This window comes from Onychostoma macrolepis, chromosome 16 (genome assembly GCF_012432095.1).
Source record: "Onychostoma macrolepis isolate SWU-2019 chromosome 16, ASM1243209v1, whole genome shotgun sequence".
NCBI lineage: Eukaryota > Metazoa > Chordata > Actinopteri > Cypriniformes > Cyprinidae > Onychostoma > Onychostoma macrolepis.
This window is the reverse complement of record NC_081170.1, coordinates 29297032-29369120: the sequence shown is the minus strand read 5'-3', so window position 1 is coordinate 29369120 and position 72089 is coordinate 29297032. Positions and strand designations below refer to the sequence as shown.

Below are 72089 nucleotides of genomic sequence, written 5' to 3'. Positions count from 1 at the left end.
CCACATCCATCGGGAGGCCATGTATGCGAAAGACTTGGTCAATGACAGCAACCGCTGTTTCTCTGGCAGACGGTAATTTAGGCAGAGAGATGAAATGAGTTGCCTTCGAGAACCGGTCCACCACGGTCAAAACCACCGTGTTTCCCTGTGAGGGTGGGAGACCCGAAACAAAATCTAGCGAGATGTGGGACCAGGGTCTCGAAGGAACTAACAACGGCTGAAGAAGTCCAGCAGGGGGTCGATTGGAAGACTTAGAAACAGCACAGACCGAGCAAGCCAAAACAAAAAGGCGAACGTCGCGAGCCATACCTGGCCACCAGAACCGTTGTTTAACAAGAAACATGGTACGATTAATCCCAGGATGACAGGCTACCCTGGAACAATGACCCCATCGGATAACTTCGGACCTTAAACACTCTGGCACAAACAAACGACTCGGTGGGCATCCGGGCGGGGGCGTTACCCCTTGAGAGGCCGTGCGGACCTTCGACTCGATTTCCCATGTGACTGCAGAAATAAAAGTTTTCTGCGGCACAATGGGTTCGGAAGAAAACGGGCGCTCTGAATGATCAAAAATGCGGGATAACGCGTCCGGTTTGATGTTCTTAGACCCAGGACGGTAAGAAAAAGAAAAATCAAAACGACCGAAAAAAAGAGCCCACCGAGCCTGCCTAGAATTTAACCTTTTGGCGGACTTGATGTATTCAAGATTTTTGTGGTCAGTCCAAACAACAAAGGGAACCCCCGAACCCTCCAACCAATGACGCCACTCTTCCAAGGCAAGCACTCAGCGGGGGACAAACGGTGAGAAAAATACGCGCAGGGATGCACCTTGCCGTCCGTGAGGGAACGCTGGGATAGGACCGCACCAACCCCCACCTCCGACGCGTCAACCTCCACCGCAAACTGCCGGGACGGGTCAGGGGAAACTAGGATGGGAGCTGAAACGAAGCAGCTTCTGAGTTTGGAGAACGCAGCTTCAGCTGCACAGGACCACCTGAAGGCAGTCTTGGTGGAAGTTAAGGCAGTCAAAGGGGCAGCTAGTTGGCTGAAGTTGCGAATAAAACGCCGGTAAAAATTGGCAAAGCCCAAAAACCTCTGCAGGGCCTTGCGGGAATCTGGGGTTGGCCAATTCACCACAGCTTGAACCTTATCGGAATCCATGCGCACCCCCTCGGCCGAGACGATGTATCCCAAAAAAGGAACAGACTGTGCATGAAAAATGCATTTCTCCGCCTTGACAAAAAGGCCATTCTCTAACAGCCTCTGAAGCACTCGCCTGACGTGCTGAACATGTTCCTGGAGAGAATGGAAAAATATCAGTATGTCATCCAGGTAGACATAAATGAACTGATCTACCATATCTCTCAGCACATCGTTGACGAGTGCCTGAAAAAACGCGGGGGCGTTAGAAAGACCGAAGGGAAGAACACGATATTCAAAGTGCCCCCTGGGGGTATTAAAAGCAGTTTTACATTCATCCCCCTCTCTTATACGAACCAAATGATAAGCGTTGCGGAGATCCAATTTCGTGAAAAGTGACGCTCCCTGCAAACGCTCGAAGGCCGATGACATCAACGGTAAAGGATAAGTGTTCTTCACCGTGATGTCATTCAACCCCCGATAGTCAATACAGGGACGAAGAGAGCCGTCCTTCTTTTTCACGAAAAAAAATCCCGCACCAGCTGGAGAAGAAGAGGGGCAGATGATCTTGGCTGCTAGAGAATCAGAAATATATTTCTCCATAGCCTCCCTCTCCGGAGTGGAAAGCGAATATAACTTGCCCTTAGGCGGAGACGTACCTGGTAATAAATCTATAGCACAGTCATAGGGACGATGCGCAGGTAGAGAAGCAGCCCGAGACTTACTGAACACTCCCTTCAGGTCAAGGTACTCACATGGCACGTTAGACAGGTCAGCGTGGTCATCCTGAAACACAGAACAAGACACAGGAGAACATGCAGACAACAAACAAGAAGCATGACAATATTCGCTCCAAGCCAAAACCGCATTCTTGCCCCAGTTTATCTGAGGGTTATGGAGCACGAGCCAGGGCTGTCCCAGAACTACAGGAGCAGCGGGAGTGTCGTTCAGAAGAAAATCAATATTCTCTGAGTGTTGTCCAGAGATGACAAGTCTTAAAGAGGCAGTGGAGTGTGTGACGGTGGGTAACGACTGACCATTAAGCGCAACCACAGAGATGGGCTGAGAAAGCTCCACCACTGGTATCTTGAGGCTGTGAGCGAGACCAATGTCTAAAAAATTAACCTCCGCTCCCGAGTCCACTAAAGCCTCATAATCATAAGTAAACGACTGCATCCTCAACTTTACCGGAAGATGAGTGGCTGAAAAAGAGGATTTGTTAAGTGTAATCCCACCCGTCAGTAACCTCTTACCTACTGGCGGGCACTGGCTTTTACTGGACAGTGCAGAGCAATGTGACCGGCAGTTCCACAGTACAAACAGAGTCCTCTCTCCCTGCGTCTCTGCTTCTCCAGCTGTGAAAGCCGAGACCTGCCCATCTGCATGGGTTCTGGATCTGGAGGAGAAAACACAGTCTCGTCAGGAACTGGGGAAAAGTGACCCTGGGGAAAAGTGACCCTGTGGAAAGACCGGCAATCCCCAGAATGTCTGCTGGCCCGACGCGTCAACCTCCACCGCAAACTGCCGGGACGGGTCAGGGAAACTAGGATGGGAGCTGAAACGAAGCAGCTTCTGAGTTTGGAGAACGCAGCTTCAGCTGCACAGGACCACCTGAAGGCAGTCTTGGTGGAAGTTAAGGCAGTCAAAGGGCAGCTAGCTGGCTGAAGTTGCGAATAAAACGCCGGTAAAATTGGCAAAGCCCAAAAACCTCTGCAGGGCCTTGCGGGAATCTGGGGTTGGCCAATTCACCACAGCTTGAACCTTATCGGAATCCATGCGCACCCCTCGGCCGAGACGATGTATCCCAAAAAAGGAACAGACTGTGCATGAAAAATGCATTTCTCCGCCTTGACAAAAAGGCCATTCTCTAACAGCCTCTGAAGCACTCGCCTGACGTGCTGAACATGTTCCTGGAGAGAATGGAAAATATCAGTATGTCATCCAGGTAGACATAAATGAACTGATCTACCATATCTCTCAGCACATCGTTGACGAGTGCCTGAAAAAACACGGGGGCGTTAGAAAGACCGAAGGGAAGAACACGATATTCAAAGTGCCCCTTGGGGGTATTAAAAGCAGTTTTACATTCATCCCCTCTTATACGAACCAAATGATAAGCGCTATGGAGATCCAATTTCGTGAAAAGTGACGCCCCTGCAAACGCTCAAGGCCGATGACATCAACGGTAAAGGATAAGTGTTCTTCACCGTGATGTCATTCAACCCCCGATAGTCAATACAGGGACGAAGAGAGCCGTCCTTCTTTTTCACGAAAAAAAATCCCGCACCAGCTGGAGAAGAAGAGGGGCAGATGATCTTGGCTGCTAGAGAATCAGAAATATATTTCTCCATAGCCTCCCTCTCCGGAGTGGAAAGCGAATATAACTTGCCCTTAGGCGGAGACGTACCTGGTAATAAATCTATAGCACAGTCATAGGGACGATGCGCAGGTAGAGAAGCAGCCCGAGACTTACTGAACACTCCCTTCAGGTCAAGGTACTCACATGGCACGTTAGACAGGTCAGCGTGGTCATCCTGAAACACAGAACAAGACACAGGAGAACATGCAGACAACAAACAGGAAGCATGACAATATTCGCTCCAAGCCAAAACCGCATTCTTGCCCCAGTTTATCTGAGGGTTATGGAGCACGAGCCAGGGCTGTCCCAGAACTACAGGAGCAGCGGGAGTGTCGTTCAGAAGAAAATCAATATTCTCTGAGTGTTGTCCAGAGGTGATAAGTCTTAAAGAGGCAGTGGAGTGTGTGACGGTGGGTAACGACTGACCATTAAGCGCAACCACAGAGATGGGCTGAGAAAGCTCCACCACTGGTATCTTGAGGCTGTGAGCGAGACCAATGTCTAAAAAATTAACCTCCGCTCCCGAGTCCACTAAAGCCTCATAATCATAAGTAAACGACTGCATCCTCAACTTTACCGGAAGATGAGTGGCTGAAAAAGAGGATTTGTTAAGTGTAATCCCACCCGTCAGTAACCTCTTACCTACTGGCGGGCACTGGCTTTTACTGGACAGTGCAGAGCAATGTGACCGGCAGTTCCACAGTACAAACAGAGTCCTCTCTCCCTGCGTCTCTGCTTCTCCAGCTGTGAAAGCCGAGACCTGCCCATCTGCATGGGTTCTGGATCTGGAGGAGAAAACACAGTCTCGTCAGGAACTGGGGAAAAGTGACCCTGGGGAAAAGTGACCCTGTGGAAAGACCGGCAATCCCCAGAATGTCTGCTGGCCCCGTCGCCGCAACCTAGTATCCACGCGAATGGCCAGGTCAATGAGCCCATCCACGCCGGTGGGTAAATCCAACGAATAGACTTCATCCTTAATGGCATCAGACAAGCCATATAAGAACATGTCCCATTGTGCTTCTGAATTCCAACCGCACTCCGCAGCCAACGTGCGGAATTCAATAGAGTACTCGGTAACGGAGCTTTCTCCTTGACGCAGTTCCGCGAGAAGTCGCGCCGCTTCTCTGCCTGAAGCAGCGCGAGCAAACACTTTCTTAAGTTCCTCGGAAAATGATCGGAACGAACAGCAGCAAGGAAGTCTCTGCTCCCTCATGGTGGTTCCCCAACTAGTCGCCCGTCCCGAGAGCAAAGTGATGATAAAAGCCACCTTAGACTCCTCGGTGGGAAACGATGAAGGTTGGAGGGAAATGTAGAGGGAGCATTTGGCCAAAAAAGAGCAACATAATTGGGGTTCCCCCGAGTAAAAGGCTGGAGGCGGTAGACGAGGTTCAGTGGAGCGAACGGACTGATCCACGGCAACAGGTGGGTTGGGCGGGGGTGGTTGCTGAGCTGAAGCGGTTTCCACCTTAAACCGCTGAAACTGAGTGGTTAACAAGAATCTCCAGCAGAGAGTAGAGTATCCAACTCCGTGCCGATAATTCCAAGGTGAGTGCGGATAAATCCAGTGACGGCAGGAACACGGAGAACTGGCAAAAACAAGACAATGTTAACGAACCGACAAAACACACTGAAAGCGCTGGCCAGATATAGGCAGCGCAACGAGCTACAGCTGGTGCGTACTGATTAAGCACCAGCTGCGGTAATTAGATGACGAGACACACACCAGACAGAGACGCAAGATGACACACACAGACCCATGAACCGTGACAAAAACGTTCCCGTAACGTTCTCAAGTTATAAAAACGTTATATTTGAATGTTCTTAGAACGTTCAAAACGTCCAGTTTTTTTAGACGTTGTATTAACGTTACTGTTTGGTTATAAGAACGTTATAAAAAAAATGTTTTTTAGAACGTTCGTCTCTTTATATCAATGTTCTAAGAACGTTATGCAAAACATTAGAATATTCCATTCTTTCATTACTTTAATGTTCTCTTAATGTTTAAGATCATGTAACATTTATTTAGTTACAGATGTTTGCCAAGTGTTAAAAACAATGTTTATGTTATCAATGACATATGTACCAAGAATCAGTTAAATACATATAAAGTGCTCTAGGAAATATTAATGTTACATTTTGTTACATAATGTTACAACTTGTAACTTTTTACACAGAGTTAAAAGTTTTAATACATTCAGTCATGTTCTAATATCAAACAATCTAATATAGTGCCTTTAAACAATAAAAAAATAAAAGCATCTTCAAGATTCAAGTTGCAGCAACAAAACTCAAGAACCAATTAAGTGTTTTAGAAATTCAAAGCAAATTTTCATATGTTAAAGAGAGGATTACATTTTAGAATTTGTGTTGTTGAATGACCTAGAAACATGTATAAAAAAATAAAAAGATGTGTATAAAATACAATTATTTTAAATTATTGAGTTTATGACGCCTGTCCAGGTTCAGATACTGGGCCATCAGACCAAAAAGAATCTCGGGAGACACTGCAGGGAGAAAAGACGACAAGAGTGTTGTATTAATGCATTGAGATATTTAGAATAAAAGCACTGGGATGCTTCACTATATGTACTGCATCACTCTACATGTCTTTGCAAAATAGCTTACAATATAGTGCCTGGGATTTTGATTCACAAAATTGTTTTTTGTTTAACATCTGTAAAGTGAATATTTCTGTAGACCATTTCTGGTGGGACAAATGACTTTCATGTTGTGAGCAAGTCACTGAATCACTGATATGGAATCCCTCATAACTCAAACAATGAATGCTAACAATAACGATTTGTTCACCTATTGCACCACCAGTTTACTTTGTGCTTGGATCCAAAAATTTTGTTGTAATGGGCAGAAAAGCAATTAGTCATATTTTTTTATGAAATCTTTGTCTTGGCTTTACCAATTATTATAATTACCAAGCCGATACTGACATTTTAAAGGGGTCATATGATGCGATTTCAAGTTTTCCTTTCTCTTTGGAGTGTTACAAGCTGTTCATGCATAGATAAGGTCCTTGAAGTTCCAAAGACTAAAGTCTCAAAACCAAAGAGATTATAAAAGTTAAGACTTGTCCACGCCTTCCTAAAAAGGTCCATTTAAACACACCCCCACATGTCTACGTCACGGTGTGGGGAGATTTTCATAACGCCTCCCCAAATGTTTACGCAAAGAAAGGGGGCGTGATTTTTATTCTCGCTCCATGTCGTGGAGATGTTGTGTTTTGCTGTGAAAGCGAAAGTACTTTCTTTGGGCTTCCAAAAGAGGACACAACTGGAAATCAGTGGTTAAGTTGTATTTACAATACTGTTCCAGAAGATTTCAACCCAAATATTCGAGTGTGTGCGGCGCAATTTACAGAGGACTATTTCCTGAACCTGGGAGAGAGTAGCCTTGCTTGCTGGCTTGCACAAAGGCTGTTTCTATTAAGTGGGGCAATTCCAACTTTGCAAGGACTGACACTTCTGACTCACAGCCTGTAAGTACGTTTCTGCTACTGACGATTCAAACGCGAGTTCTGAGCAGTGTAGAGTAGTGCTAGTTGTTTGTAATTTCTCCGATCACAAATGCAGACATGGTAATGTTTATGCGGCGCGATGTGTAAAAAGACAGTATAAGTAGGAATTTTTTTTTTTTTTTTTTCCCAGCCAAACGCTACGCGCCGGAGATCCGGCACAGTGCCGGAGAACTTTAACTCCTGTCTCATTAACTATACACCGATTCAAAACAGAAAGACACCAACCTGTGATAAGACTGATCTCGATGCGGTGCAAATTTGAAAGTTTCAGATATCAGCTCCTCAAAGACGTTCTCCAAAACTGTGTTGACAGGCATCTAAAAAGTCTCAAACACCCACACAAATTGACACAACCACATTGATTAAAGCCATACTTCTCTTAAATTTCCTACATCTTTTCCTGAGCTGACTACATATGCTATCCTAGGGCTGAATGATTTATCAAAACCGAAACGTGAGATACTTCTGTCCTCATAAAAAGGGTAAAAATGATCATACCAGTCCTGGTCAGACTCCATGAGTGATTGTTGAAATACCACTGTCAAAGACAAGAGAATACAGGAAAAAGCAAATTAGAAACTGTGATAAATAACAGGTTAATTTATTGATGAAACATAGCACTGACGTAGCAGAAAACTTCAATAGCTATTAACTATTGATAAAATATACATTGAGATACCACTGCTGTTTTTACTGAACACTTCATATCAAAGTCCACTTAAATTGACAAAATTCATTTGAAATTAAATTGGCAAATTATTTTAGTGGTTCATAATTATTTATAAGTAATTAATCATGTTTACTATAACATTTGTACAAAATTAATAAAGTTCTAGGGTTGCATTTTAAACATTTTAACAAACTGTTATATTACCACTGTTGGTATTACTATGCACTGGGTTTTATAATTAGAAATCCCAAATGTAAATCCCAAAATTTCTGATTTCTCTGATCTAAAACTATGTGGGCAGATTATTTGTCAATACCTGCTCTCTCCTCATCTCCATCACTGTTTGTTTTTCTCTGTCTCCTTATCTTGCCCTGTCTCTTCCTCTCCTAAATCTGAGCTTTTGATAATAGTGATTCTCGTGTCAGTGAAGAAAGTAAACATGAGGACAATGTGTTTCACATATCGTAATTTTCCGAAAATCTTGGAAACTAAGTGTATTAAATTGTTACAATATGTGCACTTACATTATTAATCTTACGCGTAATGTTTTTTTCTTTTCTTTTTTTTTTGCACCCTCACATTGACAGACCTATATTTTCGTGATGTATAATGTAGGCTAATAATACGTTCTAAGTTATATTAAATTTAAAAACGGCGAAATTAGAATTTATTAATTTGCAAACCTGATGTTTAACATTAATATTGTAAAACAGTTCTCGAATATTAAAAAGTCAGGCGCTAAAAATCTGATATCTAAGTACATGAATTTCAGCTGTGACGAACCGATTTTAAACTTGTACATGAAACGGAAAACAGCAGGGGTGCGGGACATTCATTAATCTTGCTAATAACTTGAAGAACACTGTGTAATGAAAATGTTTTGCTATACTGAAAAAGCAAACTAGTGGACACTGAGAAACAGCGAGTCTAAAGACTTCTACAACTGCATTTTTACCTTTTATTCCTCTGGTTCACACATTTGTATACTGTTGTAACTGCTCCGCAGCAGCAGTTTTGCCTGTTCATGCAAATTAATCACCTAAAATCCCTAAATTTTCTTACATTTCTTCAGACATCCCACAGAAGATAAATTATGCTAACGTTTTTAGAACGTTCCACTAACAATGCAATGAAAATGTTTTTAATGTCAAGGTTTTTAAAACGTTCCACTAACAATGCAATGATAATGGTTTTTGTGCTAATGTTTTTAGAACGTTCCACTAACAATGCAATGAAAACGTTTTTAATGTCAACGTTTTTAGAACATTCCACTAACAATGCAATTATAATGTTTTTAGAACGTTTATCAATGGCAGATAACGTTAAGAAAACGTTCTACTAACATAATTGCAAGAACGGTTTTTGATAACTTTGAGAGAACCTTTAGAGAACGTTAGCCAAAGTTACGAGTGTCACGGTATGAATGGGAGGCGAAGACTCAAATCCAAAAGATGGGTTTTATTCTTATAATAACAGAAAATAAACCAATCAAACCACCCCGAATGTGAAAACCAAAATCTCAATAAACATACACCGGGAAAATCCAGGGAGCGAGCAGGCAGGGTTCCAGGCAGACATCAGGGAAATACAGTGAGACGTACCAACCCCGGACAGCAAACACAGGGAGCTTAAATGGGGAAAAGGCAATCAAGTAAATGAGGAAGCAGCAGGGCAGAATGGTGAGTGAGAGGAGAACATGTGGTCTGTGACAATGGGGAACAGCTGAGGGTGTAATAATGAGTGACCGGTGAATGGAATCTGGAGAATTGAGTCCGGGAGAATGGGAGATAGCGACCTCCTGTGGTGAGAGGGAGAACCGCAGGACCCAGACTCATGACAGGACCCCCCCTCTAAGGAACAGCTTCCAGACGTTCCCAAGCGCCCGACCGGGGGGGATGTCAGATGACCAAGGAGGGACGGGAGGGTTACACCAGGGGGGCACCCGCCAATAGTGACCCCCGGCAGATGGCCAGTGTGCTGTGGGCAGGACAGACCACTGGAGATTGGGGGTAGAAATTTATTGCCGGCTATCCTGGCTGAGACAGGGCAGACATCCTCCCTAGTGAGAGGGGCTGAGAAGGGTACCCCCGTCTTGGTAGCAACGTGAGCAGGCACCGCCGCTTCGGGAGCGGGCCCCACTGCCTCGGGAGCTTTGTGTGCGGGAACCGCCGCTTCGGGAGGATCGTGAGCGGGCACCGCCGCCTCGGCGGAACTGTGAGTGGGCACCGCCGCCTCGGGAGCTTTGTGAGTGGGTACCGCCGCCTCGGAAAGGCCTGAGATGAGCCCCGCCCCCTCGGAAAACTCAGCGGACACCGCCGCTTCGGGAGCTTTGTTAGCGGGAACCGCCGCTTCGGGAGCCCTGTGAGAGGTGGGAGCTTTGTGAGCAGGCGCCGCCACCCCGGGAGCCTTGTGAGTGGACGCAGGTACCGCCCTTCGCACCGATGTCAGCGGAGGGTCTTCCACGCTGCACCTCAACCAAGGATACCCCGGGAATGAGTGTGAGGTTCTGGGCGCGACTGACCAGATCCTTGGATCTTCTGGGACCGCCGGCCTCGCAGAAAGACAGGCCAATACCTCCATTTCGAGCTCCAGCTCCTTATGGGCAATCACGTGGTCCACCAAGTCCCAGAAGTACCACGTTCTCAGATCGCTCAGTCCGTCCCAGTTAACGGGGTTATCCAAGCCTGCCAAGTAGTGATAGTTAAGACTGGCCTCCGTGAGCCCTAGCCCTTGGAGTGCGTTGTAAAGGCCCTCCGCGTAGATGCCCAATGAGCGGCCGTGCTGTTGGCCATGACGCAGCTTCCAGGCTAGGGTCTGCTTGGAATGGTCGAGGTGTTGTTCCATGTCAGAATAAAAAAAGCCCATCCTGGTGAGTCTTCTCTTGGTTGGTACGTTCTGTCATGATACAAATGGGAGGCGAAGACTCAAATGCAAAAGATGGGTTTTATTCTTATAATAACAGAAAATAAACACAAATCAAGCCACCCCGAAGGGGAAAACCAAAATCTCAATAAACATACTGGAAATACATGGAAAAATACATGGAAAATCCAGGGAGCGAGCAGGCAGGGTTCCAGGCAGACAGGGAAATATAGTGAGACATACCAACCCCGGACAGGAAACACAGGGAGCTTAAATGGGGAAAAGGCAATCAGGTAAATGAGGAAGCAGCCGGGCAGAATGGTGAGTGAGAGGAGAACATGTGGTCTGTGACAATGGGGAACAGCTGAGGGTGTAATAATGAGTGACCGGTGAATGGAATCTGGAGAATTGAGTCCGAGAGGATGGGAGATGGCGACCTCCTGTGGTGAGAGGGAGAACCGCAGGACCCAGACTCATGACAAAGAGAACGTTCCCTGTTAGCTGGGCTGTGTCTTCAGGTAAGATTTGTATTTAATTAACGTTATTTGTCTGTGCCAGTCGTGTTTTTGACACATGCATTGGCAGAAAAAAATAAAATAAAATTAGTTAACATTAACATTCTTTTATTTACAACATGAAGTATATTTATTTATGATTTCCTGAATATAATTTGGCTTCATTGTAATGAGGTTAATGATCTTTGAAAAACCATGATTATGAACATACAATTACTTTGTCTTGAGCTGATCAGCAAACTGTGGTAGTGTTGGTTGATTGGTGTCTATATTTGTTCAAGCTTGACAACCTTATGACTTTATTTTCTAATATATATATATTTCTCATTACAGATAAGAACAAAGATTAATTTGTAAGAAGGTTTTCTTATAAGAGCATACAGTACATCTGAAACTGCTGAGGCTGGGAAGGTTTTTGACTATATTTCCGACCAGGTACATTGTTCTGTCATTCTTAAATAGAAAACAAATCATCAATCATCATTTGCCTTTTTGTGTGTGTGTGTGCGTGTGAGAAATATTAACATTTGTTGTTTTTCAGATCAGCTGCTATAGAAGACAAACTGAAATCTGAGTGCAGAGACAAGCAAAGGAATAGTAATTATATTTTAATGTCGTATCACCTCTGTTATAGAGATTTTTGAATCAGGCCTAATAGAGGGGGATTCGGTTAATCTTGGAAGAAAAACGTTAGCAATGTGTCCATTCCAGATGGCTAATTTGTGCTGCTTTTCAGTCATTCATGTAAAAATCTGTTATCTAATATTTTTTTTTTTTTTTTTTCTAAAGCTGCAAGGCACTACTGACTAGGCTGTGCCCAGGTCTCCAGAACCTGCGACGACGCTCAGCTCCATTGGCCCTTAGTCTGCGGCTTCGGATCCACCAGCTCTGTCTCCATCAGTCGGCCCCCAGATGTCGGCAGCCACACCATCTACATCTTGGCTCCTCCCTCCCTCGACTCCGCCGTGTGTTGTCAGCACTGGGATGCTCTGGGTCTGTGCCATATGCCAAACTCAATCTAAGCCGCCAGGGCATCATCGTCATCCTCCCATCACCATCCCTACATCTCCTCGTCTACCTCCAAAACCCCTCCATCCCTCCCTATTCTGTTGCTTGAACTTTATCATCTTCAGTCTTTGCACACACATCTATTCACTTTACATGTTTTTTTTTTCTTCAGAAAATTGCATTGTACTTTTTATTTATTCATTGATGTAAAATTCTTTACTTTTCAGTAATACAGGTATAACTGAAATGTTCTACAAATGGATAAGATAGCACTTCCATAGCATTTCAGTCTTTTTTTTTCATTTATGTTTTTTGTATAATGTTTTAAAATGTACTTGAGTATGTTTGTAGTAATACAAATATACTATAAACATACTTGTATTTCAAGTGCATTTTTAATACATTTAATAGTATGTTTTTGTTTTGTTTTTCACCAAAGTATATATTATGCTGTACTTTTTTTAATGTACTTTATGAATATTTGTAATGTACACAATATATATTGAAAAATATAATACTAATATAATATACTAGTAGTGTAATGCTAATGTATTTCTAATGAGCTGAAGTACAATTGAAATGTATTTGAAGCACATTAAAACGATGCTTCAAATATACCATACCTGTAGTTCATGAAGTATTAAAAGTACATTTTAAATGTATTTTTAAAAGTACACTTAAATTGCACTAAAGATACTTAAAGTGGTTCCAATTTAACACAATTTCAATATATTAAACATATTACAAATACTGTAGATTAAAATTGAACTTAAACATATCTTGAAATACACTTAATATACTTAAAGTTGTTTCAAAATAATACATTTAATATGCAATTAGTACAGTATAATATAAATATATTAAATGTGTCTGAAAATGCACAATTTAAATATATTTCTTTTTCACCTGGGATATTTAGCTGTATCGGAATTACAACACAAAAACAACAGAAAAACCACATACAACATCTAATGGTAAATTCTTGTGATACTGTACAACAGAGAAAGTGCTATGGTAATCCTGTCATATTTAGCTTGTTGAAATTACAACACAAAAACAACAGAAAAACCACATACGGCATCTAATGGTAAATTCTTGTGACACCATGAATATGAACCAAAATGCACTTTTAACATACTATCTTTGTATTTTAAAAAATGTATTTAGCTACCACTTGTAGTACACTTGAGTGTACTAGTGTATGAAAAATTGGCTCAAGTGTGCTACAAGTGGTAACTAAATATATTTTTTAAATACAGAGATAGTATGTTAAAAGTGCATTTCCAAAATAGCACAGTTGAGTACACTTAGATGATGTTTTTCACCTGGGTTATTCAAATACTTTCTTTCAGATACTTTTTAAATACTTTTTGGGGAACTCGAGAAAGATAACTGTCCTAAGGGAGGTAAGTTTGACCAGTGTAGTGGGTGTGGGACAGACAAACTCTGGTGGCACCGGGGAAAAAGTGGACTCTGGCAGTTCTGGGCACACTGATGACAGAGCTAATGGGGAGGTGTCTGCAGCCCAGTCAAACAGGAGGCCACAGCTGTGTAGATGATGTTAAGATGGATTGACGGGAGCGACCACCTGGGTCATAGTGTGGAACACATACCATGCTCTGACATGGAAAAAGAAAACAGGAAGACAAAGAAAAGTGCACATAAACCACTTCTGAAGCCATGCACTCACACTAAAGACAATATTCACACAAACAAAGAACTTATGTTTCAGGATCGTGTAACAAAATTACACATTGAAATAAAATGGTTGACTGTAAAAAAAAAAAAATAAAAACAATTGAAAAAAACTTTGTGTACTGGGCATATTTTATTTAGTTTTCATTGGGTTTATGCTCTTTGTGATTTACACAATGTAAAGAAAAATATAAATATGCAAAAATATATTTCATGAATAAATAAATAACCTTTACTAGATAAATAACCTTTACCTCTACTCTTCATTGACTTATGTTCAATATATATTTTAAATGTCCACACTTTACATTGTATTAACTGTAACACTACATGTTATTAATGCGTAATTATTTTGTGGAGCTTCTTGCAATGACACAATCAATCAATTAATCAATCATGTTATGAATGAACACCTCTGAAAAAGCATTAAACCTTTTGTTATTGTTTCTCCTTTGTTTGGCCTGTAGGTGGAGCACACACCTGGAAAACAGCTAGGTCTGAGCTCAGCAAAAAAGACACATCAGTAAAATAACATTCCACAGCTGTCAGGAATCATATCAAGATTTTCTTAATGATTTCTTGTTATGGTCAACTGTGTAGCATCATGCACCTTGTTGAAAATAATTTGAGGTCATTCAGAGATGAAGATGAATTGATTTCCATTGGCCTGCAGCAGAGCTCCTACATTTGTCACGTTAAAGGTAGATGCATAGCTGATGTATGCATTAATAATACATATGTGCATGTAATTACTGACCAATCATGAAACAAACTGATTTCTCAGAAGTAAATGAATAAATAAAAATATATAAATATATATAAATATATTAATTGCTGTTGTTATTATTTAGCTCATCATAATTTTTTTTAAAAAGACTCTAATACTGCCACACTTTAATAAAAGAAGTCTTCATTAGAATTAAATAAGAGACTGGTTAAAATATATATAACCTATCTAAAATATATATATATTTGCATTTTCTGCTTAGTAAAGAATGTAGTAATGAAATTCACCCCTGAAGTCATCATTTGTCTTCTGTAGAAATTCACATTTACATTTATTGATTATCTTGTAAGGGGACAAATATTCACCTTTTCCATTCTGAAAAGATTCTTACGGACTGTTGAGAGGTCTCTCTTACTGGATCAAGATGTATCCAGGCATAGGTATAAGATAATATACATATAGTATTAGAAAACATGTTTAATCCCAAATAAAAATTAAGTGGACGATATTGTTGCCACACAAGGTTGAGGGAAGAACACAAAGATGGTGATAATGTTTCAAATGTCTTTAATAAACTACTTAAATAACATAATCTAAGTCAAGTCAAGTCAAGTCAAGTCACCTTTATTTATATAGCGCTTTTACAATACAGATTGTGTCAAAGCACTTAACAGTATCAAATTGGAGGATAGAGTGTCAGTAATGTATAATGATAAGATTAAACACTCAATTTTCATTTAGGCATTTCATTATTGAATTCAGAGATGTCATTGTCTAGCTCAGTTTAGTTTAAATAGTATCTGTGCAATCAAATCGGCGATAATCGCTAGAAATTAAGTGTCCCCAACTGAGCAAGCCAGAGGCGACAGCGGCAAGGAACCAAAACTCCCTCTGTGACAGAATGGAGAAAAAAAAACCTTGGGAGAAACCAGGCTCAGTCGGGGGGCCAGTTCTCCTCTGACCAGACGAAACCCGCAGTTTCTATTTCTATTTTAATTTTGTTGCAATTTCTAACAATAGTAGTATTATGTAGTTAGGTATTTTATTATATTTTAGTTATTTTGTTATTTTTGGTTGATATATCTGGGGATATATCTCTGGGGGTCATCCGGGCGTCCTGGTCTCCGCCGACGATCAGGGCCGCAGACGTCACCTCCCGGCGCCGACCCACCATCTGATCGGACACGGACCGAGAAACACACTAGGAAAGAAACAGACAAACATTAGCGCAGATGCCATTCAACTTACGATGTAACGAGTACATCGTGTGTTATGGGGAGTGTTCCCGGTTCCGGTTGATCTAATTAATGCAGCCTAACAATCCTTTAACGGATTTGAATAATAGAAGCGTATTAATGTGTTATGTGTAAGCCAGGCTAAAGAGATGGGTCTTTAATCTAGATTTAAACTGACAGAGTGTGTCTGCCTCCCGAACAGTGTTAGGTAGACTGTTCCAGAGTTTGGGTGCTAAATAGGAAAAGGATCTGCCGCCCGCAGTCGATTTTGATATTCTAGGTATTATCAAACGGCCAGAGTTTTGAGAACGCAGCGGACGTGGAGGACTATAATGCGATAAGAGCTCGCTCAAGTACTGAGGAGCTAAACCATTCAGGGCTTTATAAGTAATTAACAAGATTTTAAAATCTATCCGATGCTTGATAGGGAGCCAGTGCAGTGTTGACAGAACCGGGCTAATATGGTCATATTTCCTGGTTCTAGTAAGGACTCTAGCTGCTGCATTTTGGACCAACTGTAGTTTGTTGATCAAGCGTGCAGAACAACCACCCAATAAAGCATTACAATAGTCTAACCTTGAGGTCATAAACGCATGAATTAACATTTCTGCATTTGACGTTGAGAGCATTGGTCGCAATTTAGATATGCTTTTGAGATGAAAAATGCAGTTTTACAGATGCTAGAAACATGGCTTTCAAATGACAGATTGCTATCGAACAGCACACCTAGGTTCCTGACTGATGAAGAAGAATTGACAGAGCAGCCGTCAAGTGTTAGATAATGTTCTAGGTTACATGTGGGGTTTTAGGTCCGATAATTAACACCTCTGTTTTTCAGAATTTAGCAGTAAAAATTACTCGTCATCCAGTTTTTATATCGACTATGCATTCCGTTAGTTTCTCAATTTGGTGTGTTTCACCGGCTGCGAAGAAATATAGAGCTGAGTATCATCAGCATAACAGTGAAAGCTAACACCATGTCTCCTGATAATATCTCCCAAGGGTAACATATAGAGCGTGAAAAGTAACGGCCCTAGTACTGAGCCTTGAGGTACTCCATACTGCACTTGTGATCGATATGATACCTCTTCATTCACTGCTACGAACTGATGGCGGTCAGATAAGTACGATTTGAACCATGCTAAGGCACTTCCACTAATGCCAACAAAGTTTTGTAGTCTATTCAAAAGAATGTTGTGGTCGATAGTGTCAAACGCAGCGCTAAGATCCAGTAGAACTAATAAAGAGATACAACCACAATCAGATGATAGAAGCAGGTCATTTGTAACTCTAATGAGAGCAGTCTCAGTACTATGATACGATCTAAATCCTGACTGGAATTCCTCACAGATATCATTTTCTCTAGGAAGGAATATAATTGTGAGGATACTACCTTTCTAGTATCTTTGACAGAAAAGGGAGATTTGAGATCGGTCTGTAATTAACTAGATCTTTGGGGTCAAGTTGTGGTTTTTAATGAGAGGCTTAATAACAGCCAATTTGAAGGTTTTGGGGACATATCCTAATGACAATGATGAATTAATAATAGCCAAAAGAGGATCTATGACTTCTGGAAGCAGCTCTTTTAGTAGTTTAGATGGAATCGGGTCTAACATACATGATGTTGGTTTAGATGATTTAACAAGTTTATACAATTCTTCCTCTCCTACAGTAGAGAATGAGTGGAATTGTTCCTCAGGGATCTATAGTGCGCTATCTGATGCGATACTGTAGCTGACGGCTGCAGGGATACAATTTTATCTCTGATAGTATCGATCTTGGAAGTGAAGTAGTTCATAAAGTCATTACTGCTATGCTCTTGGGAAATGCCAACACCTGTTGATGCTTGATTTTTCATTAATTTAGTTACTGTATTGAATAAATATCGGTGTTATGTTTGTTTTCTTCTAGAAGAGACGAAAAGTAATCAGATCTAGCAGTTTTAATGCTTTTCTGTAGGATAGGGTACTTTCCGCCAAGCTAAACGAAATACCTCTAATTTAGTTTTCCTCCAGCTGCGCTCCATTTTCCGGCTGCTCTCTTTAGGGCACGAGTGTGCTCATTATACCACGGTGTTGGACTCTTATCCTTAATCTTCCTTAAGCGTAAAGGAGCAACCGCATCTAAAGTGCTAGAAAAGAGAGAGTCCATAGTTCCTGTTACATCATCAAGTTGTTCTGAGCTATTGGATATGCTGAGGAACTGAGATAAGTCAGGAAGATTATTTATAAAGCAGTCTTTTGTGGTAGAGGTAATGGTTCTACCATATTTGTAACAAGAAGTTGGCTTTACAGCTTTAGCTATATGGAATATACAGGAGACTAGATAATGATCTGAGATATCATCGCCTGCTGCAAAATTTCAACACCACTGACATCAATTCCATGTGACAGTATTAAATCTAGAGTATGATTTCGACAATGAGTAGGTCCTGACACGTGTTGTTTAACACCAATTGAGTTTAGAATGTCTATAAATGCTGATCCCAACGAATCTCTATCATTATCAACATGGATATTAAAATCACCAACGATTAGGACTTTATCTGCAGTCAGCACTAACTCCGATAGAAGATCAGAAAATTCTTTAATAAAGTCTGTATGGTGCCCTGGTGGCCTGTATACAGTAGCCAGTACAAACATCACAGGGGATTTATCATTAACACTTGTTTCTTTGGATAACGTTATATGAAGCACCATTACTTCGAACGAATTATACTTGAAACCCAACCTCTGAGAGATACTGAAAATATTTCTATAAATTGCAAGAATTTCTTCTTAAATTTCTAAGCAAGAAGGCAAACCAAAACGCAACCTCCAACTTAGACAAGACCGGGCAAAAGGTAACTGAAAAATTCACTTAAATACAAAGCAAATGTGGGTAATAATGATTAACATCTGTGAAGAATAAATTAAACTCCATGACAACTAATAAGTGGTGGCAAATGGAACAAAGGACAACATGAACTAATGAAAACAAACTAAGAGTCCAAGAAGCTTTTTTTCCTTCTTTCTTTTTCTTTTTTTCCCTTTTCTTCTTGCTATATATGGGTGTATTTCCATCAAAATATCTTATTGTATTAAAATAAATCTTAAAGATACATTATATAACTAATGTCTAGTAGTTTGAAGGTGAAATTTACCTCATGGAACTGTAGGGGTTTAAATAAAATTACAAAGGTTAAGCAAGTGATGAACAGGATAAAATTCTTGCAATCAAAAATAATTTTTTTTGCAACAAAATCATTTATTGAGTGGGGATATTTCTAAAATAAAAAGAAGATGGCAGGGTCAGGTGTTGTCTGCTCCGTATACCACTCATGCTAGAGGGGTTATGATTTTAATTCATAAATCTGTCCCACTACAAATTAAAAATATAATTAAGGACCCTGCAGGTAGATATATCATAGTTCAGGATATGCTATTACTTGAAAATATAAATCTGATAAATGTATATGGTCCTAATGAAGATGACCCTAAATTCTATAACAATATGTTTCTGACTGTCTCAAATCTCCCTGGGCAATATATAATAGCTGGTGATTTTAATTGTACATTAGATCCAGCACGAGATAGATCATCAGGTTTAGATAATACTCATACTAGATTGAGGAAGACAATAAACAGTTTTATTAAAGAATTAAATTTGTGGGATATATGGAGACATAGTAAACATAATGCAGTAGAATACTCGTGTTACTCCAGCACTTATAAAACGTACTCACATATAGACTATTTTTTGGTCTCAGCACAACCTGTTTCAAAAATTGATGACTGTTACTATAGTAGTATAGTAATATCGGATCATGCAGCTGTATCACTTATTTATACAGAAACTAAACTAGTGTGTAATTCACTGAAATGGCGCCTTCAAGCAGGATGGCTTACAGACCCCACGTTTATAGAATATTTAGATAAGCAAATTGACATGTATTTTGCATGTAACACTTCTCAAACATCAGCTAGCATAAGATGGGAGGCATTTAAGGCCTTTATCAGAGGTCAAATAATTAGTTTTATCAGCTCAAAGAAAAAGAGAACAATAACTGAAATGAAGACATTAGATGAGAAAATAAAAAAACTTGAAACAGATCTTTACAATAATAAATCTAAATCTATAGATGCAAATGCACAATTACTCCTACTTAGATCACAATACAATGAACTGTCAGCTAACAAAGCAGCAATTCATTTATTGAAACTTAAACAATCCTACTATGACCAGGGGGAAAAACCTGGGAAACTTTTAGCATGGCGAATTAAACAACAACAAACAGAAAGATCTATTAATTACATTGAAGATCCAAGCGGTAGAACCATAGTAGATCCCACAGAAATTAATGAGTCCTTTAAGGTATTTTATGAGAAACTGAACACCTCTGAGGGTACTCCCAGACTCGATAAGCAGACACAATTTCTAAATAACCTTAATATTCCCAAAATTTCAGAAAATGAAAGTAAAGCATTAAATGGAGAATTAACAGAGATAGAAATTGCAGAAGCAATTAACTCAATGCAAGCTGGAAAAGCGCCTGGGCCAGATGGCATACCTATAGATATTTATAAAAAATTTCAATCCAAATTAATTTTACCCCTTTTGGAGATGTTCCAGGAGTCTTTCAGGAATGGTCTTCTCCCTACATCCATGAGGAATGCCCTAATAACTTTACTTCCAAAACCGGGAAAACCAAATACTAAATGTGAAAATATGCGCCCAATCAGCCTTTTAAATTCAGATACAAAAATACTTAGCAAAGTTCTTGCAAGAAGATTGGAGTGTTTACTCCCTCGGGTGGTGGGAGAGGACCAAAATGGATTTATTCAAGGAAGACAGGGCTTTCATAATGTCAGACGAGTGCTCAATATTTTGCATAGTCAGAGAGGGGCGAAAGACACGACTTTACTCTCTCTTGATGCAGAGAAGGCCTTCGACCGTGTCGAATGGCACTACCTATTTAGGAGGTAGTGCCAGTATAGGGGGAGGTGTTGCTACAATTTATAGAAATATTTTCAGTATCTCTCAGAGGTTGGGTTTCAAGTATAATTCGTTCGAAGTAATGGTGCTTCATATAACGTTATCCAAAGAAACAAGTGTTAATGATAAATCCCCTGTGATGTTTGTACTGGCTACTGTATACAGGCCACCAGGGCACCATACAGACTTTATTAAAGAATTTTCTGATCTTCTATTGGAGTTAGTGCTGACTGCAGATAAAGTCCTAATCGTTGGTGATTTTAATATCCATGTTGATAATGAAAGAGATTCGTTGGGATCAGCATTTATAGACATTCTAAACTCAATTGGTGTTAAACAACATGTGTCAGGACCTACTCATTGTCGAAATCATACTCTAGATTTAATACTGTCACATGGAATTGATGTCAGTGGCGTTGAAATTTTGCAGCAGAGCGATGATATCTCAGATCATTATCTAGTCTCCTGTATATTCCATATAGCTAAAACTGTAAAGCCAACTTCTTGTTACAAATATGGTAGAACCATTACCTCTACCACAAAAGACTGCTTTATAAATAATCTTCCTGACTTATCTCAGTTCCTCAGCATATCCAAAAGCTCAGAACAACTTGATGATGTAACAGGAACTATGGACTCTCTTTTCTAGCACTTTAGATGCGGTTGCTCCTTTACGCTTAAGGAAGATTAAGGATAAGAGTCCAACACCGTGGTATAATGAGCACACTCGCGCCCTAAAGAGAGCAGCCCGGAAAATGGAGCGCAGCTGGAGGAAAACTAAATTAGAGGTATTTCGCTTAGCTTGGCGGAAAGTACCCTATCCTACAGAAAAGCATTAAAACTGCTAGATCTGATTACTTTTCGTCTCTTCTAGAAGAAAACAAACATAACCCTCGGTATTTATTCAATACAGTAACTAAATTAACGGAAATTAACTACTTCACTTCCAAGATCGATACTATCAGAGATAAAATTGTATCCCTGCAGCCGTCAGCTACAGTATCGCATCAGATAGCGCACTATAGACCCCCTGAGGAACAATTCCACTCATTCTCTACTGTGGGAGAGGAAGAATTGTATAAACTTGTTAAATCATCTAAACCAACAACATGTATGTTAGACCCGATTCCATCTAAACTACTAAAAGAGCTGCTTCCAGAAGTCATAGATCCTCTTTTGGCTATTATTAATTCATCATTGTCATTAGGATATGTCCCCAAAACCTTCAAATTGGCTGTTATTAAGCCTCTCATTAAAAACCACAACTTGACCCCAAAGATCTAGTTAATTACAGACCGATCTCAAATCTCCTTTTCTGTCAAAGATACTAGAAAGGTAGTATCCTCACAATTATATTCCTTCCTAGAGAAAATGATATCTGTGAGGAATTCCAGTCAGGATTTAGATCGTATCATAGTACTGAGACTGCTCTCATTAGAGTTACAAATGACCTGCTTCTATCATCTGATCGTGGTTGTATCTCTTTATTAGTTCTACTGGATCTTAGCGCCATGCTCGACACTATCGACCACAACATTCTTTTGAATAGACTACAAAACTTTGTTGGCATTAGTGGAAGTGCCTTAGCATGGTTCAAATCGTACTTATCTGACCGCCATCAGTTCGTAGCAGTGAATGAAGAGGTATCATATCGATCACAAGTGCAGTATGGAGTACCTCAAGGCTCAGTACTAGGGCCGTTACTTTTCATGCTCTATATGTTACCCTTGGGAGATATTATCAGGAGACATGGTGTTAGCTTTCACTGTTATGCTGATGATACTCAGCTCTATATTTCTTCGCAGCCCGGTGAAACACACCAAATTGAGAAACTAACGGAATGCATAGTCGATATAAAAACTGGATGACGAGTAATTTTTACTGCTAAATTCTGAAAAACAGAGGTGTTAATTATCGGACCTAAAACCCCACATGTAATAACCTAGAACATTATCTAACACTTGACGGCTGCTCTGTCAATTCTTCTTCATCAGTCAGGAACCTAGGTGTGCTGTTCGATAGCAATCTGTCATTTGAAAGCCATGTTTCTAGCATCTGTAAAACTGCATTTTTTCATCTCAAAAGCATATCTAAATTGCGACCAGTGCTCTCAACGTCAAATGCAGAAATGTTAATTCATGCGTTTATGACCTCAAGGTTAGACTATTGTAATGCTTTATTGGGTGGTTGTTCTGCACGCTTGATCAACAAACTACAGTTAGTCCAAAATGCAGCAGCTAGAGTCCTTACTAGAACCAGGAAATATGACCATATTAGCCCGGTTCTGTCAACACTGCACTGGCTCCCTATCAAGCATCGGATAGATTTTAAAATCTTGTTAATTACTTATAAAGCCCTGAATGGTTTAGCTCCTCAGTACTTGAGCGAGCTCTTATCGCATTATAGTCCTCCACATCCGCTGCGTTCTCAAAACTCTGGCCGTTTGATAATACCTAGAATATCAAAATCGACTGCGGGCGGCAGATCCTTTTCCTATTTAGCACCCAAACTCTGGAACAGTCTACCTAACACTGTTCGGGAGGCAGACACACTCTGTCAGTTTAAATCTAGATTAAAGACCCATCTCTTTAGCCTGGCTTACACATAACACATTAATACGCTTCTATTATTCAAATCCGTTAAAGGATTGTTAGGCTGCATTAATTAGATCAACCGGAACCGGGAACACTCCCCATAACACACGATGTACTCGTTACATCGTAAGTAGAATGGCATCTACGCTAATATTTGTCTGTTTCTTTCCTAGTCTGTTTCTCAGTCCGTATCCGATCAGATGGTGGATCAGTACCAAGAGATGATGTCTACAGCCCTGATCGTCAGCGGAGACCAGGACACCCAGATGACCCCCAGAGATATATCCCCAGATATATCAACCAAAAATAACAAAATAACTAAAATATAATAAAATACCTAACTACATAATACTACTATTAGAAATTGCAACAAAATTAAAATAGAAATATAAACTTTTGAACTGCGGGTTTCGTCTGGTCAGAGGAGAACTGGCCCCCCGACTGAGCCTGGTTTCTCCCAAGGTTTTTTTTTTCTCCATTCTGTCACAGAGGGAGTTTTGGTTCCTTGCCGCTATCGCCTCTGGCTTGCTCAGTTGGGGACACTTAATTTCTAGCGATTATCGCCGATTTGATTGCACAGATACTATTTAAACTAAACTGAGCTAGACAATGACATACCTGAATTCAATAATGAAATGCCTTTAACTGAAAACTGTTTAATCTTATCATTATACATTACTGACACTCTATCCTCCAATTTGATACTGTTAAGTGCTTTGACACAATCTGTATTGTAAAAGCACTATATAAATAAAGGTGACTTGACTTGACTTGACTATTTGAGGTGCTCACACGCTTTGGCTTTGGTGATACATTTTGTAAATGGGTTAGATTACTTTGTACTGGGCTCACCGCAGAAGTTTTGACCAATAATGTGGTCTCTAAATCTTTTAGTATCTCTAGGAGTTGCCCACAAGGGAGTCCTCTTTCACCTTTATTATTTATCCTTGCAATAGAACCATTCGCCATAGCGGTGAGGGCGCATAATGATATTTATGGAATCCGAGAGAGTTATCTGGAACATAAAATAGCATTATTTGCAGACGACATTATTTTGTTTTTGAAAAATCTGAGTAGATCTGTCCCTGCACTCCTGGATCCCATTGAAACTTTTGGAAAAATATCTGGATATAAAGTTAATCACTCCAAATCATCTATAATGTTACTTAATGAATCAGAGAGGAAAAATAACCAAGATTATGCTTCTATCTTCAATTCAACAGATAACTTTACATATTTGGGTATAAAAATTGTTCATGAGGTGAATAAGATTGCTCAAATAAATTATGACCCAATTTTGGAAGCTACTACCTCATCAGTAGAACGCTGGACACCTTTACCCATCTCAATTATTGGTAGGATAAATATCCTAAAAATGAATATACTCCCAAAATTTCTCTATTTGTTTCAAAATATTCCCCTACCCCCTCCCTCGTCTTTGTTTGCTAGAATTAAGAAATTGTTTACTAACTTTATTTGGCAAAATAAACGTCCCAGGCTACGTCTACGTTTATTATACCTGCCATTTGATCGAGGAGGACTTAAATGTCCAAACATCCAGTGGTATTATTGGGCAACCCAATTGCGTACAATAATGTTTTATTTTTCATCTGAAAACCTTCCTGCTTGGATGGAGTTGGAAGCATGTTCTATTAAACCAAGATTACCATTGCACTTATACCTGTATTCGCAGATCGCAAATACTTAAGAAAAACACAGACAACCCTATTGTATTGAACATGATTAATATTTGGTTTGATTCTTGTAAATATTTGAACATAAACCCCTCCTGGTAACGTTTCAGTCCTATTTGGGGAATGCTAATTTTAAACCAGGAAATGTGATGCAGGATTTCGGATATGGGTTGAAAAAGGTTAAGGAAAGTGCAAGACATGTACAATGAGGATGAAGTATATATGTCCTTTGCAGAAATATCAACCAAATATGGCATTCCGAAGACCCATTTTTTCAAATATCTTCAACTTAGAAGCTTTATATCCTCATCTCAAAATCATTAATTAGATATTCCTGTCATCTCCCCATTAGAGGCCGCAATCACAGGTCACTGTTATGATAAAGGTTTAATTTCCTCTTTGTATGAATTGTTTGTATCTGGGTCCAACGAATCTTCAGAATTTAAACTAAGATTATGGAAAGAAGATATAAATGATGAAATATCTCTAGAGGATTGGAATGAGGCATGCAAGAAGGCTCAGATACAGACAGTCAACAGTAGTTTGAAACTCATACAATATAAATGGCTGATGCGAACATATATAACTCCTGTTATGTTGCACAAGTTTAATGATAATATTCCTGATACCTGTATAAAGTGCAATGAGACAAGAGGTACACTGTACCACTGTATATGGGAATGTGAGAAAGTGAAACCTTTTTGGCAAGATATAATTGATATGATTGACCAAATTCTATCAAAGAAATTACCACTGGATCCTAAGCTTTTTATTCTGGGTATATATCCTATCAGTCCTATCTTACAAAGCAAAGAGGTCAGATTCATTGAAATGTGTATTTTACAAGCCAAACGAATAATTGCTCTTAATTGGAAAAATATCAATGAGCCAAGAGTTGGAAAGTGGATCAAAGAAATGGCGTCAAACATGTCAATGGAAAAGATCACATATATTGTCAAAAAGAAACAAAACATGTTTGAAGATGTCTGGAGACCTTTTACTAATTTCTTAAGGCATAATGTTAATGTTGATAGCCTGCTACAACAAGATTTGAGGGAGTAGGGTAATATCATGATCTACTTTACAAACTTGGGAAACACTCTTTACTCGATTTAGATACAGTATCTTTAAAATTTTAATTTTTTTTTTATTTAATTTTTTTTTAAATGTTTTTATTTTTATTTAAATTATTTTATGTATTTATTTATTTATTATTATTATTTATTTATTTTTTTTATTTTTTCCCTTCTTTTGTTCGGGGATGGGGTGCTGGGAGGGAGAATAGGGTGTAAAATGTTTGCTGTGGTTACAGGTTTGTTACTTATTGTGTAATCTGCTGTAATATGCAAACTGAAAAAAGTAATAAATATATTGTTAAAAAAAAAAAGAGTGCAAGAAGCAGAAATAAAGATAAATTAACTGAAAGTCTGTGACACGTCATTTTTTTTTTTTTTTTTTACCATTATGTTTGTTGATTATCACCATTACTGAATTTGTATTTGTATTGATATTTCTAAATGCCATTGGTAGTTCACCAAATTAAAAATAAATAAATCTATTTGCAATTTCCTGCAACAGATCTGCAACTCCCCATGCCTTAATTTTTCATAGAATGCTGTTGTTGTACTATTACATAAGTAGTTACATAAACTGTAGGTCCTTGGACTGGTTAAAAGAGATTAATTTTAAGGAAGTTCTAAGGTCCCAGCCAATGGGAACACTACTGACCCAAATTAAATTAAATGTATTATTTAAAAATCATGAGAGCTAAAGCTTCTAGTAATTCTAAATTACATTTTTTGTACACATCTCCAATGTAATTTAATTTACCATAAAGAAAATAAGCCAGTATACAGTGATTGTATGGTAAATTTTAAATTGCAATATTTAGAACTACTTTTCAAATCCTGGTAGTTTCTTTACATGTTTAGGTTGTGTGCAAGATCTAAAGTTATAAATACTACTGAAATATCCAAATCCTTAGCTGTGACATTTTTTAATTATATAAAGTTTCTCATGATAAAATTATACTGATGTGAGACACATTGTATTAATTTGATGTTATAAGATTAGTATGATCAATAATCTTGTAGCATGCACTCCAACTTTTTAAAATGAATTAACCACTGTTTATTATTATTATTATTATTATTATTATTATTTGTAAATATAGGTATCTAATATCCAGGTGCCTAAAACATAGGATCAGTTTCCTATTAGGCACATTTACTCTGTTTGCATTGCCTCGCACATCATCGCAATGCAGCTCTCTTGAGATCACTGACTATAGTTACAGCTGCTACAGCTGCTGCACAGCTACTTACAGGATTACATAAATGCGGGACAGAACATTCCTAACCATATTTATTTATTGTAATTATTATTCAATTATTTAGTGCAGTATGTAACAATTCAGTGGACTCTTTATACTCTCTATGAAATGCTAAAATAAAATAAATAAATAAAAACATACATACATACATAAAATATTTTTATACTCTCTTTAAAATGGACTGTTCTGTAAAATCATAATTAATTGTAATCCTGTATGAATTTGTTTTTCCATGGGCTCTCAAAATATATTTTAAATTCAATTGGTGATATATGATCAACGGTCAGTTGTGAGAAATAAAAGTAAATAATTATATTCATCATACACATACAATAAGAGGCCTACAGAGACAGTATATCCAGCACTGCTGCTAAATCTGCATCCAGTAATTCAAATCGTTTAAGCTAAAAAAGGCTTCCTTTAAACAAAGCTCTTTTTAAACTTCAGCATATTAAATTATATTATTGAATTTCATAAAATTACTCCACTCCCAGGATAAAACAAAAGTCTTTATATTTTTGATCAACCCTGAAAAATGAAGATTGAATTTTTTTATTTGATAATTGTAAGTGATAAGCACAGAAATGTCTGGAATGCAATAATTATTTAAAAAAATAAAAAAATAAAAAATAAAAAAAACACAGCAAAAACAGGGCAAGAAAATGCACAGTGGCTTGCAGACAGAAAGAATAATTTGTAAGAGATTACCGGTTAGGGTTCTCAACTCTGGCTCTCAAGGTTCGCTGTCGTGCAGAGTTTAGCTCTAACCCTAACCAAACACACCTGGACAAGCTAATCAAGGTCTACAGGAACACAAGAAAGGTTTAGTCAGTAGCCGCTATGTTAATTGTTTAAACTCATTTTGCAGTATACTTGCATTGTAATCAGGCCTGCATAATCATTTTTTAAGCATTAAATACCTTTTAGAGTGCCTGATTGGATCAAGCAGTTATGGTGTCTGCAGCTTGGTCATGAATGTCATCTGTTTAATTCGGTTAAAGAGGCATTTCTTTAATTTAATTCACTCTGGTGTTTAGATGCAGTTTTTTATCATCTGGATAGCATTCAGTTTTTTTTTTTTTTGGTTTTGTTTGTTTTGTTTTTTTTTGTGTTGTTTTTGTTTGTTTGTTTTTTTTCAAATTTAGTTTGAAGCTGGTGTTTGATGCACTAAAATATGTTGTGTAAAACCATAATTAGAATTGTAATTAGAAACCAAAATCTTGTTACTTTACTTTAATCTCAAAACTTTATCTTTAATAAACTTATCTATATGTAAACATGTTATGTGAAATAGCTTATTCAGGACAGTACTACATATAAAATAACATGCAAATTTCATGATCCCTCTTATTTTGTTGCAATTATTAACATTTTGCACATTCTGCAAGGAGTATGTAAACTTATGAACACAACTGTATTTACTTATTTATTTGTTTATTTCTTTAAATTTAATTCACTGTGAGATCTAAAGTACATAGATAAAGAGAATACTATTTTTTTATTTTGCTACACTGGTCTTTTATGAGCTTGAGTCAAAGTTTAAGTTAGGGTTAGGATGTAACAATTACAATTAGTCTTATTAAAAATATATATATAATTTAATTTAGGTAAATTACACACACACACACACACACTACTTTTAAAGACATAAAATATTAGTTTCCATGTGCAGTAAGGTACATAACATTTTTTTTTTTTTTTTTAATATTCTCTAACACAGAAATACACAAACACCAAAAGTAGTTATCTAGGTATTTAATGAGTAGCCTCATTTGTTTGAAGATCCTGCTTGGATATCTGGTATCTAATGCAATGAAATACAGAAATTTGTGAGTGTCCAATACTTTTGGGGGCCACTGTATATTTATGTGAAAGTGTTCTTATTTAGGGTACATAAATATTTTAATTAATATATTTAAACTTATTTGATTTGTTTCCTCTGTTTTAAATTTTGAGAAAAAATAACGTGATAAAAAAGAAGTGGTCATAAGTAACAGAGACAGCATTAAACAGACAGAGTCTCTTTTTATTTTATTTGAGCTTAATTGGACAGAACGTCTTGAAATTAGGGGGCAGAAATCTCATATTTCTGTGCTACATCCAGAACTCACTTTTACAAACCCCACAAGTGAACAGGATAAATAAATAAATAAACAAACAAACAAATAAATAATTAATAAATAAATAAGATGATGATGATAATAATAATAATAATAATAATAATAAAATGTATGTAGATAACTCAGGCTCACATTAATACAATCTCACAAACAAGACCATTCCTCTAAAATGTGCATTCCCAAACATGACAAATCACCATTATTATTATTATTATTATTATTATGTATAGGTATGTATGTGTGGGTGTGTGTTTGTGTTTGTGTGTGTGTGTGTGTTTGTTTGTGTTTGTGTGTGTGTGTGTGTGTGTGTGTGTGTGTGTGTGTGTGTGTATACCTGTTCAGGTGGGGACTTAAACCTGAATACACACAGACTCATGGAGACTCGTGTCACGGTGGGAACCTAAATTGAGGTCCCCACAGGTAAACAAGCTAATATTTATTTTTTTAATCTAAAAATGCAGAAAGTCTCCTGTAAGGGGTAGGTTTAGGTGTAGGGTTGGTGTAGGGTGATAGAATATATGGTCTGTACAGTAGAAAAACCATTACGCCTATGGAGAGTCCCCACAAGGATAGCAAACCAGACGTGTGTGTGTGTGTGTTACAAAATATTTGGTAACACTTTATTTTAGGGTCTCTTAACTAGTTGCTTATTAGCATGCATATTACTAGAATATTAGCCATTTATTAGTACTAGTTAAGCACATATTAATGCCTTATTCTACATGACCTTTTTCTACATCCCTAATCCTGCCCAATACCTAAACTTAACAACTAGCTTAATAACTATTAATAAGCAGCAAATTAGGAATTTATCGAGGGAAAAGTCGTAGTTAATAGTGAATAAGTGTTCCCTATTCTAAAGTGTTACCAAAAATCCATACCAGTTCTGTTTGTACTAAGTAGATTTGCTGTTAACACAAACTGTTTTTATAGAACTGTTTTTTTTTTTCTTTATAAAGAATAAAAAAGAGGCTTGTGATCGTAGCAGCTTTAAATATCAGAGTTGTCCCATTATGTAGCATATTGCACATTTGCAAAGAAAAAAACAAACAAAAACTCCTCAATATGATTGCATTGGTATAATGAAGTTTTTTTTTTTTATTATTATTATTATTTTATTTATTTCAATGTATATTTAAAATTAAAATTTAGAAAAGATGAAATGAAACAAAATAGATTAATAGAAACTCAAGAGTAATTAAATATATATTAATACCTGCTTTTAAATTCATATAATAAATATTAAGACACAGATAATATAGGACTATGGCTGGAGAATTCATGTAAATATTAAAATAGTTACAACTTTTGGTCAGGCATCTAGAAAATGAAAAAAGCTCAAATTTACAATTTCAATTTCACTATTATCTTTCCACAAAGACATAGATCTTCTTTTTTTTTTTTTTTTTTTTATATATATATATATATATATATAGGTCAGAGGGTAATACCACTGAAGAAAGAAACATACTGATATAAACCAGTAAGCACCATGCAAACCTGTCAAGACAAATGTTTTTACTGAATGTATAGTAGGACTGAAGAACACTAAATACTAGAGTTCCAAATCTAAACAGCATATCAGACTTAATTTGCACAATATAATAAATACTTCAAACTGGATTAAGTATTACTCTTTCTATTTTTTATTAATTCATTAGTCTTTTTTCTGTATCCTTTTCTAACTGTACATCATCATTTAATCCTGATTTCATTGTCCTCTTCCCTGAATCTGGAGAAGGGATGTCCAGTTCTCATTTCCAGGTTAGTCTTCTCAATTTCAGTCAGTGGCGGGCTGCTCCCAGTGCGAGACCTCTCCATCCCTCCTGACATTCCTCCTACAGCAGAAATGCCACCACCACTTAGACTAATGGGAATGGATGGAACGCCTCCATTCTGAATGACAGAGATTTCGTTGTTTTTCATTGCTAGTCCATTGGCAATGGCTACAGCATACTGATTCCAAAAGCCTGGGTCTATGTTGATTGCTCGTGCTGCAAGATCCTTCTGAAAGATTTCATTGAATTTAATGGTGTCTCCCCCTAGGAGAGCCATTGGATTGTCCACTGACAGTCGTCTTCCCCGCCGGGCTGGGGCATTGTTCCACATGTGGGTTCCCATGTGGACCTGAAATGAGAATGCTAGTTCAGTTTATGTGCATCACAAACAAATAAATAAACAATATTTATTTATATGTTTATATACTTTTGTAATATTAGTCAGCTTTATAAATATATATCTATAATATATATATATATTGAAACTTGTTTTAGTAAATTTAATCTCATTTGAATTTAGTAACTAGTAAAATTAGTAACAATATAGATGCAAGGAGCAATTACAGGGCCAAGCACCTTAGTGGCAGATCTTATTTTGTATTCTACAATATACAATTCTACAAATACATTTACATATGTATGTGCTTAATAATCCCATACAGAAAGGTAATATATTCACATATATGTGAAGCACTGTTAAATATACTGAAATATATTTCGAAAATATATTTTAAAAATACATATTGCGTGTGTGTGTTTACATAGGATATTTCTGAAATTATATTCATGCATCATGATTTTTAATCAATGTGTTTTTGCAATGCAGCAATGCATTTTGTTTCTACACTACGTTTACCATTTTTAAAGCTATTAATATATCATATTATATTATATTAGATCCTATATTCTCATTCAATTTAGGCCTACTATCCACTTAAACAATATGTCAAGTTTCAGGACAAGTTTCTAATTTTATGTACTGGTACTATTTATGTAAATGCTGCGTAACTTTCACGTGTTTGATGGGCGCATGCGTTGAACATTCGAGGCGCATTTAAACTGGAGTGGAGGGAGTTTCCATGGAAACGGGGCGGCAACTCAGCTGACAAGTAGAAAAAAAACTCAGTCTCTCACTGTTGTTTTTACTGCTTTCAGGTAAGTGTAGTCCCTAAAATGACACAAATAATACATACAACTGTTCCTGACACTTTCTTACATATAATTGACACGCTTTTGTTGAATATTTACTTTACAGAAATGGTTCAGTGTAATCAGAGAAAGTCCATTAGCTTCACAACCGTGAGCTAACTATAGAGGCTAACTATTAGAGGTAAGCTAGCTATAGATTTGAGCTCTTATTTATGAAAGTTTGGGATTTTAATCACTTATGTGTTGATGAGTGATTTTTATAGCTTTGTAAATGTTTTGCTGGCAATTTGTTAATGGATGAATTGAAATAAGCTAATTAATTTAACCTAAAAGTATGCACTGCAGGGTAGACTGAGTACATTTGAGACATGTGTACAGTTGAAACACCTTAAATAACTTGCGTACACAAGAACCCCGAGCCGTGATTTTTGCTCCACATATGTGTATTAGTGTTCTCTTTGATTGTGGGCAATTTGAAATGTGTGCGTCTTTCCATTCTGAAAATATCGGCAAAAGTTTTTCTTCCAAGGTGAGCCTTCCACAATGAATAGCTTCTTATTATTTTATGATTGTTAAACTTAACATATATCATTGCAAACGTTACTCTGTGCTCTAAAAATAAACATATTTTATGACATTGTACCATGCAAGGTCTTTTCATAATCTACAGAAATGTGCGAGCATGTCAGTAGGGTTGAGACACAGTGTATCAGCTGGACCCAGATTGGTCTCCTATCGCCTCACATGCTGTTTAGTTGTACAGTGTTATGATAATAGGATAAAAGTCACATTTACACATATGCTACGCAAATTCTGTTAAAAAATTATATTTGTGATATTTCAACTGTCTATTATTAATGGACATATTTTCTAACATGAATGTTACAAGGATTACATAGCATTTTAAGAAATATACAAGGTGGTAAAGTGGGTACAGTTGAGACACCCTTAACTACGGTGGCCGATAGAGCTCAACGCGCTGTAAATAGAAAAAAACGCCTGCAAATTAAGAAAACAACTTCATCAATTTGACAACACACGAGCTGCAAATGCTCACAACACAACCAAATAAAGAAACACACTGCAAATACTCACAACACAACCAAACAAAGAAACGCTGCAAATAAAATTCTTTATTTGGTTGTGTTGTGTGAATTGGCAGCGCTTTCTTTATTTGTTTGCTAGAGCATTTGCACCACCTGCTGTCAAACTGAAGAAGATGTTTTCTTGATTTGCTGGTGCTTTTTCTATTTGCATGTGTTTTCTGAAGTCGCAGCGCGTTGAGCTCTCTCGACCACCGTACTTAACAGGTTTCTATGTACTGTATACAGTAACAGTCCAATCATAGAAAATAAAATGCATACAGAGGCGGTGTTTGTTTGTGTACTGGTATTACCTACATTATGGGGACCAAATGTCCCTACAAGTATAGTAATACCAGTAAATTCACCTTATGGGAATATTTTTTAGGTCCCCATGATGAAACAAGCTTATAAATCATACAGAATGATTGAAAATGTAAAAATGCAGAAAGATTAGAGTGATACGTAGGTTTAGGGGTAGGGTTAAATAATACACGGGTATGTATATTGTTATTTTTACTGTTATGTTTACATTTGTACTGTTTGCCATATATTTTTGTAGTGTTAAATATTTGTTCCTGTTTTGTTTAACTGAATCTGAATTAAATAAAGCAAATAAATACATTTACTTTTAAATTGTAATTATTTAAAACTGTAATTTTGTTATTTATTACATTTGCTATAAATGGTTAGCCAGCTTTAGAGCATTAAGAATGGGTGTCTCAACAGTACCATGCTACTGTTTCAACTGCACACCATATGGGTACAGCTGAGTCAAAAATGCACCTCATGTTTATGAGCTAATTGTGGACAATATGAACTACTTATGGCTATTATCAATTTATGATATTTTAGTACACAAGCAAAATAAATATCATGTGAAAAATCACTTCATTTCAGCATCTAGTTTGTATAGTGATGAAAAAAGCAGAAAGTGTCTCTACTGTACTCAGTCTACCCTACTGTTAATCCACTTACATAAACTAAAATGGGCTGAAGTTAACATTATTTCAAACACGTTTTTATCTTTCATTGTAGACAAATATTGATTAAAATTGTACTGTGATTTTAGGAGTGTCAAAAAAAAACCTCTAATGGGAGCTGCTGACAGAGATATAGGAAACACGGCTGATCTGAGAAAGCTTATTAAAGGAACAGTTCACCCAAAAATGAAAATGTGATGTTTATCTGCTTACCCCCAGGGCATCCAAGATGTAGGTTAATTTTTTTCATCAGTAGAACACAAACGAAGATTTTTAACTCAAACCGTTGTAGTCTGTCAGTCCTATAATGCCAGTCAATGGGCACACAATCTTTGAGAGAGAAAAAAAAACATGCACACACAAATCCAAATTAAACCTTGCAGCTCGTGACGATACATTGATGTCCTAAGACACGAAACGATCGGTTTGTGCGAGAAACTGAACAGTATGTATATAATCTTTTACCTCTGATACAGGCAATGTCCAACCATCCTGAGCTCATCCACAACATCCGGCGCGTGACGCGTCAACGGTTCTGGAACATAGATATATACAGATGCTGGTCATATAATTAGAATATCATCAAAAAGTTGATTTATTTCACTAATTCCATTCAAAAAGTGAAACTTGTAGATTATATTCATTCATTACACACAGACTGATATATTTCAAATGTTTATTTCTTTTAATTTTGATGATTATAACTGACAACTAAGGAAAATCCCAAATTCAGTATCTCAGAAAATTTGAATATTACTTAAGACCAATACAAAGAAAGGATTTTTAGAAATCTTGGCCAACTGAAAAGTATGAACATGAAAAGTATGAGCATGTACAGCACTCAATACTTAGTTGGGGCTCCTTTTGTCTGAATTACTGCAGCAATGCGGCGTGGCATGGAGTCGATCAGTCTGTGGCACTGCTCAGGTGTTATGAGAGCCCAGGTTGCTCTGATAGTGGCCTTCAACTCTTCTGCATTGTTGGGTCTGGCATATCGCATCTTCCTCTTCACAATACCCCATAGATTTTCTATGGGGTTAAGGTCAGGTCAGTTTGCTGGCCAATTAAGAAGAGGGATACCATGGTCCTTAAACCAGATACTGGTTGCTTTGGCACTGTGTGCAGGTGCCAAGTCCTGTTGGAAAATGAAATCTGCATCTCCATAAAGTTGGTCAGCAGCAGGAAGCATGAGGTGCTCTAAAACTTCCTGGTATACGGCTGCGTTGACCTTGGACCTCAGAAAACACAGTGGACCAACACCAGCATATGACATGGTACCCCAAACCATCACTGACTGTGGAAACTTTACACTGGACCTCAAGCAAAGTGGATTGTGTGCCTCTCCTCTCTTCCTCCAGACTCTGGGACCCTGATTTCCAAAGGAAATGCAAAATTTACTTTCATCAGAGAACATAACTTTGGACCACTCAGCAGCAGTCCAGTCCTTTTTGTCTTTAGCCCAGGCGAGACGCTTCTGACGCTGTCTGTTGTTCAAGAGTTGCTTGACACAAGGAATGCGACAGCTGAAACCCATGTCTTGCATACGTCTGTGCGTAGTGGTACTTGAAGCACTGACTCCAGCTGCAGTCCACTCTTTGTGAATCTCCCCCACATTTTTGAATGGGTTTTGTTTCACAATCCTCTCCAGGGTGCGGTTATCCCTATTGCTTGTACACTTTTTTCTACCACATCTTTTCCTTCCCTTCGCTTCTCTATTAATGTGCTTGGACACAGAGCTCTGTGCACAGCCAGCCTCTTTTGCAATGACCTTTTGTGTCTTGCCCTCCTTGTGCAACATGTCAATGTTCATCTTTTGGACAACTGTCAAGTCAGCAGTCTTCCCCATGATTGTGTAGCCTACAGAACTAGACTGAGAGACCATTTAAAAGTCTTTGCAGGTGTTTTGAGTTAATTAACTGATTAGAGTGTGGCACCAGGTGTCTTCAATATTGAACCTTTTCACAATATTCTAATTTTCGGAGATACTGAATTTGGGATTTTCCTTAGTTGTCAGATATAATCATCAAAATTAAAAGAAATAAACATTTGAAATATATCAGTCTGTGTGTAATGAATGAATATAATATACAAGTTTCACTTTTTGAATGGAATTAGTGAAATAAATCAACTTTTTGATGATATTCTAATTATATGACCAGCACCTGTATATATACATAGATATATACATAGATCCTTACGTATCGCAGCCCATAGAAACAGTCGCTAATGAGGCATCTATGTACATATATCTATGTGCCAGAGCAGGTTGACACGTCACGCGCCGGATGTTGTGACAGTCAGACATTGAGGTTTATCAGAGGTAAAAAATGACATAAATACTGTTCAGTTTCTCGCACAAACCGATCATTTGGTGTCTTAGGACATCAATGTATCGTCACGAGCCGCAAGGTTTCATTTGGATTTGTGTGTGCATGTTTTTTTCTCTCTCAAAGATTCTGTGCCCATTGACTGCCATTATATGACTGACAGACTACAACGGTTTGAGTTAACAATCTTTGTTTGTGTTCTACTGAAGAAACAAAGTCACCTACTTCTTGGATGCCCTGGGGGTAAGCAGATAAACATCAAATTTTCATTTTTGGGTGAACTATCCCTTTAAATAACTTTATATGCATTTTGTTTTCACAATATATTTCACCTATATCATCATGCATCTTTAAAACCTAAAAACGTGAATCCTCGTTTCTTAAGATTTTTTATATGTTCTGTACATTATTATTTCTGTTTTCTGCATTTCACCTCTGCTGTAGTTTATTTCTAATAAACCTGATATTGTATTTTACATATTGTTGGCTCTGTGACAGATTGTTTATGTTCCTATATTCTTCCATGCTGATGGCCGTGGACCTCTCGTTGAAGAACATCTCCAAGGCACTATGAACCATCTGACTAGTAAGTAAAACCTCAAACATTCAAAAGTTTATCAGATATTTAAAAAAATATATATAAAATAAATTTAAAATATTTTTGGAGTCCTGTATGTCTTACAAGGCCATCTCGTTTAACACTGCATTGAGGACACTACAACCAGAGAGGTACAACATAATTCAAAACGAGACACAGATGATAATAAAAAAAAAAGTTCTTTGAAATGAAAATTTAATAATGGTAAGACTGTGACTGTGCCTCACTTCAAAGTGAAACAGTCTGTAATGGTAATCTGCCATGCCAGATGGATGGTGAAGGTGGGATTTATAAGTTAGATTTTTTTTAAACTTTAAATGCAGTAAAGTATTTGTTCAAGTAGATTTTGTTGCTTGTGGAAACCTCACACAAGCCTGAAAGGTGCTTAAAACTTAAAATCTTATTTGCACTCTTGAAAACTGTTCACCAAAGAGTATATTTCAGTCCGGCAGAATTTTCTGCACACTTCACCACCAATATCAAAATGAGCATTGTGAATGTAAAAGCTTCACATTACATTTATAACAATCATTGTTAATGTTTGAATTGTATTTCAGGGCTGTTCGTGAAGACGGATAATCAAGAGATGCTGTGACAACCTGGACAGAATTCAGCTCCAGATCCATCCTTCACACCAGACTTCTCACTCACAAGAATAGCTGTCTACTAGCATATTATGTGTTCTCTTCAGAGTTAGGTGCATGCAGATATTACTTGATTTTTAGATATAATGAAAACTATATCATATATATATATATATATATATACAGGTGCTGGTCATATAATTAGAATATCATCAAAAAGTTGATTTATTTCACTAATTCCATTCAAAAAGTGAAACTTGTAAATTATATTCATTCATTACACACAGACTGATATATTTCAAATGTTTATTTCTTTTAATTTTGATGATTAGAGCTTACAGCTCATGAAAGTCAAAAATCAGTATCTCTATCAGTATCAGTATTTGAGTTTGAATAAATGACCATCCCTACAGTATAAATTCTGGGTATCTCTTGTTCTTTGAAACCACAATAATGGGGAAGACTGCTGACTTGGCAATGATCCAGAAGACGAACATTGACACCCTCCACAAAGAGGGTAAGTCACAGAAGGTCATTACTGAAAGGTGTGGCTGTTTACAGAGTGCTGTATCAAAGCATATTAAATGCAAAGTTGACTGGAAGGAAGAATTTGCGTAGGAAAAGGTGCACAAGCAACAGGGATGACCGCAAGCTTGAGAATACAGTCAAGCAAAGCCGATTCAAACACTTGTGAGAGCTTCACAAGGAGAGAACTGAAGCTGGAGTCAGTGCATCAAGAGTCACCACGCTCAGACGTCTTCAGGAAAAGGGCTACCAAGCCACTTCTGAACCAGAGACAACATCAGAAGCATCTTAACTGGGCTGTGGAGAAAAAGAACTGGACTGTTGCTCAGTGGTCCAAAGTCCTCTTTTCAGATTAAAGTAAATTTTAAAAATCCTTTCTTTGTATTGGTCTTAAGTAATATTCTAATATTTTGAGATACTGATTTTTGACTTTCATGAGCTGTAAGCTCTAATCATCAAAATTAAAAGAAATAAACATTTGAAATATATCAGTCTGTGTGTAATGAATGAATATAATATACAAGTTTCACTTTTTGAATGGAATTAGTGAAATAAATCAACTTTTTGATGATATTCTAATTATATGACCAGCACCTGTATATATATATATATATATATATATATATATATATATATATATATATATATATATATATACAAACATATGAAGAGTTCATTTGCAAAAACCGATAACGCCATTTATTTTATTTTTTCAGAAATCAAGTCCAGGTAACATCAATCAAGCTACAGTTGGGTTGTTTTGATTAAGTAATAATAACTTAAACAAATACAGGTAATTTACAAAATTAAAGTTTGTTGAAAGTATGATTTTATTACATATAAAAAGTTTGTTTTATAGCAAAAGCAGATAACTCCACATTTCATGTCTGACAAACGTTGTTTTTGTTGTGATCATAGATTATGGATGTGATTACACATTTCGAGTTTTTCCCTCACCATTGTAATGCGCTGCTTTTGCAAAGCTCTGTGAAAACGTTTCAGCTTTTACTTAACTGTTACGCCCTGAAGAAGATATCACAGGTTCATCAAGTTCATCCTCGATCACTTTTAGTCAGCTTTGACGAAACTCTTCTCAGCTAGCACGTCTTTTCAAAGTGAAAGTAGTCTTGTCACCTGACCTGAATACAGCGCGCTGATTCTCTAAAATGGAACTTGTCGGCTTCTGCAGTAAAACATGAACTCACGATGCCTTGAAAGTTTTTTTTGAAAGTGCCGTTTATCGTTTTTTGCAAATTAACTCTTCATATATACTGTGTATACTGTATATAATTTTAATTAAAAAATTTCCCAAAGCACCTAAAAGCCGTTTCACACTTGTCATACTCCAACAGGGTGAACGTACTGACCAAACAAAACAAAATTTGTGGCAGTGTGAAATGACCATAATGCTGTATGTTAGGTGTGAGATTCATTAAACTTGGTTTGCTATAACATATCCATTCAGAAGTGCACCAGTGTGAATCATAATTCCCCCATATTTGCTGTATATCCATAAAGTGATATCTTTGTAATAATATTCTTTCAGTGGTTAACTAACTCATTAAGACAGCCTCTTGCTCCCACCTACTGGCATAACAGTGTAACCTCCAATGTTTTTTTTAAAAAAAAGATTTTTGCATATGATTTCCAATTAGTTATTGGAAGTGGGTTGGTTAAGGGCCTGATTAGCTGATGCATTGCAATGCTTGATTCGGGTTCAATAGGGGAGCATGTGATTAGTTGAGAAATTGTGCATAGTTAATGATAGCTCTTAAATATTTAAATACAGTGTGTTGAATGCTTACCAAGACTTGCATATTTGTGCATAATGTTTTGACCCTGGATGATTACAAAAGGATAATCTTTCATTTATGTGCCAGAAACATCATAAGCATTCATAATTTTGCAGAGGTGTCAAGTAACGAAGTACAAATACTTCGTTACCTTACTTAAGTAGAAATTTTGGGTATCTATACTTTACTGGAGTAATTATTTTTCAGCCGACTTTTTACTTCTACTCCTTACATTTTCACGCAATTATCTGTACTTTTTACTCCTTACATTTTAAAAATAGCCTCGTTACTGCTGTTTCATTTCGGCTTGTCATCGTTCAAAACAAAAAAAAACACAGTTATCCAGATAAATCGCTCCATCCGGAGAGAGTGAATTTGATTGTGGTTGGATGAGAAGTTCCGACACCTTATTGGTTTGTACGCGATCCATCGCACATGACACAAATCACCTCACACTCCAGCAAGGACATAGCCAGTGTTGGGGTCGTTACTCAAAAAAGATTATTTCTTAAAAGTTATTATTTCTCCACTACTGGCTCATTTATCAAACGGGTGCTTTCTCTTCGTCCTCCGCAAATTAAGCTACAGTAGGTAGTTCGGTAGAGAGACGTTTGAATAAATTAGCGTTTGCGATTGCAATGTTGTGATAAGTAGGCTATACTAACTTTGTAACTCGTTACCCCCAACACTGGACACAGCAGACGTATGTAGCCAAGTACGAAGATGTCCGTGGCAGAGACTCAAGAAGAGACCTCGAGCGAAATGTAACTGATGTAGATTACCCTGTTGTTGTACAGACAGCATTGAGTCCACAGTGTTTGTTACATCTTCTAGTTAAATGTGACATTGTTGCCATTAGCTATAGAATTGAGCATAGTACAAACCAGGAAGGTATCAGGATTGAGTTTATTAATCGATTAATCATTAATTTTGACAGCACTAATGTTTATTGTATATAGACAGGGGTACACATAAGTGGTCCGCAGGTCCGCATGCGCGACCAAAATTAAAAATAAATCAGTTCTGACAGCGCATTTGCGTACCGACATGGTTGACCATTTTAGATCGACAAACTGTACTGTATAAGATTTCTATTCAAACTGAAAGCATAATCTAGGCTACCTGCTGCCGTTTTCAAAGCAAAACTGTCTGTGACATTTCATACACTGACGCTCATCCATCAGCAGCGCTAAACCCGGAAGCGCATAATACTTACTCGCGGCAACCCGCCAAAATAAAAGCTCGCTGATTTTACGTTTGAAAATGATGAATATTAAAATTAAAATAACGATAATAATAAAAATATTGACATTTTATTTTTAAGTTTACTATGAAATAATTGCATTTGTATTATCACACTTGATTATTTTATTTTTTAGTTAGTTAATTTATTTATATATATATATATATATATATATATATATATATATATATATATATATATATATATATAAACAAAAAATAAATGAAGTGCAATAATATTATTATCACTATTATTAATAAATCTTTTTATAGTTATAGTTTATGGGTCACACTACATGCCATGGCCTGTGTGAGGACCAAACCAAATCTCCAGGTTCTCATATGAGAACCAGGCTGAAAAACTTATGTGCACCCCTGTATATAGACAACCATACAAGGGTAATTGTTACTAAGCCTGCCCCGGGTACAGCAATTTTCTTGTCCGTTGCCCTCACAGATTCCTGCAGCTAAGCTTGGGTGTACATTTACATTCCAATAAAGGTTATTGATGACATTCCTCTGAAGTTTGACTTTCTGCACCATTACAATACTTATAGGCAACTAGTCATCATATCTTCCGCTCCATGAAACACGTTAATGCTCAGTAGTACACATATATGGTTCTTTAATGTATTTGCATTGTACTAACATGTGTTAATTTTTAATGGGCATATATGCGGCTGAAACAGGTAGCCTAGTGCAACCCAAATTTTTCAACATTAACATTTTAATATAACATTATAGTCATTATGGCCTTTAGAAAAATGTTTTTTTTTGAGGAGGTGGGGTAGTGCACAATAGGCCCCTGTGGCACGGCCAAAGCTTTTGTCCTTAATGGCATTTTTTTCCTTACATTACTTTTACTTTTATACTTTAAGTAGTTTTGAAACCAGTACTTTTACACTTTTACTTGAGTAAAAAGCTTGAGTTGATACTTCAACTTCTACAGAAGTCTTTTTAAACCCTAGTGTCTATACTTCTACCTGAGTAATGAGTGTGAATACTTTTGACACCAGTGTAATTTTGTTGGTTCATGCTGAACTGGTGTTGATAAATGTACTCTTTATATTAATAAGTCAATTTATATTGTCACTGTTTTTAAGTTACATTGTCTGGAGATTTTTCCAGTTTGTCAGTGTCCAAATGTTGTTTGTATTCTATTTATTATGAAGGGGCAAATTATAATCTCGATAAGGAAAACATTTACATGTGTGGAGATTTAATTTATTTACATAAAGTTTGAGTGAACGGGAATATATTCTATGAAACATGTTTAAGTTTATTTAATTGAATATTTTAATGTTTTAAAATATATTTGCATTTATATAAATCTAATATATTTACATGTACAGAAATGTAATATGTACAGCTGCGAAGAAGACAATAATACAAAACTGGTTTACACCGCACATGTGTGGAAAAACATATTGGATCCGTAGTCTCCTGCACATAGTGGCTTGTGAATGTACAACAGCACGAATCAATGGGGCCAAGCCTTCTACCATCGATGCTTGGCAGTGCTTTCTTTTTGATATACGTGACTGTATAAAGGAGTGACTTTTGTGTTTCTCTTGCCTTTCCCTCTTTCCCTCCCTTTGATTGGACTTTGAGATATTGAGTATGTGTCTGTTGTTGTTTTTATTTTATTTTATTTATTTTTTTTTTATTTTATTTTTTTTTTTGGATGTTATGTATAAAAAATAAATAAAAATGTTGATAACAAAAAAAAAAGAAATGTAATATGTTAATTAATATATGGCCATATATTGCAAATTAATATATTTACATAGTCTGATATCTAAATGTATTTACATATAAAGAAAATAAATATATGTAAATATTTACGATAAAAATATATTTACATATACTTAATATATGTGTAAAATATTAAAAAGCCAAAATCAAATATTTAAATATATTTTTAATATATATTTAAATATATATTTACATGTATTGTATAAAATATATTTTCATGTACAGAAATGTAATATGTTAACAAATATTAGAAATTAATATATGGACATATATTGCAAATTAATATATTTAGATAGTCTGATATCTAAATGTATTTACATATAGTTAATATGTGTGAAAAATATTAAAAGCGGCCAAAATAAAATATTTAAATATATTTTTAATATATATTGCAAAATATATTTACATATATTGTGTAAAATATATTTTCATGTACAATATATTTAAATGTATAATCATGTATAATATATTTACATATAAAGGAAATAAATATATGTAAATATTTCCGATAAAATATATTTACATATATTTAATATATGTGAAAAATATGAAAAGAAGCCAAAATCAAATATTTAAATATATTTTTAATATATATTTCAAAATATATTTACATATATTGTATAAAATATATTTTCTTCTATCTGAATTTAAGATATTTAAATATATCAAAATATATTTATTAAAAATATATTTCAATCTATGTGACTTCTGTATGGGTAATACCCTGCAATTGTATTTTGGTATACTAAACTTGTATACCTAAAGTCTGCTAAATCAAAACAACTAATTTTGTACTTAATGCAATTTAATTTCATTTAATTTCATTTAATTTCATTATCATTTAATTTAAATAATTGTGTGGAAGTAGTGCTAATGTCCAACTAAAGATATATATAGTATATTTGATTGTGCTAAAGTCGGACTATTGCAAGTATACTTCAGGTACAATTTAAATATATTGCATTTAAAGACCAATATTATACAGAGATAATAGTGATATTAAAACACATATTAGGCATAATATTAAGAAATGTGCATTGTGCAGTAACAAAATACTCCAAATGAAGTTAAATTATAATTTTATAAGCCTATCAGTAATATGTCAATAAATATGTTAATGGATTTGAATTTTACTTTGTATGAAATAAATATATTTTGAATAAATTATGGCATTTTTTATTTTATTTTTTTTTAACTGGGGCTAAGCCCCTTATCTCTCCAAACCCTAGCAATGCTCCTGCTAATTACATATAGACATGCAATGCTGACATTGTTAATTTTAACAGTTGTAGAACAAAGTATAACAATAATAATAATTTGCATAGTTTGATGTGATATTAGCTAAGCAACCGTTAGATCTAATGACCATTAATGATGCGATGTAATGTTTTTTTTTTTTTTTTTTTTCAGTTGGTCAGAACAAAAGTGGCAGACATATTACTTACTTGTTCAGATTACATTTTCTGGTTAAAATTTTTATTTGGGTCATACTTCCAAGACATAGAATCTGTAATTCCGAAGTACAGTATCCACACTGGTGTGGTGACTGACAGCCGCCACATACTCCTCAAAATATTAGATTCATCCGCACTGAGGACCCATGCCGATGCACAAGCCACGTTAAGATAATAATTCCACAAATAACTACAGTTGCAGGTTTCAATCAGATGGCGACAAACTGGCGACAAAGAGCCAAAATTTACGGACTGCAGCTTTAAGTATCAAAAGTAAAAAGCACTGATTGGTGAATGTTTATTTTGTAATTTTAACTTATATAAAAATATTTAATATTTAATAATTTTATATTACATATTTTACATAATCCTACTGCTCAAAATATCTGGGAGTGGGGGCTTGTCATACAATATCAAAACATTAAATATATTAAAATATCAATTTAGCTTACTGATACTTCATTTGTGCAAATAAGTGAAAAAAAATAACATTTAAAAATGAGGAAAACAAAAAGTGTGTTGACAAACAATATACTGTATAAAACAGATGCCACATAGGTTAACATGTATAAAATTTTAGGAAAGATCACTATGCAAACATACAACACTCTAAAAAAAAAATGCTGGGTTAAATACAACCCAGCACTGGGTAAAATATGGACAAACCCAGCTACTGGGTTGTTTTGACCCAACATTTTTTAGAGTGTAGTTTGAAACTTATTTGAAACGGCTATTTTTTTTTTTGTCTTATTCTTACTTAAAAACCTACCCCGTTGACACAGTGACACACAAAAGTGGACATGTCTGCATTCAAACATTTCAAATAGCTCGCCCTTTTACAGTTGATTTAGTTCACAAAATCATGTGATTTAGTTCACAATACAGTCAAGACCTAAATATGATTTTCATTTACAATAATAAATCCTAAAAAAAGTAAGTAACTTGCTTTTCATGCCATCTGATCTCCTGTTCTCGGCCTATTTTGAGTCGAACTTGTGAGTTCATTGAATTGTTACCTGGAGGCTTGCTTTTACCAAACATTATCATTTGAATCAGTGAGTTGTTGACTTGAGAAAAGCTGCATCAGTTCAATTTGTGAATTAATCGTCCAGTATGATTAGTGAACCAATTTAACAGGTTAATTGGAAAGAATCAGCTTGTTCATGTGTTAGACACTGATATTGCGTTTCAGAGAGTGTGACGATTTCTCCAGTTCAAAATAATGAGGAATGACATGTATTATGCTTTGGTATGCAGTGAAGTAAATATAAAAGCTTCTCAAAATAAAAATACTCTGATAAAGTGCAGATACTGGAAAAATATACTTGAGTACAGTAACAAAGTAAAAATACTTACTGTTACTGTCCACAACTGCAAACAACAAATACATTCATATGTGTAATACCATAAATATAAACTAATATACACACATAGGCTAAATTTATTTTAAGCCATACCTTCAGATTTCCCTTTGTGGTGAAGGCTCTGCCACAGATGGAACAACCAAATGGTTTTTCTCCTGTGTGAGTGCGTTCATGTATCTGAAGAGCACTGGCTGATGAAAAATTCTTCCCACAAGAGATGCAGTTATGTTGTTTGGGGGTCCGCCGAGGTGGAGGTGGTGCAAGCTTTGGTGTAAGGTTGGGCCTTATTGTTGTCTGAGGGGTTGTGGAAGGTACCTGGGGGCCAGCTGGTAAGTGGCGCCCCTCACACATGGCTGGTGGTTTACTGTATCCATTCTCAAATCTGACTGTGCTTTGTTCTGAGCTCATAATGCTGGGAGTGTTCAAACCTAAATGAATGAAAGAAAGAAAGAAAGAAAGAAAGAAAGAAAGAAAGAAAGAAAGAAAGAATGAATGAATGAATGAATACATAACAGGAAAATGTTTATTTTATTTACTTGTATTATATACTGTAGAACAGCGGTATAATACTGTAGACCCCCCCCATTCAGATAACCAGCTCGTTAGAAGAGAGCATGAACTGTGTTCTGACTGATATGATCCCTACACAGTGTTCATTGCTCCCTATTATGAAACGCTGCTGTATATACTGTACATTATGAAGAATAGAAGAATAGATAAGTAACTATGTGTGTGCTATATACACTACCAGTCAAAAGTTTTTGAACAGTAAGATTTTTAATGTTTTTTAAAGAATTCTCTTCTGCTTACCAAGCCTGCATTTATTTGATCCAAAATACAGCAAAAGCAGTAACATTGTGAAATATTTGTATGGTTTAAAATAACTGCTTTCTATTTTAATATATTTTAAAATGCAATTTACAGTGGGTATGGAAAGTATTCAGACCCCCTTAAATTTTTCACTCTTTGTTATATTGCAGCCATTTGCTAAAATCATTTAAGTTCATTTTTTTCCTCATTAATGTACACACAGCACCCCATATTGACAGAAAAATACAGAATTGTTGACATTTTTGCAGATTTATTAAAAAAGAAAAACTGAAATATCAAATGGTCCTAAGTGTTCAGTCCCTTTGCTGCGACACTCATATATTTAACTCAGGTGCTGTCCATTTCTTCTGATCATCCTTGAGATGGTTCTACACCTTCATTTGAGTCCAGCTGTGTTTGATTATACTGATTGGACTTGATTAGGAAAGCCACACACCTGTCTATATAAGACCTTACAGCTCACAGTGCATGTCAGAGCAAATGAGAATCATGAGGTCAAAGGAACTGCCTGAAGAGCTCAGAGACAGAATTGTGGCAAGGCACAGATCTGGCCAAGGTTACAAAAAAATTTCTGCTGCACTTAAGGTTCCTAAGAGCACAGTGGCCTCCATAATCCTTAAATGGAAGACGTTTGGGACGACCAGAACCCTTCCTAGAGCTGGCCGTCCAGCCAAACTGAGCTATCGGGGGAGAAGAGCCTTGGTGAGAGAGGTAAAGAAGAACCCAAAATCACTGTGGCTGAGCTCCAGAGATGCAGTCGGGAGATGGGAGAAAGTTGTAGAAAGTCAACCATCGCTGCAGCCCTCCACCAGTCAGGGCTTTATGGCAGAGTGGCCCAACGGAAGCCTCTCCTCAGTGCAAGACACATGAAAGCCCGCATGGTGAGAAATAAGATTCTCTGGTCTGATGAGACCAAGATAGAACTTTTTGGCCTTAATTCTAAGCGGTATGTGTGGAGAAAACCAGGCACTGCTCATCACCTGTCCAATACATTCCCAACAGTGAAGCATGGTGGTGGCAGCATCATGCTGTGGGGGTGTTTTTCAGCTGCAGGGACAGGACGACTGGTTGCTATCGAGGGAGAGATGAATACGGCCAAGTACAGGGATATCCTGGACGAAAACCTTCTCCAGAGTTCTCAGGACCTCAGACTGGGCCGAAGGTTTACCTTCCAACAAGACAATGACCCTAAGCACACAGCTAAAATAACGAAGGAGTGGCTTCACAACAACTCCGTGACTGTTCTTGAATGGCCCAGCCAGAGCCCTGACTTAAACCCAATTGAGCATCTCTGGAGAGACCTAAAAATGGCTGTCCACCAACGTTTACCATCCAACCTGACAGAACTGGAGAGGATCTGCAAGGAGGAATGGCAGAGGATCCCCAAATCCAGGTGTGAAAAACTTGTTGCTTCTTTCCCAAAAAGACTCATGGCTGTATTAGATCAAAAGGGTGCTTCTACTAAATACTGAGCAAAGGGTCTGAATACTTAGGAGCATGTGATATTTCAGTTTTTCTTTTTTAATAAATCTGCAAAAATGTCAATAATTCTGTGTTTTTCTGTCAATATGGGGTGCTGTGTGTACATTAATGAGGGAAAAAAATTAACTTTAATGATTTTAGCAAATGGCTGCAATATAACAAAGAGTGAAAAATTTTAGGGGGTCTGAATACTTTCCGTACCCACTGTATATCAGCAGCATTACTCCAGTCTTACTACATGATCATTCTATGTTGATTTGCTGTTTAATAAACATTATTATTAGTATTATTAATATTTAAAACAGCTGACTACATAAAAATTAAAAAAAAAAAACATTTGAAAACATTATAATTTTTTTTTCCAGAATTCTTTGATGAATGGAAAGAACCTGTCACGAATCTGGTCTGCACTTCCGTTCTTTCACCACCAGAGGTCACTCGCTCACCACATTGACTTTCACACCACACATCACTATGGACTCCAACTCCCATCACCCATTACTGATCACAGCTGTCACCAATCACTCATTGCACTAATCACACGCACACCTGATCCCACGCACACACTAAATCACACACTCTATTTTAACTCTGGACTTTCTCTCCCTCGTCGCCGAGTATTGTATGCATTATCGCTGCCCTACAGAGCCCCGTTAGTTTTCCTAGTATTGCCTTGCCTCGCCTAGCCCTGCCTTTGTTCGGATTGTGTTTTCCCCTGCCTGGACTATCACTAATGTTTTGGATTACCTCTCCTGTCTCGCCCCTTTGGATACTGTTTACCGATCGTCAACCCACGCTTGTCTCTGTTTACTCTTTGTCTCGCCCATGTTATACCTGTTTGCCATTGTTTGACCCTGCCTGTTATGACCACGTCTCTGCTCAATAAAAGTCTGCAGATGGATCCGCACGTCTCACGTCTCGTCAGCCCCGTAACAGAATACTCGGCCACAAAGGGATCCAGCGGCTTTTCAAGTGGACGTTTGCCAGGTATGGACGCAGCGATCTTGTTGCTAGCCCTCAAGCAGGGTACACGATCACTCGAGGGTTACATTACGGAATATTTGGCTTTGGCTAATGGCTCCGAATTACCGGACTACATGTTAATAGACTTTTTCTGTGAGGGTATTAACCAGCCACTCAAGTCACGACTAACCCTTGAAGCTCCCCGTTCGTCTCTAAGTGACTTTATAGATTACGCTTTAGTGACTGTTGGTTCAGCGTTTACTGTGGGTGTCGCAGAGGAATGTGACACCGCATTCAATTGTATGATCACAGCCGCGCTAGAGCACACTCACAAAATGGCAGCCGTAACAACACCCCATCATGTCACTGCTACCATTCATGAGCCAAGTCAAGTCGCCCTTGATCTTCAGGAATCAAGCCAAGTCACAGCTGATCTTCATGAGCTAAGTCAAGTCACAGTTAATGTCAAAGAGTCAAATCAAGTCACAGTTGCTTTTAAAGAGCCCAGTGAAGTCACAGTTGATGTCAGAGAGTCAAGCCAAGCTACAGTTGATCGTCATGAGCTAAGTCAAGCTACAGTTGATTGTCATGAGCTAAGTCAAGGCACCACTGATAGTCATGAACCCCGTCAAGTCACCGTTGATCTTCACGAATCAAGCCAAGACACAGCTGATCTTCATGAATCAAGCCAAGTCAAAGCTGATTTTCACGAGTTAAGCCAAGTCACAGTTGGTCGTCATCAACCGAGTCACGTCTCAGCTGATCATCCAGAGTCACTTCACGTCTCAGCTGATCTCCTAAAGTCAAGTCACGTCACAGCTGTTCGTCCAGAGTCACAGCACGTCACGGCTGTTCGTCCAGAGTCACAGCACGTCACGGCTGTTCGTCCAGAGTCACAGTACGTCACGGCTGTTCGTCCAGTCGGGTCACGTCTCCGCTGACCTTCCAGAGTCGGGTCACGTCCGGGCTGACACACCCAGATCATCAAGGTCAGTCTTTCATTATTCCAGTCTGATATCCAGTCTGAGGGATTCACCGCTGGTGTCTGCACGCACAGCTGGTATCCCCAAACCCACTCACTCTAGCCCTCCTGTTCCTGAACTGATTCCCCTGTCTGAAGTGCTTCCCATGATGGGGATCGCTTTATGTTGTGTTTGGGCGGCGTACACCACCGCAGCACTGTCTGAGGTGGTGGCACATGCTGCAGAACCTCCAGAAGCAGCAGGGCTCACCTCAGCCCCTTGTATGGTGGTGGCGCTCAGTAATGTACTCTCAACCTGTTGTGTTGCGGTCGAAAAGACCATTACTAAACTCTCCTTGTGTCCTGAGTTTACTGCTGTAGAACCTCCAGAGGTGGCGGCAACTGCTGCAGAACCCTCAGAGGTGTCAGCGGTATCCGTCAATGAGCTCTCGCTCTGTCCTGTCACAGCTATGGAGGCCGTCAATGAACTCTCGTTCTGTCCTGTCACGGCTATGGAGGCCGTCAATGAACTCTCGTTCTGTCCTGTCAAAGCTATGGGGACTAATTATGAACTTTCTGTGTTCCCTGCCTCTGTCCTTGGGTCCGTGCATGTTCTCTCTCCTTTTTTTGTCTCCGTTCTCCCTAGGTCCCAGGCTCTGCTGTGGGCTCCTGATCTGTCGTGGTGGGCTCCTGCTCTATCTGCTCCACCGTGGTGGTCTTCGGGTCCGTCTGCTCTGCTCTGGTGGTCTTCTGCTCCACCTGTTCCGTCTTCTCCATTGTGGTGGTCCACTATCTGGCTCTGGTGGTCTTCTGCTTCACCCTGGTGGGCTCCAGTCCCGTCTGCTTCGCCCTGGTGGGCTCCAGTCCCGTCGGCTCCGCCCTGGTGGGCTCCAGTCCCGTCTGCTTCGCCCTGGTGGGCTCCAGCTCCGTCTGCTCCGCCCTGGTGGGCTCCTGCGCCGTCTGATCCGCCCTGGTGGGCTCTGGTCTCGTCTGCTCCACCCTGGTGGGCACCAGGTCTGTCGACTTCTCCCTGGTGGACTCCAGTCTGGCCAGCTCCGCCCAGGTTTCCTGCTCTGCCGGCTCTACCACGGTTCCAGACCACTCCGCTTCCACATGGACCTGGCCCTCCATCCCTCCCCCTGTTCCACCTCTGCTCCACCTCCCTCCTGGATTATAGACTGTTTGAAGCGTCTGGAAGCCGCTCTTTTGGGGGGGGGGGATCTGGTCTGCACTTCCGTTCTTTCATCACCAGAGGTCACTCGCTCACCACATTGACTTTCACACCACACATCACTATGGACTCCAACTCCCATCACCCATTACTGATCACAGCTGTCACCAATCACTCATTGCACTAATCACACGCACACCTGATCCCACGCACACACTAAATCACACACTCTGGACTTTCCTGGACTAACCCTGGACTTTCTCTCCCTCATCGCCGAGTATTGTATGCATTATCGCTGCCCTAGTTTTCCTACTATTGCCTTGCCTCGTCTAGCCCTGCCTTTGTTCGGATTGTGTTTTCCCCTGCCTGGACTATCGCTAACGTTTTGGATTACCTCTCCTGTCTCACCCCTTTGGATACTGTTTACCGATCGTCAACCCACGCTTGTCTCTGTTTACTCTTTGTCTCGCCCATGTTATACCTGTTTGCCATTGTTTGACCCTGCCTGTTATGACCACGTCTCTGCTCAATAAAAGTCTGCAGATCCGCACTTCTCACGTCTCGTCAGCCCCGTAACAGAACCAAAGATCAGCATTTATCTGAAATAAAGTAGTTTTTGTAACATTATACTATCCATTATATTATACACTATACCATTTAAAAGCAAATTCAAAAGGGATAAATTATAGAAATTAATACTTTTATTTAGCAACAATGCATTAAATTTATAAAAAAAAAATTAAAAAAAAGTGATGATAAAGACATTTCGTCACCTTGGAATTATAAGGTTCTATCTGACATTTTTGTCAAAATTGAGTTATTCACATATTCTTATTCTGTGATAACTTATTTACATTATGTTATTTTATTTTTTTAAAGTTCTGTACATTTTAGGACTTTTTATTTAGAAAACAAAAAGGTTCTATCTACAAAGTCGAACTCTAACTTGGTTCTATAAAGTTCTATCTGCAAATCAGCCAATCAGCACTTCGAATGCTGGCAAGAGGACCAATCAGGATCAACGTTCTTTGGCATGTTGCCGGACTGCTCCATAACAGCAGGAAAGATTAAACATTAAACAACAATAAGTAAGTGTCTGCATAATCAATAAGTGCAGTTCACCTTTATTCCACAAAGTGGCACTGTTTAAAACATAATGATGTGATTTTTCACTCATTATGATGCTGAAAACGATAGTTTTGAGAATATATTGAGATCGTGAATATGAGCCAGATGCTGATTGTATACTGGGGAAATGCGCTCTGACAATGGCAGTGATGGTAAAATCTGCTCAAATCGAACCCTTCAAAGTTTCAAAAGGTAAGGAAGTATGCTCATTTTATTATTTTTATTTTATGTTCTTAAAATATCAGGAGAGTCTGCTATTGCAGCAATTAGAGATCCATCCGTGCTGGATATAAGTCTGGGTCGCTAAAGACCCAAATATGTAATGATTGGCGAAATGTTCATGCAGTTTAAAGTCTTAAAATGTCTTAAATTTTACAACATTAAGCCTTAAATATCAAATAGTCAACTATTTAAATTATGAGGTCTAAATTACAACAATAAATGTCAGCATGTTATCTCGGCCATACTGATTTAAAGAGAATGCCATTTTCCCTGTCCCGCTTTTTGTCGAATAAAGTCTTGGTCAGATGGATTAGAGTAACGTTAGCTGCCATAATGTGTTTAATTACCCACTATAAACCAGCTAAAATTAACATTAGCACTGGACAAAATATTTAGTATTGCCCTTCGTGGCTAACTTAACCAAGAAAAAATTATTTCTCCTAAAATATGGAATAAATGTGATAAATAAAGCATTAAATTTACCTCTCTCATACATGTAGACACATTGTTACAACACAAATTTTATGCTTTAAAACAAAAACTGTTTTTCCTGAAAATTGTTGCTTCAATTAATGTTTTGCCAGATAGAACCTTATAATTCCAAGCAGAAAATGACTTTTTAGAATTAGAAGGTTCTATCTGCATTTGACCTGTTCCAAAAATCCCCATTTAAAAATTTGAGAGGATTTTGATATTGTACATTTAGAATATATTTAGAGTCTCTGTCATTTTCATGTAGGAAAGAGACTTGTTCCCCATATCATTTTTGTTATATGTAATGCAAAAACTTTGAAGCTCAATATCTCAAAACCACTCAGAATGCAGATAGAACCTTATAATTCCAAGGCGACGATTTATAATGTTACAAAAGATTTCTATTCAGATAAATGCTGTTCTTCTGAAGTTTCTATTCATCAAAGAAACCTGGAAAAAAAGCCCAAGTTTTACTCAGCTGTTTTCAACATAATAATAATAATAATAATAATAAATGCTGTTGTTGTTGCTTTGAGCCGCAAATCAGAATATTAGAATGATTTCAGAGGGATCATGTGAATGGAGTAATGATGCTAAAAATTAAGCTTTGAATTCACAGAAATAATATACATTTTAAATATATATTCAAATAGAAAACAGTTATTTTAAATAGTAAAAAAATATTTCAAAATTGTACTGCTTTTGCTGTACTTTGGATCAAATAAATGCAGGTTTGGTGAGCAGAAGAGACTTCCTTCTTCTTCAAAAAAAAAATCTTACTGTTCAAAAACTTTTGACTGATAATGTATATACAGTATAGCACACACACACACACACACACACGTTTGTTTTTGTGAATTGTGGGGACATTCCATAGGCGTAATTGTTTTTATACTGTACAAACTGTATTTTCTATCACCCTACACCTAAACCTACCTCTTACAGGAAACTTTGTGCATTTTTACTTTCTCAAAAACCTCATTCTGTGTGATTTATAAACCTTTTTAAATATGGGGACATGGGGAAATGTCATCATCAGTCACCCTCTCCTTGTAATACCTATGTTATACCCATGTCATTATACAAACTTGTGTCCTCATATGTCACAAACACGTGCACACACGCACACACACATCTGTCTACAAGTATACTACCTTTTTCTTTTCCCAGGAACAGCAGACTGAAGTGATTCTCGTCTTTGACAAATGACCTAGTGTGCTGTGTGGCAGTGAGATCTAATGCACCTGTGTTTTCTGATCCGGGAGAAGGGGTATCTGACTGTTCAGACTTCACTGTTGCATTCACTGAAGGAAGATGCAAAGCATCCTCCTTGCTGTTATTTGACTGAGTAGGGGACTTGGAGCGATGACTCTCAGATTGACTATAAGTAGGAGACAGAGCCTGCATAGAGCCAGATGATTCAGACTGTGCTGGACTCCCAACGCTGTGGTTCTCCAAGTCTCCTACAGTGGAAGATGACTCGTTTTTAAACATGTCTTCATTTTCCCCATCAATTCCACTCGCATTTTCTGGAGGCTTCAGGCTGAAGGCATTGGTTGTTTTAACTGTCGTGTCAGAAAGCCTCATTTCATTCTCCAAAGCAACCATGCTAGATATAAGAGAGGTTGGGGGTGAAGTGCTTGGAGACATCTCTGTGTATAAATGTTTTTTGGGTGGGTCCACATTCCCTTCTTTAATACCTGTTTCATCTTCCATTGCTTGGTCCATCTCATCAATTAGCTCGTCATCATAGTTGTTCATGGTAACTAAGCTCTTTTCATCAAATGACGGATTTGTGTCCAAGTCCTGAACACTGTCAGGCTGGGGTGTGTTAGGAATCTGTCCACCCATATGCATGCGGATGTGTTGCTGCAGAACTACTGCATTAGTAAACTTTTTCTGGCATATGGGACAAGAGTGCTGTACCCGGAGAGGGGGCTTTGATCTGTGAACCCCAAAGTGTGTTTTCAAATTACCCTTGGTTGTGAAAGCACGACCACATATTTTACATTTAAAGGGTCTTTCTCCTGTATGGATGCGATAATGCATCTTCAGAGCACTCTGACAACTAAGCACACGATGACAGATGACACATTGGTTGGGGTCTGTCATCTTTTTATCAATATTTTCCACCAATTGCTGTAGCTTTGAGGTCTCTGATGTTTGCATAGAGTCCAGGAGGCCACCAAAAGGAAATTTGGGCTTAAACTGACTGGAAACCATTTGAAGGGATGAATGAGAGACAGCAGAGGGAGTATTTGCTGAATCTATGATCTGTGTTCTGGCGCTATTTGTGGTTGTAACTGTGGTTGTAGAAATTACTTGGTGTATGGAAGTAGCCAATATGCTGGTTTCTCCAGGCCTGGTGGTGGAGGTGGGTGGTAGATGAAAGACTTCAGATTGTGGAGGTGTGTCACTTGCCACACTAGGCTGTGGTGAACTGGAAATTTGTGCAATACTAGCCTCAGCAATGAGGTGATTAGGAGACATAGATGTACACTCACTTGATGACGGTGATGGCATTTGAGGTGACCTACTTAAAGGGGTAAAACTACTTGAATCCCCATAGTTTCCTATAATACTGGGTATTGTTGGGGAGAGTTGAAGTGCTATTGATGTTGGGATTGTAGACAAAACAGGTTTGCTGTCCAGCCATGTGGTAACAGCTTTTTCTGGGGGCAAGGACATGCCATAAGGTATACCTGAGCTAGTTGGAACATTATCCAGATACTCAGGAACTGGATAGGGGTTCATTTGAATCTGAGGATACTTTTCTTTGTGTCTCTGAAAATGAACCTTCAAGTTACCCTTTGTGGAGAAGCGATTACCACAAATGTTGCATTTGAAAGGCCTTTCACCAGTATGGGAGCGAAGATGAATTTGCAGGGCACTGTCACTTCCAAACACCTTGGCACAAAATCTGCACTTGTGTTTGAAGAAGGGATCTTCTGAACTGTGTTTGGTGTCAAACACATTTGGGGGCTTTCCTTTGTGGTGTTTCATTAGGGCGGAAAGAGGATCAAGAGCATTTGTTGTGGCTGCAATACTGGCTAGAGGATTAGGGAAGATAACACTGCTGGATGAGCTGTGAGGTACGAGAGGAAGGCTAGAGGGGGATGTTAACAATCTTCCATGAGTCAGTGTTAGAGGACTAGGTGTGTTTTTTGGGAGTGAAATACCACAACTTATTTCACCCCCAGTTCCTGTGCTACTACTGGTGCAGCTACTGCTGCCAATCGATGCTGAGCATGGTGGCATTTGAGAAGGAACCGCATTACTGGTTGTTGGATATAAGGAATTAATTGTGATATTGGTTTTCATCCCAGAACTGGCCAGCTGGCCAACTGTCTGAGGAACACTAACACAGGCTACCTCCAGAGGTGAAGATAATGAGGCTGAGACCTGTCCATTGAAATCGGAGGGCCCTTTGATTGGAAGCTGATGCACAGGGGGTGTAATGAAGCCACGCAGGTGAAGCTGCCCAGGCATTGTGGGTATGTTGGAAGATGAGGATACTTCTAAGGTAGCATTCATGCTGTGGTCTGCTTGATGGTTGACAGCTGCCTGTGTGGAGGCCTGTTTGTTTATTAGCGCTACCTGGCTCCGAATCTGCTCTATCAATTGAAGCTGGTGGAGCTGTTGTTGCTGCAAGGACATGAGCTGGTCAAGGATCATAGGAATGGCCATAGTTGACACTTCACCAGCTAGTGCTCCCCGGGCACCCTGAGAGAACTGAGCCACAGCCACACGGGTTCCATGCAGTGTTTCCAGTGTGACATTAGTGCTGGGTATTGTATATCCTGCCCCAGAAGCCTGCTTAAGATCTTCAAGTTGAGGTAGGCTTATGTCTGGCTCTGACAGTGTAACTTGATCTTCAGAATTTATGGGTTTCTCAGGAGGCAGTTCCACTTCCATGGGCTCATGTTCTTTCTCCAGGACAGCACCCGGGTCCAGCATCATCTCTGCTTCTTCAACACCTTCAGTGGGCATGTGGCTTTCCTCTACTACATCCTCACTGTCTACCTCACTGCTGCAGCTGGGCATGGGTGATGACTCAGGTGGGTAGTCCTGTGCTTGGTCTGAAGTCACTTCATTGTCACTGATAATTAACACAAGTGGATTCTTGGTACAGGTCTTCAGATGTTCGCAGAAATCAGACCACTTAAAGAACTCAGCACAACACTTTTCACACACGTTGGTCTCTTCACTCCCACTGCGGCTCTCATTTCCACTGTCTGAGTCATCCAGTCCTTCACCTGAGACTGAGAAGAACAGAAAAATGAATATATTGTTATTATTGTTATTATTAATATTATTGTTTGCACAATCAAATCTGTTTTACCCTTTACCGTGATTGTGTCCATCTTAACCACCAATTTTTATCAATCCACTTTTCTCTGTATAGCCAGATAATATCTGTCTTCATGCAATCAATTTATTTTGGGACTATCAAATGTAGATATTGCCATTTATAAGGGATTCATATAAGCCAAGGGCAATTTATCTGTACAAATCAGGTCTCACTCAGATTTACCACTAACATGAAACTTCAGATTTCATTAGTACTGTCAGATGTGTGATCTATGCTTTTGCAAAATCTTGTGTTTATATAATAAATGTCTGTTAAAGTTATTGCATGTTCTGTACAGTTGACGTGCCATACCAACCCTAATTCATTTCTAATCATATCTGAACAGTGTAAATCATACATATGTTCTGAGATTTTAATCTGTACAAATAAATTCAGTACCAAATACTTTGTGCACTTGTATGCATCACGTTTCATGGCAATTGTCTGGTAATGTGCTTGATCAAGAGTTTGGGTTGGGTATGAATTTTTGTTAATTATGCAACACACACACACAAAAAAATCTCTGAATGAATAACTTATTAAGCAGTGTTACACATGTCTAAGTCTTCATTTCATTGGACCTTGGGCAATGTGAAATTCAATTACTCTGTATATTGTACTGTAAAATCAATACACATTTTGAAAAAAAAAATAAAAAAGCAAGAATATGATGATTTAATTCCTCTTTTCATTAGTGACTGGAATAAAATTATTATTATTATTTTAATCTATCTAAAGATAACCATAGATAGATAACCATGACACATTCCTATACTATTTCAAAGACAAATCAGAATTAACTTTTTTCCCTATAATTATTTAGTCATAATTATGCTTGAGTGTATTTGAATTATGCTTCCCTTTATTATGAGTAATACAGACCGATATATATATATATATATATATGTGTGTGTGTGTGTGTGTGTGTGTGTGTTATATTATGCCAATGTTATATTGTTATATAATAATCTGTTATATTAGGCCAGATTACGCATTTATGATTTTCAGTATTAAAAAGACATTTTTACACTTCTCAGTCTTCACCATTCCAAAATGCATTTTCTCATAAAATATATATCTTATAACATATATCATAAAAACAAGTCAAATTCCCAGACTCACAAATGCTTAAAATGCAACTCATTGACTATTTTTTTATTTAATTTAAAAAAAAGAAAAGAAATAAACACTACGGTATACAATTCATTAATGTCAACCTACAGCATTTACTGACTACTTAAAATACTTTAAGTAGTCAGTAAATGCTCTAATATTACTCTAATATTAAGCTTTTACATGAAAACATCATGCCATGTCAGTGCCTAGTGATGAAAAGACCAACGTCAAAAGAAAACATGAATGAGAATGAGAGGACATGAATGAGAGACACTGACAGATATGTAGCCAAAATATTTAGACAATTCCCTATACATTGAAAAGTTCTAAATAACAATATATATATATATGTATATACACACACACACACACATATATATATATATATATATGAAGAGTTTTTTCAGAATTTTTCAGATTGGCAATGTATTGGCCCTTTTCTATACAATTAAAGTGAAATAACTGAACATAAATATAGGAACCTGATGAAAATGCTCATTTAAGGAGAAAATTTCAGACGGCACTAAGAGGCTTTTTCATCTGAACTCTTCATATATATATATATATATATATATATATATATATATATTATCAGTTTTACTGTATGAATAATTTTTAAGTATAATATGTTATAGTTTACTTTATTTTGCTATCCTCACTTACATAAATGAACTATAGTGTCCTGCACCCATTAGTAAAAAATTATTTAAAAAATATATATATATCTGGTATCTCTCTATATAGTGGCTTACCAAGAGAGAATCAACACGAGCATTTAAATACTTGTGCAAAGAGGAACAGAGAAAATGTCTAAAGAAACACTGCGCTCATTAAGAAAAGGAAAAAGTTACTTAAATATTCTTACTCAGTGACCTGGGAAATATAAAAGACAGGAAATGTAGTGTTCAAAAATGCACAGTTAATTCAAATCTATCAGCAGAAAGAAAACAAAACAAACAAACAAAAAATCTTTATGTAAGATTTTTGGTGTTTGACGTTGTAAACTGTGTTAGGTGTACATAATGACAAGTTTGAAAGGAACTATTTGGTTGTTTGGAGATGAAAGACAACATAAAGGCTATTCTAATTAATACTTCATAGGACATACATGAGCCACTTTCCTCAGGTCATCAGAACATCTGCACAAACTGCATTTAATGTTTGACATCTATTGGCCACCCATGATGGTGCCTTAAAGCCAAAGGTTAAGTGCATGCAGTATCAAAGCACTTTAAAGCATCCCTCCTCAGGGACAATTGTGTCAGGTCAGGACTGACTTGGTGGGGGCAATGATTGTTTCTTGTTGACACACCATTGAGTTCCCACACAAAGAGTTTTTTTTTTTTTTTTTTTTTTTGGCAAAAGCCAGGCAGCCAAATGAGAATCAAAATGAGCATTTAAATACTTGTTCAAAGAGGAACAGAGGAAATGTCTAAAGAAACACTGTGCTCATTAAGAAAAGGACACAGTTGCTTAAACCTTCTTACTGGAAAACATTCCACTAAGTGAACTTGAAGTATGACAATGGTATACTGGGCATTTAGACCTTAGTCAGACCAAATGGTTAAATTCTCACAGCATGACCGATCGTGTCATTAGATTACTGTAATGGGGAAACAATCAATACTTCTGTTGCTAATCATATGCAGTAGAATCCAGATTATACATCAACAGATACTACCAAAAACCGAAATACAAGTAAACATAATATGCTCAGTACTGCAAGAGTTCAAATATGTTAGTTTAATTTGTCGATACATTTGCAATGTGCATTTCTCGTTAATTCTCTCTTGACTTACTGTTATTATTATATGTATATGTAAACAAGAATGGCAAATATGTACTTAAAATATGTATTGATATATTTATGGGTTTATCTCGATTACATGCATATTCACACTGTTGTTTATTTATTTTTTCAAATAAACATTTTATATATATATTGCTGCTGTGTCTATTAGACATTGCTTGTTTACTGCTTCACTCTTAGTCATGAGGTTGTTGAGTCATGAGGTGCTTTAATTCTGACATTACTTTTAAAAACTTAATAATTATACATAATATAATATAATGTAATGTAATATAATATAATAATAAACAAATAATTTAGCAATAAATAAGATAAAGTAGCTGTTGTTTATAAACTCGAAAAAGAAAAAAGAAAAACGTTACAATACTCTTCTGAGTGACTGAGCCTGAATCACAGAGATATGAGGAAGGTTTTTACTTTCATGTGATTATTATTATTATTATTATTATTATTATTATTAACAACTAATTTTCTAGTAACTAAATCATGTAGAAGCCCGGATTGTTTTAATTCATGAGTGCAATGTCAGAGAGTTTGTGCCATCGTCAATACACATGTGAAACTGACACCTTTCTTTCCTTTTTTTCGCCCCCTTTTCTTTTGGCAGTGATTTAGTGACGACTTAAGTAAAAATATCAAGTTAAAACTAAGAAAAAAAAGTTAAACGTCAAAAAAGATAGCCTACTTAATTCTTTAAGCAGAAAAACAGCCCGTTTTTATTTAAAGTCTTCGTGAAGACATTCGGTTAAAAGTTTGAGGGTCTCCGAGTAACAAAACCTGCTTTTAGTATGTTTCTGCATAGTCACACACACACACACGCTCACACACACACACACACAAGACAAATTAAGATAAATTAGGTTTTGTAGGAGAATCTCTCAATTTGAACAATAATCGTTGCATTGCGAATTTATTTGTATACTTTTTATTAGCTTTGTTAGTTTGTCGTGGTTTGTTATTATTTATTTGTTGTATTAGCTAATATTTGAAGTTTCATATGAATTACAAAGTCCATCGTTTGCTGTTTAATTTAAGTCACATTAAAAACGTCTATATATTTTCAATCTTTTATATCTATCGAGGACAACACTAACGTAAATTTAACTGAAGCATTTTAACGTCATATTAACCTTCCGCTTAACTTACATATGTTAAAATATAACGAAGGGAAAATTAAGTTTTTCGATATTAAGTCGCACCTGTCGTATATACGAAAAGCGAAAAAAACAAAAAAAAACAATGCATAACAATTTTAGTAAACTGAAAAATAAGCTTGCAAATGTGAAACTACATTAACTATAATAATTTTATACCACTACTTTAGAATTACAAATAGTCAGTTATTTAATTATATTATATTATATATAATAACATTTTATTTAATAACGCACCACACAGTAAAGGGACAGCAACGCACTCACCGTGTTCAGGGAGCAGCTCCAGAAGTGAAGGGTCCTCGTCCGACCTCAGCTGCTGTGGTTTTGCTTGCTTCCGACGGGACATTCTTCTGCTGCAAGATCTACCTCATTCAAGAACATATGCAGAGATCCGCTGAAAAATCTCAAAAAGTCAGGTAGCAAAATAACGGAGATGATCTGCTATTATGTGAATGTATCATTATGACAGAGAATGATACTTTGGATTGGCAGAGCTCCCGTGGACACACTCATATGGAAATGAGGGACGGACTCCGCAATTTACTAGGCAACTTCACCTTCAAATATCACCATCCACCCAAAATCACCTCTAACGCCCAGAGAAAAAGGAGGAGGGTCAAATGTTTTCTTTGCTCTGTAGGGCTTTTCCTCAGTAGTTAATTTTAGCATGATTTTACTCTTAACTTCAAATGGTATAAATGTATATTCCCAACAGTTATTGAGAGAAAAGTGAGTGATAAGGGTTGCTCCTGTTCAGAATAACTTTTATGCTGGTTCGCAGGTTCCGCTGTTCCATTAGTCGATAAGATGAACGCATATATCGCCTCTCTCTTTCTCTCGATAAAGACAATAATAACAATTTTAAAAAAGTCGTCCTCCGGTGTTAAAAAAAAAAAAAGAACTAGTGCGCAAAAGTTTACAACGGTAAAACCCTACTCTTTTCTTAATGCTTAGGCTATAGCAACACAAATTCAATCGTATTTAAAAAGAAAGTTAAAGTGTTCGAGTCATTAAAAGTTAATCATTTTAACGCATGATCCGTCGTATATATCATTCGTTTCAAGAGTCTGCAGTGGTTGTCTTCTATAAGCCCGTTTGCCTCTCGCTCCAGGCCTACAAATCAGCTTGCATTGCCAGAAGAACGTCCGCGATTTAATATATATATATATATATATAAAATAAAATAAAATAAAAAACATGATTTTTACTGCCGTTGTATCTGTCGTATTGGGTTTACATTCAGCTGGGCGAAGCGGTAGCGCCAGAAGTTTGTTAGTTGTCGGTGATGGCGCTGGAGAGGTGTGTGTCCGTGTGTGAGACTGTGTGTCGTGTGTGAGGGATTTGCTGAAGGCTTGAGTTGAGCCCATTGCGGAGAGAAACCGCTAGGATGTAGCAGGACACACCAATTTACCACAGCCCGTCATCTGATGCTCGCGACTGCATGAAACTGACTGATAAAACCGCTCAGTCTATCTCAATATTAATACAAACTTATATATAGCTTAAGAATAGACAAAAAAAAAAAAAAAAAAAGACAAAAAAGTTTGTTTGTTTTTTTAGTAGGCTACACATACAGAAAAATTGGTGGTAGATAAGCAACATAATTATAGCCTCAAAGCGATTAAAAAACACAAACACAAGCACAGAGACAAACACACGCAAAGAACAAATGTTTATAACGTGTTTATATGAGCTTATCATTAATTATTACATTTTATTTTCTTGTCTGATTTTCCCTCATCTGTGTATGCCTAATTATAGTAACGTATGTCATATCTGTTTGATCCTGATATTAATTTAATTTAACACAGAATTTAATTTAATATCATGCAGACTTTGTACAATGTATTTGACTTGTATTATAACGTCTTAAGCCCTTTTTTTTATGTACAAAGTTTCCTTTACAACAGGTTCTCCCATAAGCGATTTTTTTTCTTCTCTACTCCATCACCCCTACAAAAGTTAGGCCTATTTCCAAAAAGACCTTACATCTTCTATGAATGTATGCAGAAGACAGAATCAACCATTGATAATTACAAGAGTATAGCTCAGGTCCTGTATCGATCGGCGTGTCCTGCTATGGAGAGATAAGAACACTCACTCTTTACGGCAATATCATTTCTTTTGACCTATCTGCTCGCTACAGACTTATGATGAATAGCCGAAGCAGCTAAAGTCCTTTATCACAAGAGTATCCCCTTGATGTGAAATTGATTCGTTATAAAGCTGAAACACAGAAACCAAAATTCCCGCTTTGCGATCATCAGTAGCCTAATATGAATATCTTCAGAGAGGTTTTACCATCTCTTTTAGTATCTCTATTAGAGAGATGATGATGAAACCAGACAAATAGAAAGGTAAAAGACAATCCTCATTAATTAAATATAAACATTCCCAGATAAGTTATTTTATTACGTAAAAAAAAAAAAGTGATTTTTAGTAATTACTTAACAAAATAGTTTTATATATTCATATTTGTTAAAGAGGTTAAATAGCGTGCACAACTGCAGAAATTATTTTAATATTGTGTTCTTAGTGTGCAGCTCAGAGAGGCAAGGGCTAGAACGGGGAGGGTCAATTCAGCGGCTTAGAAGACAAGCAAATGTAATTTAACGAATCCGTTTAAAGCTTCACGAACTGTTCGTAAAAGCAAAGCACTGATACTGTGTTGTCTGTTGTGTCCGTTGATTCTTTAAATCTGGAGCGATAGATCAGATGAGCTCAGGAGTCAAACTGAAGGCAGTAGGCTACTGAACCGCGACGTGAATCACAGCAAAACATTCCAGGTAAATATGCACCCTATTGAGTTTTTTATTGATTGACTGATTGATTGACTGATTGACGTATTCAGGGTTGTTGTACTGTACGAGTTATTGTGGCTCACTGACATTTTATGCACTTCATGAATGCCAAAATGCAAGACTATAACACATTAGTTCCATTTAAGGTTCTTGTCCCAGGTGAGCCGCCTTAAGTTTGTAGAAAAATAGCAATTTTCAAGTTACAAAATTTAAAGTTTTTATGTATGACATAATAGTTTTCTCTGTGTGTCTGTGAAATACATGATGCATTTATTTTGTAGTTACTTATCTGATTTTAATTGTAAAAGCCGTTTTAAGCATACATGCATGCATCTAACACCCCCATCCACTCACACACACACACACACACACACACACACACACACACACACACACACACACACACACAGACAGAGACAGAGACAGAGAGAGAGAGAGAGAGAGAGAGAGAGGTGGCGGTGATGTAAGAGAAAGATAAAGTAGAAGACGATTCTTTAGGGCCCTTGACCACATTCAGCAAAACTAGAATTTAATTTCAGAACTCTGGTAATGAAGGATGTACCACAACATAAGAGTGCAGCTCACAAACAGTAGCCTGCTTTCACACAAACACATTAACATGTGTTGTCGCGTTTGTAACAGAGAACAAATTAGTAACAAGGCTTGTACAGAGATTCACTACTATTCAGCATGTCTTTGCTTTATAATTAATTTCATACCATTGTTTAAAGACATTACATGACATATTTTCATCAAAATTTAGAAAGAGTTTAAAACATGACTAATATTCATTTATCTAATTATCTAGAGAAACATCATAAAGGAGAAGATAACAGTAAAATGTGATCGGACTGCATGAGTCAAACCTAATTGAAACAAATATAATTGACCAATTGAATTGTCATTGTGATTGAATTAGCAGCTAGAGCGAAATTAGCCTTTTTTCAGAAACTACAGCTTATTGAGAAAAAAAAGTGTGTGTATGTGTGTGTGTGTACTTGTTTATGCTACATTGTGGGGGCCAAATATTCCCACAAGGATAGTAAAACCTACGGTCCCCACAAGGAGAAAAAAATGAAATAAAAAAATCTTAAAAATAGTAAATGATGTTTATCTGAAAGTGAAAGAATGCAAACAAGTTTAGGGCTAGGTTTAAGGTTAGGGGATAGAGAATATGGTTTGTTCAGTATGAAAGTAATAGAAGTCTATGCAAAGTCCCCACAATTCACAGAAACAAACGTGTGTGTGTATGTCAGAGAGAGTGGAGGAGAGTGTTTATGTGCGTGATATTGAGAGATCAGAGAAAGATCAGAGACATGTGAACACAACCCATTCTCACTCCCAAGGCGTCAAAAACTGAAGCATGGTCAAACGCCTTTTGTGTCACTATGAAGATGCCAAAAGTGCCTCTAGGCGTCAGTATATGACAAAATAGGATCTCCATTGCTTTGAATTGCTTGCTTTATGCGTCAGGTCAAGACGCTTATGGAAAATGACAATACGCCCGGACAGCACACGTACGTACGCCAGGCGTAGGCCGATATAATTCGAGAAGACACTCATCCCGGCGACATCTGTGCTTTCAGGTAAGATTTCACTTCAGCTAAATTACAAAAAAAATACTACTTTGTTAATTCTGTGACACTTAAAAGGTACTAGTTAGGCACATTTGGTGTGCTACAGCACAGGCGAAGAGACTGTGGCTAATTTCCAACTAACTTGTTTAGCTAACGGTCACGCTAGCGATTTTTAAAATGAATGTTTACGCCTTAATGCGTTTCCAGCCATTTCTCTGAGGGGAAATGTTAAAGCGGATTATTAAAGAGAGGTCCTAACTGCTTTTTCGCCGTGTTTTTCACTCTTTTACAGGCTGCCAGAAAGAATCCGTCTCTATACGTTGAGCTATTGTTGCTGTTGCTTTTTTAACTACAAATTGTGTTTTAAGTTCATAAGTCGTGTTGCATTCCAAGTCTTCTGAAGCCATATTAAGTCTTTATGAGAAGAGAGCAAAACATAAGGTTTTAATCGCTGAAAATGATCCCGCTCCGTTAACGCGCTCACATCTCATTCAAAAAGATACTCCCGTCCAGTAGCATGACGCAATTGGTCACGAGACACACAAGAGCCAATGGCCTGTCAGAACAGCATAACGCAATCGGTCACGAGACACACAAGAGCCAATAGCATTTCACCGCCCCTTGTCAAAACATCCTATAGGATTCCAATAGGACAATTGTATAGGATTCCAATAGGAATTTCTATCGTATTTTGGAACCATTCCTATAGGATTCCGATAGGAATAGTCCTATAGGACAAGACATAAATATCCTGTAGGAACCGTTCCTATAGGATTTTAATGGGATTTTAATCCTATAGGATTTTTTTTTTATATTCTAAAGGTGCACTTTTCCACTGTATTTGTAGTACTTACACTGTACTTGCAGTTTGCTTAAATTCACCCTGATGTAGAATGTAATGTAAAAATTCTAAGGCACTGATAATTGATTGATGACACACACACACACACACACACACACACACACACAGTATTGCCACTAGACCAGTTCTAGACTCTAAAAGAATTGGGGAGGAAGATATGAAGCTTATACCAGGAGACCAGAAGTTGAATATAAAAATAACACTTTACTGTAACAACAACAACAATAACAATAATAATAGCAAATACAATCACAGCACAACACAGAGCAATAAAACATCAAACAGTAAGTAGAATTTGATATCGTAAATCAGTTTAATTTCCCTTTGAGGTGTATAATACTGTTCATTTCATGCAATAAATGTAATAAAGTTCAGTTTGTGTTTAATTTAAAAAGAGAGAGAGAGAAAAAAAAACACCAATTCAGTTAAGGGAAAACCGGGGAAAGTACGAAAAATACTGTATCCGATATATTTCAAAGCAATCACTAATGCTCTGTCAATTGACCATATGCACAATTACTTCCTGGTTTTAGATAAGCCAGCTCAGTCATTTCCAGTCAATTGTACTGTGCTTTAAGAGGCGCACCCTTTGCTTAGTTTCTGTCCAAAATCCATTCACAATTTGAAGAAAATTTTTGTTTATCCAAGAGGACCAAACGTCCACGTATGCCATTTCAGGAATGACAAACGCGGGTGTTAAATATTACGCGGGTAAATCTGCTAAATTGTTCAGGGACTCGTTTCTATGATTGACATTGATAATGGAAGACAAGCCAATGTCAAAATATCGCTGTGCATTAAGTGATTCAGACTAAATTTAGAGTAGCAAAACCACAACAGTAACAAGTCTGTGTTGACTGAATATATTTAGCAGCTTTTACAGTTAAAGATAAAACTTAATAAATGTAGTTACTAAATTAAATCTAAAAATATTTCAAAATATTTAATGCATTATTTAATTGTTATACCATTAATAATGAACTTATTTCATTTGTAGTTAACTAGTTTAAATAATTATCCCTTATATGCTGTTGGTGTCGAGGCATATTTATTTATTTATAAAATGACATGAGACTTTGTGATTCCTGCACTTGCTATACTTTATACTTCAGTACAATAAAACTACCTAAAGTTAAAGGCATCATCTATCATTGTTGTCATTATATCATTATTTACCATGTTGCAATTATTATAATTTTTTTCTCGATTTCTGACAAGCACGAGACAGGAGAGGTTTATAAGGGTCTCAAGAGTCTCTACCTATATAAACCACAACATTAAATCCGCTTTACCGGAAGTTTACGAGCTGGCTTGTTATAAAAGATGTATAAAGAATCATTTTAAATGCAATAATCTATCTTGTCTTTTTTAAATTTATTTTATGTACCATATGGGTTGTTTTTTTGAGTATATTATTTATGGGTTTTATTATTTATTTTTTCGACATATGTTGTAATTAATTACAACATAAATTAATTACTGTAATCAAAGTTTTTCTTTTAGTTTTATAAGTCTGTTTTTGTTTCGTTTCTTCATCGTTTAGGTGGAGGCTCTAAATAAGCCCTTTGGGTTTTCTGCCTCTCCTGCACAGTATATGGATTGTGTATATATATATATATATATATATATATATGTGTGTGTGTGTATATATATATAAATATATATACATATAATATATATACACATATACATATATATATATATATATATATATATATATATATGTGTATCTATTTTACTCTTGTGCAAGAATAAACTAAACTAAAACTATGTGGAAGTTCAAAAGACCGCTCTGTGCATATGGTCAATTGGTTACCAGGCAACACAGCAGGTCCTCTCACTGACAACAGCTCATGCACGTCTTCTCCATGTACGCACACATATCACGGGAGAATCGTTGTCCAATGTCAAACTTTTTAACTGGAACATAAAACCTGACCTGGACAACAGGCCATAAGAACATCTTATTAATCCATCAATGCAAATAATTAAAATAGCGCTATACAAAACCGTAAAGCACAACGTTATTCAAAACAGCTCAAAATGGTGGCTGAACATACATTTTGTACTCACTACTCCAGTGTTTTATATAATGACATTTTATTATAAACAGCATACATTAATATTTAATTAATATCAGTTGTTTAACAATATCTTTTGCTATGTAAGGGCGGACTCCTTGCTAATCACATTCAATAAAACCAGCTCAACTCACCAACAGATATTGTTAACCCAAAACTGTTCGTTTAGGATGAAGATCAGATAAGTATTACTATTTCTTCCTTTTTAGCATCTTTAAATACATTTTAACAAGTTAAACAACGTTAATCACTGGATTTCTCAGCTTCTTCTCCTCTTTGACCGTTACTGTTCAAAGTATGCGCGCTACAGTTGCACGCGCACTACACTCAGATTTCTTAAAGGGGAAGCGTCAGGACAATACCATATATAGATGTTTGTGTTTCTATGAATTCCTACTAACATGTAATGCATTTTATCTTATTCAGACATTATGAAATGTCATACTTATTATCTTTGCCTTACTGTAATATTATGAATTTCAGTTATATTTGTGTGTATTCAGATAGGCTGCATTTTTATTGAGGGTTACAAGTACACACATGCAGTGTTATTTTTAAAAATGTCAAGGACATTCACAGAGCTGTCTATAAGTGACTCTTGCTGTGTGCTTAGGGTCACTGTCCTGTTGGAAGGTGAACCTTCTGCCCGTCTGAGGTTCTGAATGCTCTGGACTGGGTTTTCTCTATATTTTGGTGCATTGAGCTTTTCTTCTATTCTGACAAGTCCCTCAGTCCCTGCTGCTGAAAAACAGACCCACAGCATGAGACTGCTACCACCACACTTTACTTTTGGGACGGTACTCTGCAGGTGATGAGCAGAGCATGGTTTCCTTCAAACATGATGCTTAGAATTGAGGTTCATCAGACCAGATAATATTATTTTTCACAGTCTGAGGGTCCTTTAGGTGCTTTTTTTCCCCTTTTGTCTTCACTGAGGAGAGGACTGAGTTTGGCCACACCGCCATAAAGCCCAGATCGGTGGAGTGTTGCAGTGATGTTTGTCCCTCTGTAGATTTCTCCTGTCTCCACATATGATCATGGAGCTCAAATAGAGTGACCATCAGGTTTTTCGTCACCACTCTAACCAAAGCCCTTCTCCATCAGTTGCTCAGTTTGGCCAGGAGGCCAGCTCTAGGAAGAATCCTGGTTGTTTCAAATTTATTCCATTAAGGGTAACAGAGACTACATGCTTTTGTGAACCTTCAATGAAGCAGAATTTTTTTCTGAACTCTTCCCCAGATGTGTGGCTTGGCACAAACCTGTTTCTGAGCTCTACAGACTGCTCTTTTAACCCCAGGGCTTGGTTTTTGCTCTAATATGCATTATCAGCTGTTGGACCTTTTATTAATATGCGTGTGCCTTTCCAAATCATACCCATTCAATTGAATTTGACACAGGTTACCTTCACTCAAAGTCTAGTAACACCTACAAGCAATATGAATGCTCCTGAGCTATATTTCAACTGTCCCAGATAAGGGTATGAGTACTTATGCAATGGAATCATTTAAGTTTTTTATTTTTAATAAATTTGCAAAGATGTTAAAAACCTTTTTTTTTTTTTTTGCTTTACCATTATAGTGTATGGAGTGTAGATTGATGTGGAAAAAAGTAATTTAAAGCAGTTTAACATAAGGCAGCAACATAAAACGTGAAAAAAATTAAAGGGTATGAATACTTTCGCAAGGCACTGTAAGATCTTACAGGACAAAGTGAATTTCCATTTAAAAATCACAATGTCCAATATGATACAAATCAATAAAAGATCCTACAGGAAAAATTAAAATGCCATTAAAATAAATCAGAATGTCCAATAGGATTCTAAGAATCCAATAAGATCCTATAGGACAAAGTGAAATTCCATTAAATGTCCAATAGGATTCTAAGAATCCAATAAGATCCTATAGGACAAAGTGAAATTCCATTAAATGTCCAATAGGATTCTAAGTATCCAATAAGATCCTAAAGGATAAACTGAAATTCCAATAGGATTTTTTGACAAAAGGCTGACGTCCCAGCTAACAAAAAAAGGTCCCCAGGACGTCCCCTAACCCAGATAGCAAAATCCCAGCAAACAATGGCGGTCCACCAGCGGTGGACAAATTTGTGGGCGGCACAAATTCAGCGGTTTAATACGGTCGGACCACCGTCGGCACACTATCGGCGAGCCGACCAATCTAAAAATGCTGTCGGTCGTCGGCCTTTTTTGGGTGGCACGCCACAGCGGTTTGCCGCGGCTGGGCCTCCGTCGGTGCACCAGTGGCAAGCGGTTCTGTCCCGTGTTTCTACTGAGCTCTTACATGACATCTTTGTTTTATAAATTATATATATATATATATATATATTAGTGGTGGGCATAGATTAATTTTTTTAATCTAGATTAATCTAGATTAATCTTGGAATTAATCTAGATTAATCTAGATTAAAATGGCTCATTTGAATTCTGCCAAGTAGATCAGAATAAGTTCACTACTAGTAGTAAACAACTAGCAGTCATCAAGAATTTAATATTGATAATAACATTGAAGACATTGTATGATTATTCCTTAAAGATAAGGTTTTAATAGTTTTAATAGTAGTAACCTATTATGTTCTGCCCAATGTCTTCAAGTGAAACCGAACTTTTTTGACGGGTTGCCGTGAATACCTTTACGCTTCTGTGTATATGATATGAGGATAGTTTTTCTCAAATGAAACGCTCGAGTGCTCGTGAAGTGACTCTCAGAGCAGTTCTGGAGATGTTGTTCATGTATTTATGTCCTCATTTAGTGAGACGACAGGCGTTAATATCACCGCAAGCGCCACGCGGGCTTCTGTATGAGTAAACAAACCCGCGTCTTGCGCCATACATTAACACAGAGACACGCAGAAGTCATATTTAAATAGACGTTTTGCGGCTTAATATTTACAAATAGGAGTGGGAGTGTGCTTACTTGTGTGTGCGCTTACGTGTGTGTGTGTGTGCGAACCGGGCGGAACTCCGCTGTGCGCGATACAGAGAGCGTGACCATGTA

The 72089-nt window shown here is 37.3% G+C and overlaps 1 protein-coding gene across 3 annotated transcripts; it reads right to left on the bottom strand.

The window, feature by feature from the left end:
• Window positions 1-31077: 31077 nt before the first annotated feature.
• Window positions 31078-62161, bottom strand: sall3a (spalt-like transcription factor 3a). 3 transcript variants are annotated; one of them, XM_058746923.1, is made up of 4 exons: window positions 62022-62161; window positions 54478-57585; window positions 46185-46519; window positions 31078-31584 (listed from the first exon to the last, which is right to left on the bottom strand). In XM_058746923.1, the coding sequence occupies exons 1-4, from the start codon at window positions 62101-62103 to the stop codon at window positions 31153-31155; spliced, it is 3957 nt and encodes a 1318-aa protein (XP_058602906.1). In that variant the 5' UTR covers window positions 62104-62161; the 3' UTR covers window positions 31078-31152. The 3 variants fall into 3 exon arrangements, with proteins under 3 accessions (XP_058602906.1, XP_058602907.1, XP_058602908.1); XM_058746924.1 differs by lacking the exon at window positions 31078-31584 and adding an exon at window positions 32275-32337; XM_058746925.1 differs by lacking the exons at window positions 31078-31584; window positions 46185-46519 and adding an exon at window positions 51571-52098.
• Between the last annotated feature and the right edge of the window lie 9928 nt (window positions 62162-72089).

Excerpts from the sequence above, each read along its gene's own strand:
- sall3a (XM_058746923.1), bottom strand. The coding sequence starts at position 62,103 with ATGTCCCGTCGGAAGCAAGCAAAACCACAGCAGCTGAGGTCGGACGAG. Across the intron at positions 46,520-54,477 it reads GTTCCTGGGAAAAGAAAAAG|GTTTGAACACTCCCAGCATT; the intron begins GTAGTATACTTG and ends TCATTCATTTAG. Across the intron at positions 31,585-46,184 it reads CCACAAAGGGAAATCTGAAG|GTCCACATGGGAACCCACAT; the intron begins GTATGGCTTAAA and ends TTCTCATTTCAG.